At 54.3% G+C, this 67,890-nt stretch overlaps 5 protein-coding genes across 8 annotated transcripts in view; 1 reads left to right on the top strand and 4 right to left on the bottom strand.

Moving 5' to 3' along the window:
- NFATC2IP (nuclear factor of activated T cells 2 interacting protein) overlaps positions 1-5,416 on the bottom strand; it is a gene marked incomplete at both ends in the record, with an annotated part of 7,543 nt that extends 2,127 nt beyond the window's left edge. Inside the window, 5 exons of one of the 2 annotated variants that reach the window (XM_084248910.1) lie at positions 738-924; positions 1,005-1,085; positions 1,698-1,812; positions 4,349-4,421; positions 5,030-5,416. In XM_084248910.1, the coding sequence (XP_084105036.1) occupies positions 738-924; positions 1,005-1,085; positions 1,698-1,812; positions 4,349-4,421; positions 5,030-5,416 (843 nt within the window). The remainder of the gene's footprint in view (positions 1-737; positions 925-1,004; positions 1,086-1,697; positions 1,813-4,348; positions 4,422-5,029) is intronic. The other variant, XM_084248911.1, reaches the window with a different exon arrangement.
- Positions 5,417-15,417: 10,001 nt separating this feature from the next.
- On the bottom strand, positions 15,418-21,053 carry CD19 (CD19 molecule; the record flags this gene model as incomplete). Its single annotated transcript, XM_084250207.1, has 14 exons — positions 15,418-15,509; positions 15,602-15,694; positions 16,205-16,261; positions 16,420-16,479; positions 16,560-16,628; positions 16,708-16,812; positions 16,941-17,054; positions 17,571-17,659; positions 17,947-17,995; positions 18,261-18,368; positions 19,559-19,852; positions 19,984-20,166; positions 20,468-20,725; positions 20,966-21,053. The coding sequence occupies 14 exons, from the start codon at positions 21,051-21,053 to the stop codon at positions 15,418-15,420; spliced, it is 1,659 nt and encodes a 552-aa protein (XP_084106333.1).
- A 3,444-nt stretch (positions 21,054-24,497) lies between these two features.
- RABEP2 (rabaptin, RAB GTPase binding effector protein 2) lies at positions 24,498-34,580 on the top strand (the record flags this gene model as incomplete). The annotated part of the gene is made up of 12 exons (XM_084249796.1): positions 24,498-24,558; positions 25,040-25,249; positions 27,350-27,507; positions 29,269-29,379; positions 29,466-29,816; positions 31,035-31,130; positions 31,226-31,324; positions 32,099-32,254; positions 33,256-33,433; positions 33,684-33,739; positions 33,977-34,093; positions 34,456-34,580. 12 exons carry the CDS (start codon positions 24,498-24,500, stop codon positions 34,555-34,557), a joined length of 1,695 nt encoding a protein of 564 aa, XP_084105922.1. The 3' UTR covers positions 34,558-34,580.
- A 459-nt stretch (positions 34,581-35,039) lies between these two features.
- ATP2A1 (ATPase sarcoplasmic/endoplasmic reticulum Ca2+ transporting 1) lies at positions 35,040-50,891 on the bottom strand. Of its 2 annotated transcripts, XM_084249795.1 has the most exons (22): positions 50,651-50,891; positions 50,313-50,330; positions 49,897-49,979; positions 48,539-48,643; positions 47,755-47,893; positions 46,088-46,168; positions 45,148-45,233; positions 44,696-44,993; positions 44,334-44,500; positions 41,554-41,642; positions 41,183-41,285; positions 40,810-40,941; positions 38,943-39,068; positions 38,628-38,846; positions 37,657-37,992; positions 37,233-37,453; positions 36,925-37,127; positions 36,720-36,805; positions 36,501-36,634; positions 36,272-36,389; positions 36,060-36,177; positions 35,040-35,311 (listed from the first exon to the last, which is right to left on the bottom strand). In XM_084249795.1, exons 1-22 carry the CDS (start codon positions 50,766-50,768, stop codon positions 35,286-35,288), a joined length of 3,006 nt encoding a protein of 1,001 aa, XP_084105921.1. In that variant the 5' UTR covers positions 50,769-50,891; the 3' UTR covers positions 35,040-35,285. The 2 variants fall into 2 exon arrangements, with proteins under 2 accessions (XP_084105921.1, XP_084105920.1); XM_084249794.1 differs by lacking the exon at positions 50,313-50,330 and having other exon boundaries at positions 50,627-50,891.
- A 4,394-nt stretch (positions 50,892-55,285) lies between these two features.
- SH2B1 (SH2B adaptor protein 1) lies at positions 55,286-60,732 on the bottom strand (the record flags this gene model as incomplete). 2 transcript variants are annotated; one of them, XM_084248784.1, is made up of 8 exons in its annotated part: positions 55,286-55,662; positions 56,398-56,569; positions 56,703-56,914; positions 57,116-57,319; positions 58,807-58,982; positions 59,093-59,184; positions 59,422-59,523; positions 59,779-60,732. In XM_084248784.1, the coding sequence occupies 8 exons, from the start codon at positions 60,715-60,717 to the stop codon at positions 55,286-55,288; spliced, it is 2,274 nt and encodes a 757-aa protein (XP_084104910.1). The 2 variants fall into 2 exon arrangements, with proteins under 2 accessions (XP_084104910.1, XP_084104909.1); XM_084248783.1 differs by having other exon boundaries at positions 55,435-55,662; positions 56,342-56,569; positions 59,779-60,717.
- Between the last annotated feature and the right edge of the window lie 7,158 nt (positions 60,733-67,890).

The following is a 67,890-nucleotide window of genomic DNA, read 5'->3' as shown; positions in this document are numbered from 1 at the left end:
CTTGCCACCCTGGCTCAGCTGTGTGCCCAATGCAGGGTTACTGCTCAACAAATGGTCATTTGTTGTTCTTGGTTTGGAATCAGGGTGTTCCCTACTGTAACAATAGTCTCCACCAGGAATGTGGGGGAGCTCAGAATGACTGAGTGACATCAGTGCCTGTAATGCAGCAAGAGCAAGCACAGGTCCCAGGGAAGGGAAGCGGGAGAGGACGCACCCCTCAGGAGGGAACGACCAAGCAAAGCTCTTAGGATGCTTAAGCAGAGCCTTGATGAATGGACAGGATGTTTGTCAGAAAGAGTTGGGGTGAGGAACACCCCGACAAAGGGAAGAGCAAGCTCACAGGCAAGAGAACAGGAAGGGGCAAGAAAGCAGCCTCTGCTGCCCAGACACCACAGTGCCACCTCAGGCAGCTCCCAGGACCTCCTCCCACAGGCCCTTCAGGCACTTACCATTCTTTTTTTTTTTTTTAAAAGATTTATTTATTTATGCATACAAGAACCGCGGTACAGGCCAGAGGTGCTGGGGGTGAGAAGATTCACTAGAGACAGTGTGGAACAGAACAGGCAGACTGACTGAAGTACACTGCTGAGGGGAGCAGCAGGCAAGACAGGAGAGGTCTGCTGTGTCATGTGGGTAGCTACCAGGCCAGGGATCAAACTCGTGCTGCAGAGGCTGCGGATAACTTCATAGTGCTGTGCTTACCCCTTGCGCCACGAGGGAGGCCCCAAGGCACTTACCATTCTGACAGGCAATCTGACCACGTCAGTCCGGCAACGGATTTTGAGGGGGAAGAGGCGGGGATTCTCGGGAAGGGTGGGCCCCTCCACTAGGACCACCTCGTCCTCTTGGCTCAGGAGGTCCTGGCCCCGGCGCTGCTTAGGACTCAGGCAGGATCGGAGATCTTGGAGGCGCTTGTTCACCTCCCTAAGTGTACAAGGACTTTGGGTCAGCACTCCCCAGACTGCCGCGTTCCACCCCAGCCAGCGTCCCCCTGCCCTTGGCACCTTAGCTTCTGGAGTGCCCGAGTATGTTTTCTGCTTTTGGTCCTTGACAAAGGTGTGGGCAGTGGAGAGACGTCTTGAGACCTGCAGAGAGAAGAGAAGGGGGATGGAAGAAGAGGTTATGAGTTGTAGGCCCCTGGGCGCTAGAGCTAGACATCAGAGGAAGCACTTCTGGCAACATTTTTCCTACTGGAAGACAGCAGGTGGGGAAGCCAAGGAAAATCTGGGTCATCATTTTTATACTTATATGACCCAACTATTAGGAAGGAAAATAAATCCAGCTTTTATGATACATCACTTCTTGGGTGAGAGATAACATCCAACACACCCCAGCACTCTCATATGCCCAGTAAACTCTGGAACCACTCAGAACCTCTCTGACACAGCTGCTAATCCCACCCCCAGGTACACAAGAGGAAAGGGAAGCATGGAGAGCACAGGTGAGGGCAGGTAAGACAGCTGGCCACCGGGACAGCATACCCTTAACCCCATACTGCCCAGGGGGCCCTGAAGGAGCGCTGTCATCCTCCAGAGATGTCAACCCCACCTCCTCTCCCCAGAGCTTTCCCTCACCTGAGCCTCAGGCTCCTTCCAACCTTTCACCTTACCCTTTCAGGAGCCACCCACAGGTCCTGCCCACCTCAGCCTACTTCCAACTCCCTTTATGCTCCTAAGGCCCTGTGCCCCCGTACTCACAGAAATATTGTTTTCTTCTCTTCTTCATCCTCGTTCCTTAGCTGCTTCTTCCAGGGATAATCTAGCAAAGGGGGCTCCTCAGCACGGGAACTATTAGACTCTGCCATGTCTGTGTCTGGAGGCAGAGGAGAAAGTGGAAAGGGTAAGCCAAGGAGGGGAAAGGGAGCTGAAGAGAAACAAGTTAGGGGATTCCGAAGGTCCTGAAAAAGGAGACAGCAGGACCCCCTGATACACAGAGACGAATACTGGAGGGAGGTTCAAGAGATGTAAGTCAAGAGGGAAACAGCTAACTCAGAGAAAGGGATGAGCTGGAGTTTGTCAGGTCAGAGCTGCGAGTGTCCTAGCCTCATGCTAAGGTGGGAGATGGCATGCTGAACAGGAGCAGTCAGCAAGAGGCCTGCTCCAGCTGAAGCAGGGTGCTCTCTCTCACTTGTTTGGTCACATGCATCCCACCAATAAAAACTACTGAGCACACAACCCAGAAACTAGATCTGTACTATACTACTATGTGTGTTATGGGACATACAGTAAAACAGGTTTTGTCAAAGGATGATTTTTTTTTTTTTTTAATGTTTAATTTTCTTGGGCCTCCCCGGTGGCGCAGAGTTTGAGCGCTGGGTTGCAAAGCTGCCTGCAGCCTCTGTAGCGCCAGTTCGATCCCCGGCTGCTCCCCGGCCACTGGAGGAGGGTCCCACATGGCTTGCAGACCTCTCCTGCCGCCCGCTGCTCCCCTCAGCAGTGTACTTCGGTCCTTCTGCCTGCTCTGCTCCCTGCTCTGGCTCTGGTGAATTCTCTCGCTCTCCCATGCTTCTGACTGTACCCAGTGCTTATATGTATAAATAAATAAATAAATCTTTAAAAAAAAAAAAAAATGTTTAATTTTCTTCCCATGCTCAATTTGGTGAGTATAGAGAGATTATGTGAGTCTAGGGTGGGTGGGGAGGCTGAAGCAGGGAGGGAGTAAAGTGTAGAGATAAGTACAGGCCCTGAAACCCATGTTTCTCAAATTTCATCTGTGTGAGTGTTATTATCACATTCTGCTATATCTCTGTATTGTTACTCAATGCTTTGCTTTAAATCACTCCTTTTAACTTAAAATTCTTATAAAAGAAAATCAAGTTTTATTCTCAAATATAGAAGCTCTTTCTATTTGCTTGCCATCCATAAAGATCATCACTAACCATAAAAATAAATCCTGTGAAAATAAATCCTAGATGAGAGGTTTGCAACCAGCGGCAATTTTGCCTCCCAGGAGACATGTGGCAAGGTCTGGAGAATATTCTGGTTGTCACAACGAGGGGGAGGGGTTTGGAATCTAGCTGGTAGAGGCAGGATGCTGTTAAACTCCCTGCAATACACAAGTCCCACACAACAAAGAACTCTCCAGTGCAAAATGTTAGTACTGAAGCTAAGAAATTCTGTCCTAGCCAAATATGGCATTTGCCAGAGGCCTGAGATTCTGCATCACTGACAAGCTCTAGGGAGATACCCAACACTACTAAACCCAAATAGCAAAAACAGAGGAATCTTTTCAGTAATGCTTCTCCATTTCAGTTACCATCCTAAACCAAATAAGGAGCCCAAAAGAAAGTTCTCTATATATTCTCTTTAATTACTGCTCACCAAAATTGACATAGGTCTAAGATTATTCCCATTTTCCAGTTGAGGAATTGAAGCACCAAGAGAGTAATAACCTTGACCAACTTCACACAGCTATGAAGGAGGTAGAGCTGAGATCCAATTCCAGACCAACTGGTTCCTAAATCTGTTATTCATCATCCCACCATTCTCCCTCATGGCACAGAAATCTTGGTCCAAGTCTGCATCTGCCCACTGGATCACCTTATTATACTTGATTCCCATTCACTGCTTTTTTTTTTTTTTAAGGGTTTTTTTTTTTTTTTTAAGATTTAAATTTATTTTTATACAAGAGCTGGGGTATAGGCCAGAGGCACAGAAGGGTGAGAGGATTCACCAGAGACAGAGCAGGGAGCAGAACAGGCAGATGGACCGAAACACACTGTTGAGAGGAGCAGTGGGCGAGACAGAAGAGGTCTGTCACACCATGTGGGAATCTCCCTGGCCGGGCAGGAATCGAACTGGCACTGCAAAGGCTGCAGATAGCTTCACAGTGCTAGGCTCAACCCACTGTGCCACTGGGGTGGCCCCCCATTCACTGCTTTGAAAGATTTGCAAAAATCACACCACTGGGGTTGGGGGGACAATACCGGGGAGCCCTGATAGGATTAAAAGAACACCCTGGTGGCTCCTGAACATTCCCAAGGAACCTGCGCAGATGTTGTAAGATGCTACAGATTCTTAGCAACCTCCCCCCTTCCATGCCCGCCCACCACCACCACCACCACCACCAAAGGATTACAGAATCAGAATCTCAGAATCTCAGTGGTACTTGGAAATCCATGTATTAGCACACGCTTATGCCTGTGAAAGTTGGGAAAGGCACTTCCTGTACCTTTTCGTTAAAAGCCAACTCCTTTCAAGAGCTTTTTTCTGGCTAGGAAGCAGAAGTCACCTCTCCTGTGCCCTTCCCCTGATCTCAGGAAACAACTAAATGCAGGGACATAAACTCCAGAAGGTCACACCTCAGAGAGGCCAGCTCTGCGTGCCTCTCCCAGAAAGTCCTCCCTTACCTTCCTCAGTCCCTGGGGGGCAGAGTTTCAGGAGGGGCAGGTGATCTGGGATGAGATGGAGGCTGCTTTTCACCTGCAAAGACAAAGGTGGGACAATGTGCTTGGGTGCTTCTCTCTCACAAGGGTTTCTCCCAACTCCCAAGATCTCCCTGAGGATGCAAACACCACAGCCCCCTCCTGGGGATTTGGGAGCACAGCTTCCCAGGAGGCAAAATTGGAATACCCCCCACACACACACTCCCTTTCCCTGAAGTACTCTGAGGATGCAGCTTAGTTCTTTTTTACCAGGCTGCTGGCCATGTCTTTATCTCGCACCCTGGGGAACCCAGCCCCACAGCTCACCCTACCACCGCAGGACCCCAACCTCTTGGTCCTCTCCGAGCCTCCGGCACCCAATACCCCAGCTTCGTGGATCTCCTGCGATGGTTCCCTAACAAGAAATCCAACACGCCCCAAACCCCAGTCCCAGCTCCCCTCAGCCCCCTTAGTCCCCACGCTCCCCGGAGTCCCAAACTCCCAACACACGACAAACCCCTGAATCACCCCGGAATCCTACACCTCTCTACCCTCAAGACCCTAGACCCTGCTTCTGTTTAGTCCCCCGAGACCTACCTCCGAACCCTCTCCTCAGCACCCCTAGCCCCAGCCCTCCCGCGTCGCCCTCCCGGGACTTGGCAGCACCTTCCCCGAGTACACCGGAACCGCCGGCGCCTCCCCGGGATCCAGCAGCAGCCGTCGCCGCCGCCGCACCGGGGCCCGGGGGGCGTCATCCGGCCGTGCGTCCGCCCCTTCGCTGTCGCTGTCGCTGTCGCCCCGAGGCGCGGCCGGCACCGGGGGCTCCGGGAGCGGGACCTCGGGCGGGTCCGCGGCGCCGCGCGCCGCTTCGACCTCCACGATATCCTCATCGCTCTCGCTGACCAAGTCCACCAGCACCGAGTCCAAGGTGCGCCGGGCCGGAGACCGCTGTGTGCGAGGACGCCGGCCCCGGCCGCCCCGGGCCCCGCGAGCACCGCGGCCGGCTCCGCCGCCTCGGGGCCGCCGCCCGCGTTTCCTCAGGGGCTCCGCCATGGCACACACCCGTCCTCCACAGTTGCCCGCCTCTACTCCTCTCGCCCGGCCCCCTCCAGCGGCTTCTGCCCCTTATTGGGCGAACGAGCTGCTAATCAACATGTCTCCCCGCCCACACTATCTAGATTCGCCTCCCGCCTTTCCATTGGCCGCTAGACCCGCCCATCACGCAGCCACCACTGAGACCAAGGCGCCAAAGATTCTAATCGGCCTCCGCGCAATCAGTGGAGGTGTGGGCTCCGCCGGGCTCCCCATTGGCCGGGCGGCCGCTCTTCTTGACAGACTGGCTCCCAGGCCCGCCCAACTGGAGAGATCCGTTTTCGTGGTTGGTGGAAAAACCGAGCATCCTGGGAATTGTAGTCCTCAAGCCCTAGAGCCACAAAGGGCGAAAGCGGGGTGGGAATTGCTTTTGGAAGCTGTGGAGTTGGGCGGCAGACGTCACGAGCTGCCACTTTCTTGTGCCTCCCAACCGCGTCGTGGGCCTGAGTGACTCCTCTGAACCCCGCCCCCTCGTGCACGCCCCCGCTCACGTGCAGAATCCTCGCGTGCACACCCCAGACCAACTCTTCGCTCACCAGGGAGAAGTACCTACAGCAACACACTGACCCTCCCTCACACCAGACCTCCGGCTGGACACATGTGAGGCACAAAGTCAGCACACAAGGCTCACAGACAACATCTGGAAGGACAAACACAAATGCAAAATGAGAAGCTTAATCCCCCTTAACCCCCTGAGGTGCCTCCCCGGTGGCGCAGCGGGTTGAGCGCAGCGCTGTGAGTCTGGCCGCAGCCTCTGCAACTCCGGTTCGATTCCCGGCCGGCCAGGGTGAGACCCGGTTCGAGTCCCGACCCGAGTCCCGGCCGGCCAGGGGGATACCCACGTGGTGTGGCAGACCTCTCCTGCTCTGCCCGCTGCTCCCCTCAGCAGTGTCTTTGGTCCGTCTGCCTGTTCTGCTCCCCGCTCTTTCTCTGGTGAATCCTCTCACCCTTCCTGCCTCTAACCTGTACCCCAGTTCTTGTATAAATAAATAAATCTTAAAAAAAAAAAAAAAAGAAAAGAAGTTATGAGACTTCTCTCCCCAACCGACTTGCCAGCCCTTTTCTTTCCCTGTCCTTTTCAAATGTATCATCAGCCTACAATTTAAAAAACTAGGATGAGGGGCACCAAACATTTATTTATTATTTGGAGTCAAAAAGTTGCAATTCAGGGAGCACAGATTCCTGGAGATACCCAAATAGTGTCCTACGGAGGAACCGAAGTCAAGAATTTTTATGGTATAAAAAAAAGTGGGAGAAGATGAGGTAAATGGTTAAAAGAAGAATTCTTTGGTACTAACAGGCATAAGCTATTCTTGGCTAATCGTAACTGGTTACTGACGCAATCCACTGGCAACAAGTCCACAGTCACCACCAGTCCTTGTGCTCCTGGTGACCAAGATCTCTATTTAAACAATTGCTTGATGGTTTCTTAAAACAGTTGTACTTTGACACAGTGCAAACATCTGGCCTATTCCAACAAGCCAAACAAAGCTGCTTCTCTGTAATGGCACGGTCCTACTCCCTTTAAAAATGGCTCCACTTAGGTAAGATTTTACATTTCTCTTTTTGATAGAGAGTTTTCTATGAAAGCATCACTGATCAATAACTAGAAAGCATTGCTAATTTTTTTTTTCACTATGAGATTCCTCCTTGCCAGGAAGACACATTCCACATATGGCATGACCTTGTTGGAGGGAAAGTCTGTGGGCCACATTTGAGCAAAAAGAGTGCTGCAGCAGAGAGAGGCCTTACCTCCGTGATCCTTGAAGTTCCTCACGTGTGGTCTCATAAGCCTTAGCAATCATTTCAAAGTTCTGGGCATCCATTACCTAATGGCGGTTTTTATGACCCCAAGTCACAAAAAAGAAACAAAATTTTACAAAAAAATATCTTTTTTAAGATTTGTTTTTATTTATTTATGCATATAAGAACTGGGGTACAGGCCAGAGGTGCGAGAGGAGTAGCGGGTGAAAGGATCACCAGAGACAGAGTGGGGAGCAGAACAGGCAGAGCTACGGAAAAACACTGCTGAGGGGATCAGCGGGCGAGACAGGAGAGGACTTCTGTGCCATGTGGGTCAACTCCCTGGCTGGGGATTGAACTCATGATGCAGTGGCTGGTGATAGCTTGATAGCACTGAGACTTTAACTCCTGAATCACCAGGGAGGCCCCAAATAATATTTCTATAATAAACAGAATCCTAAATCCAACTTGAAGAATAAACCTAAACAAGGAGTCTGAACAGGGCAGCCCATTAAAGAGGTCAAAGAGCCAGTGGGCACCACAAATAACCATTTAATCTGTGCCCATTTTTTGTTTGGTTGTGTCTGTATCACCAAAGATATTTTCTTACATACCCCAAGAGGTATGTAAGATAAAACAAACTCCATGTTTACAGAATACAAGCATAATTCTGTTGTTTAATACAATTCTTGCAAGGGAATTCAAACATTTGAATGGGGAGTGGCTATTACTTTAGCATCAGACTCAGCAATATCCCATAACGTTAGGTGAGTTTCTGATCATATGCCTAGGCAAGGGAAAAATAGTCCGCCCAATCTGGCAGCTTCACTGATATTGAGACTGCGAGGTTTGCCAAACTTCAATCGTTTCTACAGGGGTTAGTCTGTGAGGGAGAAGTTTGGCATCCAGTTCCTACAATATCCTGTGATAGGAATCCCCTAAGTTGTCATTTAGTCTGTGACTATGGGAAGTTTAAAATGTTCTGAGACCAGGCCTCCCCTGGTGGCGCAGTGGTTGAGCGCTGGGCTGCAAGGCTGCCCGCAGCCTCTGCAGCGCCGGTTCGCTCCCCAGCTGCCGGCGAGGGTCCCACAAAATAAATAAATAAATAAAAATAAAATAAAATGTTCTGAGACCTTTCGTGCCGCAGACCAGCCCCAGTGAACAGGATTGAGGTGAGGGATCAGAAAGAAATTAGAAACAAAAAATTGACAGACACAAAATAGAGTTTAAGAGAAGCGGGACCCAGGGGACGCAAGGCTTCTCAGTACAAGGGCAAGCGCCGCGAGTGTCAGGAGCAACTCCTATTTCTTGAGACAGACCTCCCCCTAGGTTAGTTACAATACAATGGTTTATTCTGTTATTTCTTAGTATTCAGCATTATTCAGGCACACATATACCGCCAAGGTTCTGCTTTCTAATCTAGTTTGTTTCCCAGTCTCCCGACCTGTGCTGGCCAGTCTTAGCCATGGCCAGTCTCCCAGTCATGACCTTGTCTAAGCACTTTCCGCCTTAGGGGTCTCCAACACTGTCAGGGGCCAGAAAGAGTAACTCATCTGAAATCAAATGTCCTAAGGACTTTATTTGAGTATGAAAAATAGAAGTTTTTTTCTTTAGAGACCCTTTGACCTTTGTTAATAATCTGAGGAGGTGAACACTGTGCTCTTTATGTGCTTCCCTGGAAGTAGAACAAAGGAGATCATCCACTTACTGTAAACAAGTTGAACCACTTGAAAAGGTTAAATGTGCCTTTAAAATCTGTGGAAAGTAGAAAGGGCTCTCAGTGTGGCGTGTGGCATCACAGTTCAAGTTCATTGTTGACCTTCTCATTTAAAAGGCAAATAAAATGTGGCACTCAGGGTCTATAGGTATGCTGAAGGAAGCGCTGCAGGGGTCAGTGACAGTAAAGAATGTGCCCTCCCTCCATGGGAATAGAAGTCAAGAGAGTAAGCAGGTTAGGGATAAAAGGGTGTTGGGAAATGACAGTATTATTTATGGCCCCGGATGACTATCCATCCTCATCCATCAGATGTCTTTACTGGGAGAATGATTATATTGCCGACACTAGTGCAGGGAATTATAATACCTTGAGTCTTAATTCCTGCAAGGGCTTTAGGATTCAAAAGATACTGTCTGATGTTAGGGAGAGATTTGCTAGAATTAACCTGAATTTTTATGAGGGGAGCTGAATGAATCTGCCTGACATCTGATATGATTTCATCCAGGTTCTTGGGAACTGCTCTAAGAGGGCTGAGCTCTTGTAATTCCTGTTGATCAGCTGAAGGACAAAAACAGAGGTGCTGAAGGACTTTTGATGCTCCCAGCAAAACTGGGGGTTGAGTCAATCTTGAGAATTTTCCCCCTTTTTTAGAAAAGAAGACGGTAGCCTGTTATTACTGTAAACCTATCTCTCCCTAATAAATGAACATGAGATGGGGCGGGGCGGGGGGTGGTGGTGAGGGGACACATCTGGAGGGATGGTTGTCCTATAGAGGGCCTAATGGAAAATGTAGTCCTTTCCCTAAAGGACTTGGAGGCACTTGGGGTTTACTAGAGATACCCACCATCTGGATTTTTCAGTACTCTGAGAAAGGGGCTATTTGGAGCACAGATAGAGTTGCCCCAGTTGTTACAAGGCAGGCCCAATACAAAACCGGTTGCCTGACTGTGGGTCCTCATCCGCGCGCTTAAAAGGACTTATCATCCTTTCCCCCAACACAGTGTCCGTCAAAATGGTGAGATCAGGCCTCCCTGGTGACGCAGGGGTTAAGATGCAACCTATGAAGCTAACCGCAGCCACTGTAGCACAAGTTTGATCCCCAGCCAGGGAGCAAGCCACATAGCACAGCAGACCTCACCCACTGCTCCCCTCAGCAGTGTATTTCAGTCAATCTGCCTGTTCTGTTTTCCACTCTGTCTCTAGTGAATCTTCTCACCCCCACAACCCCCGGACTCCTGGCCTGTACCCCAGTTCTTGTAAACATAAATAAATCTTAAAAAAAAAGGTGAGATCTCATTTCCAATCGCAGAAACGTTTATCCTTGTTGATTCAGATTATCCTTGTTGATTCAGAGGTTACGTAACATTGGAAAAAAACCCTTTGTTTATCCTCGGAGCAGCCTCAGGCTGCTTGGAGAGGCTGAGGGCTGGGTTTCTTTGGGCTGCTTCAGAAAGTTTAGTTTAGGGCAGCCCTCCCCATGGCCAGGTCCTTTGCAGAAATGATAAATGTTCCTAGGATTACTAGTTGGTCTGGATTTAGGTTGCCATGGCTGATTGGAAGAGGTAGACAACTGTTGCAGATTTCTTCTGCTGTCCTTTTAGATATAGCAACAAATCTCCAGGCTATAATTGGTTAATTAGGCTGATCAGATCAGAGGTGGAAGATGTTTCCCATTCCATTCTAGTTCTTTTAAGAAGAAGGTAAAGGTCACGGTTTTTTACAGGCAGAGTTCAAGGCAAATGCAAACAGGAAGAGACATAGCTCCCTACCTCCCAGCTCCTGGAGGAGAATAACAGCCTAGCCTCTATGGAGGCCTTGCTGCAGTCTACAAAACTACCTCAAGTCATAAAAACAAGTTTGTCCCTCAGGTAAAAGGCAGTTGGCTAACACAGTGGTGCCTCCATTATATTGACTGGTAGGGTGCACTGTGGATGATTTGTCAAGTCTCTTGCTTGAGTCCTTGTTGTTCTTCTAGAAAACAAGACATGGGTCTTGAGATTTTATCTTGAAAACAAGATAACAGGTTGTATCGGCTTGACTATATAAAAGGGTGAGATCTCTTTCTGCCTTTGCAATGTCTTGGTGGATTTTGTGTGTGGTCACATCCCATGCTGATGCAATGCTTATGCAATAACAAAACTGTTTTCTGTCTCTGCTACCTCCTTGGAGAGATTTTCTGGCATGGGGAGAAGATTTTGGTTTTAATTGTATTTATTTCCCTCACACACCCACCACCAACATAGAGCACCTCAGAGGCTACATCTACCTCATTTGACACTCCTGCACAATATACACCTCAATGCAGCACAGACACACACTTTCAGCACTTTTAGCCTCCAACTACATGTGTCCTGACACCTCACAACTTATAGCACCCCACGCTTCACACACAAGACCCACACAGCCTCCCCCCAACACCACATGTCTCTCACATTCATGTTCACATAACCCGTACCTCACACATCCAACTAGCACAACACATCCACCATCACTGGCATCCCATCCGCCCCATCACACTGATATCCCCCACCCAAACAATCCAACTCAAATCCTTCAGGCTGACTCAGCACAGCACAGACTGAGGTGAGAACCCCCAGTAGGTGGGGCTGTTTCCCAAGGAACAATGGCTCCCAAACTCTAGTCCAGGGGACTTCAAGGCCTTCCCACCCCCAGGAAACCTTCAGCCTCTCTTTGTAACCAGTTGGAAGCAGAGAGATGGCAACAAAGGCCCTCCTCCCAGCTGTGAACCCCACTGGGAAGGTTGCTGCCAACTGGGGACACAGAGAGTGACCCAGAAGGCTTCCCTCCAGCCTCCTCCTCGCCCTACCCCCTGCCAAAAAAAGGGGTCCTACCCCCTGCCAAAAAAACAGGTCCTGGGTGGGAAATTGAGACGCTTGGGAGCGTGGCTTCCTTCCAGGTGGGTCTTGCCCAGGAGGAAGCCCAAATCTAATGGTGTCAATGGCTTTGGTGTGCTTTACTTTTCATTAAAGTAGTTTTTCTTATTATTGCTAATGTCACAGACCAGGAGAATGCAGTCAGTTAGGAGAGGAAGCTAGCAGTCACACCCAAATAGATTCCAGCACTGCGCTGGAGCTAATACACCTCTGTTCCTCAACCTCCCCAAGACTTCCCTGACTGGCCAAGTTCCAGGACTGGCTCCATTCTCTGTACCCTAAATCGCGAGACCTTCACAATCCTTCCTTCACTGCTTCCCCCACTCATTTCCTGAGCTCCTGATCTTGGTCATGAGTTCCTGGTCAATCCCTAGCTGGGGCAGAGAAGACCCAGGCACAGATTAATTCTCAAGAAAGCAGGATGTCTTCACCAGGTACCACATACTCAAATGTTTCAGGGGAGGAGGAATCAAACAAAGCTTCCCTGGAGATATCACCATGGGAGAATTCACCCCACTCTAGGCCCGAGTGACCCTTCTACACCTCCTCCCTAACGCTATTTTACAATTGGGGAAACAGAGGGTCATTGAATGAGTGGCCTGGAAAAAAGGTAATAGGGAATGGTGGGGACTATTTTAACTGAATATGGAGAGCTTATTTTTTAAAAGATTTGTTTTTATTTACTTATGCATACAAGAACTGGGGTGTAGGCCAGAGGTGTCAGGGGTAAGGGGATTCACCAGAGACAGAGTGGGAAACAGAACAGGCAGATGTACTGAAATACATCGCTGAGGGGAGCAGCAGGCAAGACAGGAGAGGTCTGCTGTGCCATGTGGGCCAGCTCCTCAGCTGGGGATCAAACTCATGGTTGAGTGGCTGCCGAAAGCTTGATAGCACTGAGACTTTAACACCTGTGCCACCGGGGAGGCCCTGGAGAGCTTATTTTAACTGAAGGGAAAATGGGGAGTAAATCCTGGGCTGGCTGTGGTTTGTTTTGTTGTGTTTGTCTTTTGTTTTTTGCCATAATGACCTGTCCAAGGAAATGCTGGCGATTCACGTCCCACCTCCTGCACCCCCAACATACACAAAGCAAAATAAAAAAAGGAGCATTGCTTCTTATGCTCTTTTCTTTTTAATAGCTGGGATCCAAAGCAAAGATCTTTCTGGTGCTAGAAATAAAGAAGGAAATCAAAGCCACAGTAGTGGAAGGGGCTGAAGTCAAGCAGCCCAGGGTGGGGGTGGAGGGGAAGATTCTCAGGACTGGAGTTTTAACACCCACCCGGGAACAATGGTTAAGACAGAGGCCCAAGAACAATAGAGAGCTGTGACTGAGTGTCCTGCGCAGAGCAGGGAGGCGGGCATCTCTGCTGGGCATAGAAAACCAAGGAAAAAATCCATCTGCAGGCCCTGGGATACAGCATGGAAGCAAGTCCCCCAACAGGCAGCAGATACAGAAAGTCACTGAGGGAAATCAGAATCACCAGGCTCAGCCACCTGTCGGCTTGGATTCAGACCAAACCTCTGGGGCCAGAACCTGCTCTGGAAAACTCATGAATAAAATGGTTAGAAACCTGTGCAGCCTGTAAGACTGGGGCAGAAGCCAAAGCACGCTGCCCCCAGGGGGTATCAGTGGGGCTCAGGGAACTCATGGGACTCCTGCAGGCAGAGGAACAAAGAATCAAACAAAGCTTCCCTGGAGATATCACCATGGGAGAATTCACCCCACTCCAGGCCCCAGTGACCATTCCACACCTCCTCCCTAACGCTATTTTACAGTTGGGGAAACAGAGGGTCATTGAGCTTTAGGTCAGTTAGCAGTTGAAGGAGTGAACTTCTCGGGGCTCAGTCTCCTCAGCTGTTCGACTTTCCTCACAGGCCTCTGGTAAAGCTGAGGGAGGCACTGCTCAGGGAGCACTTAGAGCCATTCCTGATCCATAATGACAGTGTGAATACTAAATAAGTTCCAAAGATTCAGAGGTGGGGCCTCCCTGGTGGCGCAGCAGGTTGAGCGCAACGCTGTGAGGCTGTCCATAGCCTCTGTGGCGTGGGTTCGCTTCCCAGTCGGCCAGGCCGGCCAGGGAGATTCCCATATAGCGCGACTGACCTCTCCTGTCACGCCTGCTGCTCCCCTCAGCAGTGCTTTCAGTCTGTCTGCCTGTCTTGCTCCCCACTCTGTCTCTGGTGAATTCTCTCACCCTCCCGCACCTCTGGCCTGTGCCCCAGCTCTTGTATAAATTAAATAAATAAATAAATCTTAAAACAAACAAACAAACAAAAAGATTCAGAGATGAAAAAAGAACAGTCTTCAAAACAAAAACAGGGTGTTCTGAAGAGTTGACACATTAAGAAATTCCAGAAATAAAAATGTAGATACTGAAAAAAATCTCGTCAGTCTAGAAAGTCCTGACTCTTCCCGAGCAGATGAGGGACCAGGTTTCAGAGGATCCCTGGAGGGGAAGACAGCCTTAGGCACCCAGTAGAGACACCAGATCAGTCACTGATCCCGCCTGTGCCTGAGACAAGAATGTGGGTGTGGTAGCGATTGCTGCCTGACATTTCCAGGGCCCCGGGACTTGTAACTCTGCAATGTTTGTGTTCAGGGTTTTTGGCAGGAGTGGGCACAGTTTGTCAGGTGCTGGCACAGTGGCTACAGCTGCTGTCAGATTTCTGGAGCCACATCCAGCTCGACGTAGTGCTAGCCGTGTGCACTCGGACATGTGCCTCGGCCTCTGGCCCTGAAGCCCATCCTCCTAAGAAGGGAGGGTGGCGATGGTGAGTCCAGGCTCTGGAATTAGACTGCCAGAGTCCAAGTACTGGTCCCACTAGGCGAGCGTTAGCTTCTTGAACTCAGTCTTCTCACACAAAAAAAGTCTTTCGTGAAGACAAAATGAGCTAATACACATGTACATAAAATACTGTGCTGCCATCCCAGCCCATAAGTGCCCAAGGATTAGGTGAGTTAATTGACATGAGAGCATAGTAGATCCTCAATAAATGTCAGCAGCAGCTTCTAACTCCTGGATGACTTCTGCCCTGGGCACCCAGCACGCAAGTGCTGAATGAGCAATGACTGAATAACTGGACGCTAGGAATGGCGGGCAAGTGAGGAAATGGGTCAGGTCAAGGCCCAGGAGGGAAAGTCTTTTGTGCCCTGGACGCAGCTCTCCCTCCTCATCTTGCCTTCCCCTCACACACAGGCCGCTATGTCACAGGATTAGAAGAGCTCATTGAGTTTATTTGGGTAGTGCCAAGGGGGTATTTATATACACACAGGTCCATTTATATACACACACGAGTGTGCGCACACACATACACGTACACACACATGCAGAGATATGCGCATCCTGAGTCATGCTGCTCAGAGATTGACATGGTCTACTTGGAGTCCCAAGATTTCAGAGTTAGGTGTGGATCTCAGGGGTCTGAGGAGGACCAGGCTCTGTAGAAGAAATGGTGATGGACTGGGGTTCAGAAGCCCTCTTCCTGCCCCGCAGGCCTTGGGAACCCCTTCCCCTCTGCCCCTTGAGAGCTGTACTCTACTTCTATCCCTGCACATCTCCTTCCTTGTCCCCTTCCTTACAGGGTATTTCCTAGCTCACCTGAAGGAATCACCTTGTGCTCCAGGTGCCCATGCTGCTCCCTCCTCCCCAGACTGGTTCTGGCCCATCCGGGTTATCCATGTTCTCATAAGAGTCTGCATCTGGTTAGGACAAGGAAGAAGGTAAAGCTGGAAGTAGACTGGGAAGGGCTCAGCCTCAGAGGACCTCAGGAGACAACAAGAGAAACACCCACCTTCCTCATGATTGGCACCAGGCTGGGCCCGAAGGGAGCGGAGCTGTGGGGCTGCATACAGGATCCCTCTCATGTCTTCATAGGACTGGGACCCTGCTTGGGCAGGGGATGGAGAGTTGGAGGCCTGGGAGCCATGCTTGGGGCACAGGGAAGGGAAGTACAGCTTAAGAAATGGAGGGAGCACCCATGTGGCACTAGGAAGGAGTGATTAGGGTTAGCATCTGGTTCCGGGTCCTTGTTAGTTGTAAGACTAGGTCAAGCGTGAGTCAGTTTATGGCCATGAGCAGAGAAAGGGCAAGAACAGACTGAAGGAGTCAGTCATGGTTATAAGGCGTTATAGAGAGAGCTGGGGTCAAAGCAGAGGTCTGCACTGGGCCTGGGGTGAGATGGAGGTCAAAGCCAAGGTTGGAACCGGAATGGGATCTGTAATGACGTTCCCAGTTTGGGATGGGTAAATACTGGGGTAAGGAATGGGGCTGGGTGGGTACTGAGGTTAAGATCAGGCTTGGGGTCAAAGTTAAGGTAAAGGTTGAGCCTGGAGTCAGAGCTGAGGCCAGGTCAGCCCAATCTGGGCAAAGCAGAGATTTTCCTAGCATTTCTTACCAAGGGAGGTTGCCTCCTGGCTGGGGTCCCAACCTTGCCGGTAGGGGCTCAGGAAGTCTGGAGCAAGGGGAAGGAAGTCACTGTTCCTTCTGGCTTCCAAATTTCTCTCTCTCTCTTTCTCTCTCTCTCTCTCTCTCTCTCTCACACACACACACACACACACACACACACACACACACCCTGCCCCATGGGAATGTGACCGTCCTCACACACACCTATTTTCCTGGTGACTGGCTGAGTGGGCGCTTCATCCTCATTCTCATAAGACTCAGCTGCTGCAGAAAGAAGAGAACTCCAAAGACTACTCCTGCTTTGCAGGGGCTCCCCTGCCCAGTTCCACAAGGAACCCAATTACCGTTGGAGAAGGAATCATCATCCTCAGGATCCAAGGTCCCATCCTCAGGGTTCTCGTAGCCGCTGCCATCTGGTGGACAACAGGGTTCCAGCGAGGGCCCCAAGCCCCCCTCAGAAGGTGGGGAAGCCCTGGAGGAAGGCGGTCTTACCCTGGGAGAGTTGGTCCTGTTCAAGGTTGGAGTCGTTCTCATAGAACTGGGAGCCCTCCTCACTGTCCGGCTCCTCATAAGCCTCTCCTTCCTCTTCTTCTGGGCCTGTGGTTTTGGGGATGGGGCTGGGAACCGAGTCACCAGCCCCCTCTTCCTGGACCCAGACTACTATTCCTGCCACAGAGCGCTCCAACACCCTCCTCCCGTGTAAGTAACAACCACCCCCAAATTACCCGCTCCCAGGGGGCTGCGGGAGGCTGCGGCTCCGGCCTCCTGGACGTCGCTGAGCTGGTGTCCGTTGGACTGCATGGCTGCCCCCAGGGCCGCAGCCCAGCGCTGGGTGCGTGCTGGCGAGAGGGGCGTCGCAGGGGGCCAGGTGAGAAGAGATGGGGACAGTCATGAGTAAGGATCTGCGCAAGGCAGGGCAAGAGCAGAGTGCTCCGGGCAGTGCGGGAGGACTCGGGGTTGGGCACCGGGCTCTGAGCCAAGTGACTGGGCTTCAATCTTGGGGGGCAGACGTCTCAGGTGAGGTTCTGCTTGCAGAACACTGCAGCGCAGGGGGACCCGCGCCTGGGGGCGGAGCTATGTGCCCGGAGGGCGGGGCTATGCGTCATGGGGCGGGGCTTGATCTGGGCGGGACTTCGCACCCAGGGGCGGGGTCTCTCCAAAAGACGGAAGCCTCGGGGATTGGGGAGGCGGGGCGGGGCGGGGCGGGGGCGGGTCAGGGGGACGGGGGGACGGAGGGACGGGGGGACGGGGGGACGGGGGGACGGGGGGACGGGGGGACGGGGGGACGGGGGGACGGGGGGACGAGGGGGGCGGGGGGGGGCTGCGCGGCAGGGAGAGCCGGCGGTGCCTCCTACCGGTGCCGGCGCTGGGCCCGGGAAGGGACAGCACGTTCCCGTACTGGTTCTGGGCCCCGCTTCCCGGGGGAGGCGTCACCTTGAAGAACCTGGCGGAGAAGGGGGAGTCGCACTGTGAGGCCAGTCCTGGGGGGTACTGGCGGACACCCCAGAGTCAGGCCCGGCTGCAGGGCCTAGATTACTCTGAGGGGGTTCAGGGGAGGTAGTTAGGAGCTGAGCTTTGAAGGGTGGGCCCTATTTCAGCCTCAGAGATGGAGAAAAAGACACTCTGAGGAGAAGAAACTAAGCGCGAAGCATAAAGTAAAAGTGCAGGAGTGAGAGACAGAGGGGGTGGCGGGGGCGGGGGCGGGGGGTGGGGGGGTCATTGCAGCTTTACCTTCTGGCGGGGTCAGTCATGCGCTTTCTTTTCCTCCTCCGAATCAGGGCTGGTGGGATTTAAGGGGGGGGGGCGGTGATTAGAGGAGGGGCCTCTTGGCAGATTTAGGGGATGCTGGGGAAGTCACTTGGTTCATTGGAGAAGATGGGAGTTGGAGTTCAAATTCCAAAGGACTCAGGAAGGTTGTGGGATGAGAGGAGTGAGGGGCAGGTTCCGAGGTCTGTGGGGGTAGTAGGGTAGGAGAGAAAGATGAGGGTCAAACTGAGGGTTCTACCAAGGAAGATGAGATTGGGTTTGGGCAGAACATAACTCACTTCTTCGAAGTTGAAGAAAGCACAGCAGGGAAGCCAGGCAGAAGATCAGATAAATTAAAGTCACAGCAGGGACTTTCCAGCTACCAGTCTCCAGCAGCCAATGCCATACTGCCAGGGGGAAGAAGCTGTGAGATGAGGCCCCTGGCTGGCTTCTTATGTTCCAATCTCAGAACCGCCAAGGGCCTTAAGTGTGGGGGACAGGAGCAAGACACAGGTCTTCCAAGTCTCAAGCCACAAGGAAGGCTCGCCTCTCTCCTCTGAGGACAGGTACTGTGTACCACTGAGCCCAACATGGGACCTGGGACAGACTCTGTTGAGCAACCCATGACCATAGCAACCCATGACCATGGTCAGAGGCAATGTTAGGAATAAGGGGAACAAAACAATCAGCTTCCTGCTGCAGGAAACAGAGTTGACCTGCTATGGTCCAAGTGAAGGTGAGTGGTTAGGATGCAACAGTGTGCCGAGATCAGGTGTGGAGTGACAGGTGAGGCTGAGTGTGATAACTCTGGTTAGGGTAGGATTGTATTAAGGAAGACAGAATGGGCAGAATGTTGTAACCAATTTGATGGACGGAGGAAAAGGAAGGCTGCCCAGGTTCCTGACTTCAGTTTGTGCCAATTGGTCATGCCCTTGACTTATACAGAGCCACCCAGAATACTATGCTTGGGGAAGATGTTGAGTCAGAGTTTATATATGTTGAGCCCATATGTTGCACACGAGACATCAAATGGCAGTTCCAGGAGATGAAAAGTTGGGGGGGGGGCATGGAGCCTGGAACTGAGCCACCAAGGCACTGTAGCCCAAGGAGCCATGGAGTAATGGAGGTCCAGTAGGAAGGGTGTGTAGACAAGGATGAGTATAGACAGGGTAAGAAGAGGGTGGTTCTGAATAAGTGAAGGGCTTGATCACCTGCCCACATACCCAAGTCAGGACCTGGACATCCCTCTTTTCCTTTCCCTGTCCATCAAATTGGTTACAATATCCTGCCCAGTCTGTCTTCTTTAGTCCAACCCTACCATACTACCCTAGCCACAGTTCTTAAACATAAGCTCCACTTGCATTCCACGAGTGAGGAGTCAGGGAGAAGTGGGGGAGGAAGAGATTGATGGGAAGAGCAGCCAGTGGTAAGAGAAAACCCAGAAAAGTAATATGTTAGAAGCCATGGAGGGAAGAGTTGAAGTCTGTATTCATTCTAGAGGTTGGGGGTTCAGGATGAGGCTGGTACTAGCCCTCAGGTTGGAGGGTGCCAAGTTTGACTGGCTTCCTATTCTTCCCACAATTGGGAGAAACCCTACCTGACTGGGCAGTGACTTCCAGCTGCATCTTGATGGTCCTGTTGCCAAGGTGACATTGATAGATGCCTGCACTTTGAGCAGTAACCTGGGGCAATAACAGAGTAGCCCCTCCCTTGAGGACGCTCAGGACCCACTTCTGTGTGTCTGGGTGATTCTCCCACAGTTCTAGGTGCAGCAATGTGTTGTTAGGCTTCTCAGGGCGCACATGAGTCCAGAAGATGGGGTATCTGGCCCCAGAGTCAGGGGGCATCTTACAGGGCAGCCAGAGTGTGGAGCCAGGGACCACGGTGAGCTCTGGGACAGGGAGAGCCAAGGCTAGGAAAGCATAATCCTTGGGATCTCATCTCCTCCCCCCAAATCTGCCAGTTCCCAACACCAACCCCTGGCCCTGGCCCCCCTATGCTGGCATTTCCCCAGCACCTTACCATGTTTGAGGGTTTGGTTTCTCCTGCCCCTTTTTGGAGTACATGCAGGGTCCCAGTCTTCAGCGTGGTCTTGGCCCCACACATACAGCTGGGGGTTTATGGCCCCGGGACCCTCTGAGGACCTGTTTCCCAAGCCACATTCTAGATCATGTTGGTCTAAAGCGTCCCACAAGAACAGCTCCCCTGGGAAGAGACATAGTTCCAGATCCAGAGATATCCAGGAGAGAGACACCCCAAAACCCAGACAGGCAGAGACAAAGACAGAAGGAGGGGGGATGGGAGGGAGAAAAAGAGGAAGGGGGGGAGAAACAAAGGTGGGTAGAATGTGGTGAGACAGAAATGGGGTGGAAGACAAAGCCGCAGGAATTTTTAGGAATAGCCGTTCCAGCCCCCTCTCCTGATCCCTTTTAACTACTGGTCTTCCTCCACCCGCAGCAGGCCGCCCTCTTCTCATCAGCCCTCCCTACCCCAGCTTGCACCTCACCGCTGCCCTCCACGCTGACTGCCCAGCCAGACTGCTCTGAAGGATGCCCCAGCTCGCACAGGTGGAAGCCCCCCATCTGCCTAGAGATATTGAGGAAGAACAGCCAGGAGATCTGGGGCCCCTTCTCGATGCCCAAGCCTGGTGATCCTTGGTTCAATGCCAAGAAGGATTCTTCCTGGGACATCCGAGACCAGTTCAGCTGTTTGGAGCCATCATCTGGGGGGTCTTTGAGGCACTGCAACAGAGCATTATCTCCCTCTGTGGAGAGAGGGGGGGAGCAAGAGGAGCCCCTAGCCCCTTCACTCCTCACACTGGATTTTAAACCTAAGGACCCCACCAGCTGGGAATGGACAAGTCCGCAGAGCCCTTCCAACTCCTCCCTGAATTTCACAAGCAAGAAAATGGAGGCTCAGAGAGGGTATGTTACTTGGCCAAGGGCACCCATCCAGACCCAGATTTCCAGCCCCAATTCCTTCCATCTGTGCCCTTCGCACATACCTGTAACCTTCACCAGCCGTGCTTCCTGAGGCCTGATTCCCACAGGGGCAAGGAAGAGGAGGGAGAAGAGCAAGAGAGGAGCTGGCATGGTGGCCAGACTCCCCAGGGCACAGCCTCACTCGCAAGGGATGCTGGGGCAGGCAGGGGGCCTCCTGAGCACTGAACCATGAGCATCTGTGGGGGCGGGCGTGCGGGCAGTCCCCTCGGGAAGGAAGGGGTGGTTATGCCTCAGGCCTCCTCCATGCACCCCTCCAGACCCACAAAACTCACCTCCTCCCTGCTATGCTGTTTTATTTTCATCCTAGGCCTTACCACCCTGTGAAATTATCTTATTTGTGTGTCTACTTGCTCACTTTCTGTTCCCCCCTGCGGCAGAGACGGCCTTGCTCGCCACTGGATACACAGCGCCCCAGAACAGTGCTGGGCACATTGTAGGCGCCCAGTTTGTTGAATGAGTGGATCCAGTTCTCCAGGTGTTCCCTCCTGCCTCCTTCAACTTCAGGCTCTACATCCGTTTCCCTTGGCACACATGCCCCTTCCTTCTCTCAACCCACCTCTTTTGGACCGCCTCCCACCTCCATACAAGCAGCCCTGTCCCCTACTCTGGGGCCTGGCAGACCTGGATTTCAATTCTCCCCCTCCACCCCTTGCCTAAATTTCTCTCTAAGTGTCGGCTTCTTTCCCTATAAACTGGGGGCACTAGTAGTACTATTACAACAGTGTTTGTGCCGATTAAACAGGGCCATATAGATACGGCACTTTTAGCCCAGCACCCAGCTCGGGGTCGGCCAGCCGCTCATGAGACAGCCTCGAGCAACAGCTTAGGCCCCAGGCAGACGCAGTGCTCTTGAGAAATGACAGATACTCTGCCCCTCTCTCTCCCAGTTCTTCCCAGGGAAGCCCCTGCTTCGCTCATGGAAAGCATCCATTTGGATATGGGGACACTGAAGTCCCCAAAGGCAGGGTGTTGCCTGAGATCACATGTTGAGTGGATGTGAAAGGAGCGTAGCCTTTTAAATGTGTTCTTCTGGACCCTTGCGCCCCCTTCATGTGTATATATGTATATATATGGGGCCAGGGGACCCAGGAGACCTGCTTTCTCGGTTGCTGGTTCCCAGGCCCTTCTCACTTGGCTGTGCTTCCTGTTTGCCTCAGGCAAACCCCAGGGGACCCTTCAGCTGCCCGGGCCCTCACTTCCCTTTGGTCAGGTTGGGGTGGCTAGGAGGCGGAAGAGTGGGCACTGGGGAATGGAGAGGATGAGGCGGCAGGATCCCCATTTGCCTTTCACTCAACCAAATCTCTCTAATACCCTTCATTAGCTTCCCCGCTGCTTCATGTGCTAGAGCCTTCACGGGCCCATCCCCTGCGCAGAACATTAAGAACATTATTTCATCGACCTAAAACAAACACTGAAAACCATGCCTCGGAGGCCTGAGTGATGCAGCCCCATCTACATTTTCTACCCCTACCTTCCCACTGTCCCCCTCGCTGGGGGTAGGGCTTTGCCCTCACTGCTCTTCCTTCTGGATCTCTCTGCTATGCGTTTGGCTCCTTTCCATCGCTCAGGTCTCAGTTCAAATGTGACTTTCTCAGAGAGATTTCCCTGAGTCCCCAGGTACTTTTGATCTCACACCTCTGTTTCCTGTACTTCCCAGCAAATGCCCAAATCTCACAGCATGCTTGTTTATTTCTTGGTCTTCTCCTTGGCCTCTTGCCCCAGAATGTTCACTCTGCACCAACAGGGATCTTGACTGTTGCTCAAAGGTAGCAGGTGTATTTGTTGTATGAAGAAAGGAAGTTAGAAAGAGGGAAAGAAATCTTTTCTTGTTACAGTCACCAACAGTAGTCCATTTTCTATCCTTTCTAGAATCAACTCTCCTCTTTTTTGGACTCTTCCCTTCAAGCAGAACCATTTCAGCAGCCTCTGCCCTGTGTCTCTTTTAATTCCATCCACACTCCGCACAACAGCTTCCTTGACATTAGTCGTGTGCTGCCCTGTTCAACAGCCCTCAATGGCTCCTAGGGCCGGCAGAACAAAATCCAAGCCTGAGAGTTGATCAGACCCCTGATATAGTCATCATTTCATCCCCTTCTTGAGAAATCCTGCCAAAGATTCAAGGAATCTGGACTTAGTTCTGAAGGCAGGGACCTTTTGGGATTTATGAACCAGGAGTTGACCGGACCAGATTTGTGTTTTCTGAAACTTCCTTCCCCCTTTTGTGGTGGAGGGGGGAGGTGGAGAAAGGAAGTAAGGAAAATGCTCACATTTACTATTATATTTATCCACCAGGCACTGTGCTAGCCGGGGGAAATAGGTGAAAAGAAAGATAAGATTCCTAATCTCCTAGAGCTTCCATTCGAGTTCTGAGGCCATGGAAGGGTAGAGGGAGACTGGTAATAAAGAACTTAGACAATCAACAAAACACCAAGCAAGATGGTGAGAAGTCTCCCATGTAATCTAATGGTGGACAGATGTAGAGGTGGCTACTTTAGACAGGGTGGTCAGGGAAGGCCTGGAGAAGGAGGTAACATTTGAGTGGAGACTTGGTGTGTTCAAGTAAGGACATGTTTAGTTTGTTAGAAGCATTGTGGATGTTCAGGAGAGTACTGGGGCTGGTGTTGGCGCAGGAGAAGAAAATGACATTCTGGAATACTCAGTTCATTGTAGGTAGAGCTTGTAGAACTTTCAGGAGGACACTAAGAATAAGGACTTCCAAATTCCTGGAGTTAGTTATTTTAAAGAGGGAGAAACGGGTTTGGGAAAGCGGAATTGAGAGTCTGGACTTTGAGTTGCTTGTCGTCCAAGGACAGGTTGGAGGGAGAGGTCACTGATAATTATTTGACTAGGCCAGTGGCCTAGGGAGGTGAAGGGGGATTTAAGAGGCACTGGAAGGGGAGGGGGGATTAGAAGGAAGCGGTGACTGGTTGAATAGCAAAGTGGGGGTGGGAACATGGAAGTTCCTGATTTCTATGACCGTCAAGGCTGGGAAGTCAGACGCCCCAAAAGAGGCGAAGCCGACCCAGCCCTGCCCAGGCCTCTCCACGAGGGCGGAGGCGCAGGAAAACCTGGCCACAGCTCGCTGTAATGTGAGCCTGGCTCCCGCGAAGGGCGACAGGGGTAGCGCAAGGAACTGGCTCCGGAGCTGGGGCGAGACTGGGGGCGCTTCTCCCTTCGTGGGCTGAGGCCGGCGGGCGTCCCGGAGGAGGTGTAATTTGAGCAGAGCATCCAAGGTCACGCGGAGACGTCAGGGGGGCTCTGATGAAAGAACTTCTTAGGGGTTTTGAAGAACAGGCGTCCCTCTCACACAGCGCAGCCCAACACAGACGGAGACGGGCGGGTCCCGAGGCCGCGGCCGGGTGTCCGCTCGGGAATCTTCGGCCGCGGCTCGGCAGTACCCCCATCTCCGGCCTCGGCCTCGAGCCCAGGGCCGATCCGGAAACAGCCGAGCGGATCCGGAAACAGCCGAGCGGACCCGGAAGCGGTGAGCGCCGTCACTAGGGAGTGCGGGAATCCGCCGTTTGCGCGGAGGCAATGGCGGCTGCTGCGCCGGCGGCCGCGGGCGAGGATGGCCGGGGACGACGGCTGGGGGCCGGTACGTGAGGGCGCGCCCGTGCACGCGAGGGGCAACGAAGCTGGAGGCGGAGCTGAGCTCGGCAGCCGGCGGATGGGGGATGGTGGGGGGGGACTGAGGAAAGGGGCGGGGCCACCCGCCGAGAAAGAGAGGGCGGGGCCCGGCGCCACCGGCGGAGGGGGCGTGGCCCGACATTCCCGGGGTAGGCCAGGGACAGGTGAGGGGGCGGGGCCAGGTGCGCAGGGGGCGGGGCCCTTGGAAGGGAGGGGTCGTGTCAGGAAAAGGATTGGGTGAACCAGGGAACGGGAAGGGGGCGGGGCTACAGGCGACAACCCGCGCTAGGTGAGAAGGGGCGGGGTAAGGGGCGTGGCCAGGTGAGCGGGTCGGGCTAGGTGAAGGTTGGGGTGCTGCTGTGCTAGCTTGCAGGTCTTGCAGATTTGATGACCTGGGGTATTGGGTATCCGAGTGTGATGGGAAGAGAGCTGATACCTGTCCCCCACAGCACTGGACCCTCAGCCTCAGGAGGGGCCCAAGGTGGAGGCTGAGTCAGGGGAGCTCGGCCGGCTTCGGGCTGAGCTGGCAGGTGCCCTGGCGGAAATGGAGACCATGAAGGCGGTGGCAGAGGTGAGCGAGAGCACGAAGGCAGAGGCTGTGGCTGCAGTTCGGCGGCAATGCCAAGAGGAGGTGGCCTCGCTGCAGGCCATTTTGAAAGGTGAGACAGGGACTCCAAGACTCCCACTCATAAGGGGAGTGGGAGGCACTCCCACATAAGTGGGTGGGAGGAATGATAAGCTATAGAGTGGGTTAGCAGGGCTACCAGCACAGGGCAGGCCCGTGGGCCCAGAGAAAGGGGCACCCTTTTGGTACTGACATGGAGGTGCCGCAAGTGCTAGCCCCACTCCATCCCTTTCAGCTAAGTTTCACTCCAGACTTCTACCTGTTCCCTTGCTCAGTGTCATTTCTTGTCACTCACTGGCGACTGGTCAACCCTGAAGATGAGCAACTTATGTTTTCTGAACCAGCATCATTTGAGCCTCTGGGTTACAGACTCAGCCCCAGGCCCAGTCACAGAGTCTAATGCTCTGGTTTCCTTCCTTCCCCAGCCACTTCTACACACACACACACACACACGCACACGCACGTGCACTGACTTCCCTCTGTCCAGCTTCCATTCTTTGTATTGGGATGCATCAGCTCGTGTTGCCTCAGATTCCCTGGCTTTTCTTCTTTCTGCCTTCTCCTTTGGGAGAACAGCCTCTGAAATAGCCTCGAGATCTTCTCACCCCTCTGCTGCTGATGATGTCATGCTCTGGTGGGGTCCTCAACTTCCCGGGACTGTTTCCTTCTCACAGGTCTCCCTCTCGAGTCTGGTCTGGCCTTGGTGTTGGCTTCCAGAGGAAACTTCCCAAAATCCCATCCCACCATGTTACTTTTGTAACAGCCACTCCTGGCTCCAGATCTCTCCCAAACCCTGTCTCCCACATTTCAGGATCCCCATTCCACCTGTCTCCTCCTGCAGCTCACCCAGTTAGCTACTTCATGTTTGTTCTTTAAATAGATCTTTGTTATTTTTTGGTGTTAAATAGATCTTTTTAAAAAAAAACTCATAGTGGTGTAATATGGGTTAAGTTGGGGGTGGGTACACTATGGTGTTGTACCCTTACATTACCTCAAAAATATAATAAAAAATAAATTTAAAAAAATCTTTGTATGTAATCTCTAAAATAAAAACGTAAACTCACATAGAGTTATTTTAAAGGATATGTTATGTCTCTAAGAGAAACTGTGTCCTAAATAGCTCACATTTATTGAGTTACTTATTATATGGCACTGAGCTAAATGCTTTATGAATATTTAATCTTCATAACAGACTCTGTAGGATAGGAACTGTTATCCATTTCCATTTTACAGAGGAAGCTCTAAGGCCCAGAAAAGTGAGCTAACTTGCCCAAGGTCACACAGCTAGAAAGCAGCAAAAGATTTTAACACAGCTGCTCTGGCAGCAAAATCTTTATATGTAATGCTGGTACATGTTAAAATAACTATGCAAGTTAAAAATGCTACTGCTCCACCCAACACCACCTCCATCTCTCACTGACCAGCAGAATAAATACCAAACTCCTTGGCATGGCATTCAAGGCCTGGGGGGCTATTCACTGCCATCCTCCCCTTTTCCACCATCTCCCCACCATGCCCCAGACTTGCCATCCACTTTCTCACCTCTGAGCCTTTGCTCCTGCTGGTCCTGCTGAAGTATCCTTACCCTCCTCTACACCTGCTCGTGGCCTCTTCTGGCCAGGCCGACAGAGTGAGGGACTGACTCTTTCCTCTGGCTCTGCATGTCCAGGCATGAGCCTCTCTCAGCTTCTCACGCTGCTTCCCCACCACTTCCACGGCTGCCTTCCCCACTGTATGATGGGTTTTTGGAGTCAGGGTCTCTGTTTGGTTAACTTTTCTATATCCAGAACCCAGCAGGCAGTCTGGTCTACAGTAAATATCTATTATTAGTGATTGGTATTGGTGCACAGTAACAAGAATAGGTATCATATCTTCAGCATTTGTTATGTACCAGCAAGAAAGCTGAACCCCTTTTTAGATATCAGCTCTTTGATCCTCTAACAAACCAGCGGGTTATCATTAGTGTCCCCACTTTGCAGCTGAGGACACTGTTGCAGGAGGCTACTTGATTGTCCAGGACCAGCTTGCCACTAAGTCCGCTGTCTTAGCCGCTGTGGTAAACTCCCTGGCAGAGAGCATTAATGATGGAGAGCGCATTGACCCTCCCTCTCCTCCGCCCATTCTGCCCCACCAGACTCCATCAGCAGCTACGAAGCCCAGATCACTTCTCTGAAGCAGGAGCGGCAGCAGCAGCAGCAGGACTGTGAGGAGAAGGAGCGGGAGCTGGGTCGCCTGAAGCAGCTGCTGTCCCGGGCTCACCCCCTGGATTCCTTGGAGAAGCAGATGGAAAAGGTTGGGGGTGGGGATGGCCTGCCCCTCCACATTTGGAAAGATGTTGAGGCAGCCAAGGGTGACCAGAGAGGGGTTTGGTGTCCCATTTCCAGATCAGGGGGAGCAGGGAACCCAGAAATCATGCTGGCTGTAGCACGGAATTACCATGACTTACTGAATGCTTGGCTCCATACTGGGCGAGGTCTAGCCCTTTGTGTACCTCCAAAATTAAGGGAGGGCATGTAGGGGAAGGGAGCTGACACTTGAGGATACCTCTCCTGCACGAGACACCATGCTAACTGCTTTGAAGACTCAGTTTCCCCGTTCATTCCCCTGTAATAGAGGCCCACTACTTCCATTTCCCAGATGAGTCCAAAGAGGCTCAGAGATGTTCAGCAGTTCTCCCTGGGTTACGCACACAAGATGAAACAGAGATAAGATTTAAAAATCTAAGCAGTCTGGTTCTACAGTTTCGTTCCATATCCACTGGTCTATCACCTTCTTGGTGATTGCTGTTATTAACAATAAGAGGAAGCACATATTACCAAACGCTGCATCTTTCAAGGGGAGACTCCTCACCTCATTCAGTCCTCACAGCAGCCCTGGGGGGTGGGTACTCACCTTATTTTATGCAGGAGGAAACTGCAGCTGAGGGGCATGGAGTAAATGGAATGATGGAAAGATAAAGATCAGCACAGGAGCCCAGGAAAGGAAAGCTTCCAGCCCACAGCTTCCCGGCAAAGGCCACCACTGCCTCAGAGTGTCCTCACAGAGGAGTCCCACAGGGCGGCCCTGTGAATTAAAGCCACCTGCTGCAGCACAGGAGTCAGGCGGTTCCCGTCCTGGCCCGACACTGCACTTGACACGGGCATCTACAGAACATGTATTCCAGGGCTTCAAAGGGGACCAGAGGTGTTTTGTTTGGGCCACTCAGGCCCTTGCACCTGCCTGTTGCAGCTGTTCACGGAAGAGATTTGGAGGACTAAATGGGGCTTCTTTGAGGCTGGTTTTTAAGGGCTTCAAGAGGTAGAAATGAACTGAAAGTGAGTGGGTGGCTGGCAGATCTCTGCCTTGGACAGCTGGCAGATAGCAGGGCCCCTCACTGACCTCGAGCTTGTGGAAAGAGAAATGGCATCATGAGCCGTTTCAGATTTGACTATTAGGTTAGAGGAGCCTGTGTGACATCCAAGTGGAGATGTCCAGAGGCTGTTGGCCATGTGAGCTCGGCAGGATCCCGTCTGAGAGACATTCAGGACTGATGTGGCAGCCCAACGAGTTTTTAGGAATTGGGCTCCTCCTATATTGTTTTGCCACAGGTACTTTATTGCCTCATGGTTCAAGATGATTGCTTGAGAGCCTGCCATTACGTCCACATTCTAGCAGCAAGAGTAGAGTACATCCTCTGCCTTTAGGGACTTGCAAGTTGCACCTGGCACATCTGCTTACATCTCATTAGCTAGAACTTAGTCACAGGACCTGCTTAGTTGTAGGGAAGCTGAGAAATGTAGATGGTATTCTAGAATTTAGGCTGTGTGCCCAACTAGAACTGTGAGGTTCCTTGATAAAAGAAATGGATTTAGAGGAAGAAAAGTATGGTGAGCGAGCGGACAACAGGAAGACACAGCGTGAGGTCACATGACCTCACGGGGTCTCTGCGTTCTTCTAAGATGGGGGTGGACAGCGCCTTCTTGGGAGGAATAGAAGAGAAAGCACTGAACAGGCCCAAGGGGTTTCCCGGTCGGGAGTGGGGACAGCCACTGCCTAAATTCCCCCTTCCTGCAGGCCCACGAGGACTCGGAGAAGCTGCGGGAGATTGTGCTGCCCATGGAGCAGGAGATTGAGGAGCTGAAGGCGAAACTGCTGCGGGCAGAGGAGCTGATTCAAGAGATCCAAGTGAGGAGGCAGCCAGGGGTGCTGAGGGGAGAAGGGGCGCCAGAATACCCCGGACCCCCAGCCTATTCCCTTCCCCTTTTTCCTAGAGACGACCCCGGCAGCCTCCTTCCCTGCATGGCTCCACGGAGCTGCTGCCCCTGTCCCGGGACCCGTCTCCCCCGCTGGAGCCTCTCGAGGAGCTGAGTGGAGATGGGGGGGCGGCCGCGGAGGCCTTTGCCCACAACTGTGACGACAGCGCTTCCATCTCCTCCTTCTCCCTTGGCGGTGGGGCCGGCAGCAGTGCCTCCCTACCCCGGCCCCGCCAAGGCCTAAGCCCCGAGCAGGAGGAGACAGCCTCGCTGGTGTCCACGGGCACCTTGGTCCCCGAGGGCATCTACTTGCCCCCTCCTGGTTACCAGCTGGTCCCAGACAACCAGTGGGAGCAGCTGCAAGTGGAGGTGAGTAGAGTGGGAAGAGCGGCCCGTGTCCCTCTCCTTTAGCAAATGCTGCCGAGTAGCTGCCACTGGGCCCTGCTGGGGGTCTAGTGCCAGCGAGCACAGGGCAGGCTCCCTGTGGAGTCAGGTAGACGGGTCAAGGAAATGCTCTCTCAGGGAACCAGGCACGCCAGGCAGGGAGGCTGGCACGGACCGGGCAGGGGGGCTAGGAGGCAGGCAGGCAACTGGGCCGCCCAGCCCCACACCAGTCTACTCTCTCCCTGGGCTCTGGCGTTCGCTCATGACCTCACCTCTTCTGTTGCCACGCTGCTCGTCCTCCCGTAGCTGCCTCCTGAGTGATGCCACCTTTATAGTTCTGCCTCTACGGTGCAGGTGTGCCCACTTACTCATGCCCACACCATAGTTCAGGTGTCCACAATCAGGCCCGCATGCCCCAGGCTCACGCTCCCAAGCGCCTTCTGCATTACTGCAATTGAGGCTGCAGGTGATAGCCACAGAAGCTAGTGGCGCAAAAAGCCTGACCAATTCCTTTACCCCACACACGGTGAAGAAGGAAATGCCTCCACCCTCCTGGTGCTACCTCCTAGGGAGGGAAGCAGACCCAAGCCAGTCCATGGGAAGATGAGCTCACAGTGGGTAGAGACTGGCAGTGCAGGAGAGCAAGACCTGCGTGGGGAAAATGAGGTGCTTTTCAAAGCTTGGAGACAGAAGCAACTGCAAGTTCAAAGGCCCACATGATGCCCATGTGTGTCTGAGGACCAAAAAGGCCACCACGGGGGAGAGAGATGAGCTCGGAAAGCAGACAGGGGCCTGCGTGGCCCTAGGTTTGTGATGGGGACCAGTAGGGAGCCTGTGTGGGTTTAAGGCCAAGAGAGGCCTGCTCTGCTTTAGGCTTGGGCTTCGGTGGGAAAGGACATAGTGAGGGGAGCGGGCAACTGAAGCCGGGTGGCTGGTTAGGGGAGGCTTGATACACTTTAGAAGGAGTGCCTGGGACCAGGAGATGGCAGCAGAGATGGAGAGAAGAGGACAGATTTAGAATCCTCTTTGGCGGTAGAGCTGGCAGGGCCTGCTGCTGGGTTGCTAGTAGGGAGTGGGGGAAAGAGAAGAGTCAGTATCAGTTCTAGGCCGTGGTGTGAGCTGCTGCACCCATAATGTCACCGTTTGCTGAGATGCAGGAGGAAAGGTGGCAGAGGTGGAAACTGAGGCCAGGGTCTGTGGCAGGGGCGGCAGCTGCAGAAGGATCTGGAGAGCCTCAGTCGTGAGCGAGATGAGCTGCAAGAAGGCTTAAGACGGAGCAATGAGGACTGCGCCAAGCAGGTGGGTCCTGCTTCTGCTCCAGTTCCCACAGTAAGGGCTCCGGCCGCCTTCCTCCTCCTGGGCCCGGACCTCATCCTCACCCCTTCCTCCCACAGATGCAGGTGCTCCTGGCCCAGGTCCAGAACTCAGAGCAGCTGCTGCGGACCCTGCAGGGGACCGTGAGCCAGGCCCAGGAGCGGGTTCAGCTGCAGATGGTGAGGGCTGGGGGGCGGGGGGAGAGGGGAGGAGCGTGATGGGAATTGGCTGAGGGGGACACCTGGTAGGAAAGTTAAGGCACCTGACCTGCACCCCAGCCATCGGGGCTGTACCCTGGAGTTGGGGCCAGGTGAGTAAGAGGGTTCCAGGGCACCAGGTGCTGGGCCAGAGCAGGGCGTCTGCGGTCAGACAGCACCCGCCGTGACCTCCCTGTGTGGTCATGAGCTGATCCCTCCAGCTCAGAGCCTCAACCTTGCCTCAAAACTGAGATAATCTAACCTAGCTGACAGAGCCGTGAGGATTCAAAGCAAGTTTGCAGGATCAAATGCTTCCCAAGACTAGACGGGAGGTATAAATGATGAGTTGGGCCAGGTGGGAGGTAGGCAGCAGACCCCGACCCCCGCCCTGCTGCTCACCACCATGTGGGAACACGGCTCACTGCTGCCAGCTTGTCAGATTTGTGAAGAGGAGCCAGAGACCTGGATGTTTTTTGTGTCGTCTTTAAAGTTGGCAATTAAAGTCAAAGAAAAAGCCACGTGGACCAAATAAAACACCTGACGTGACCCGTGGCTGCCACTGTGTGGCCTCCAGCCGAGAAGGGTGTTTGATGAACCTGGGAACAGAAGACAACGAAGGGTGTTTCTCCTTGCTCGGCAAGGAGGCAGGAGTGGGCTTTCTGACGGTCAGCACCGTGCGAGCAGAGTTCAGGGGCTGACCTTACAGGACACTGGAGACACTGCTCGCTTTCATCTCCTCACGCTGTCCATCCCCAGGCGGAGCTGGCCACCTCCCACAAGTGCCTGAGCCATGAGGTAAAGCGGCTGACTGAAGAAAACCAAGGGCTCCGGGCTGAGCAGCCGCCATCTGCTGCCCCACAGGGCCTGGAGCAGGAGGAGGGCCCTGAGGAGTCACTGCCCAGCTCAGTGCCGGTAAGGGGTGAGCTGCTGCTGAGAGCCTGGGGCCACCTGTCAGCCCTGCTCCTCAGGCAGAGCAAAGCACTGGGACCCGGGGGCCCAGGGACAGGCCCAGGCAGTGTCTGTCACCTCAGTTTCCTCCCCTGAAAAATGGGACCATACTGCCTTCCAGCATTGGCATGAGGAGAAAATGAGCTAACAGAATGCCGGATACAACGGAAGCAGTGATTTAGTTTCTTATTTTGAAGTGATGAGATCCACACAATTGAATTCCCATAGTCTTTGGTTCATAACAAGCTCTCATCATCAATCCGTGAGTGACCTTGGTTGATTGGCTTTTTTTTTTTTAAAGATTTATTTATTTATGCATACAAGAATTGGGGTACAGGTCAGAGGTGTGGGGGGGGGGTGAGAGGATTCACCAGAGACAGAGTGGGGAGCTGAACAGGTGGATCTACTGAAATACACTGCTGAGGGGAGCAGAAGGTGAGACAGGGGAGGTCTGCTGCGCCATGTGGGTCAGCTCCCTGGCTGGGGATGGAACTCGTGCTGTAGTGGCTGTGGACAGCTTCATAGTGCTGCGTCTGAACCCCTTGCACCACCAGGGAGGCCCTGATTGGCTTTCTTGATAACATAGATCATCTTGAGCCCTTGCCTACCCTGAGAACTGCAGCTCCCATTTCTTGGGTGCACCCCCATATTCCTTGGCTCTGTCTACCGTCCTCAGCATGATCCCCTTGCTGCTTTTTAGCATTGTTTTCATTACATGTCTGCCCCCACAATGGAGTGCTAGCGTTAGCTGATTTTAATCTTTATCAAAAGGTAACTTCCCGGCCCTGTCCCTCAGCACCATTCCCGAGGGCCCTCCACTGCAGCTGCCGTGGCTGTCCTTGTCCCCACTCCCGTGATGGGCACCTGGTCATTGCCCTTCCGAACACTTTTCTTTCCCCACCCCACGGTCCCCATCTGTGGCCTCTGCCCCTCCGGCCCCCTCAGCAGGCCCTCACTGCTTCCAGGAGCTGCAGCAGCTGGTGCGCCGCACACAGCAGGAGGCGCGGGCCCATCAGCAGGCCCAGGAGCACAAGGCTGAGCGCCTGCGGATCGAGATTGTGACGCTGCGGGAGGCGCTGGAGGAGGAGACGGCAGCCAGGGCCAGCCTGGAGGGCCAGCTGAGGGTACAGCGGGAGGAGACAGGTGAGGTGGGAGAGGGCCCCCCCATCCCTACTCCCCGGAAGGCTGGGCTCCCCACTGGGGCGCCAGGAGTGGGGAGAGGAAACCGTGCCAGCTTGTCGGATTTGTCAAGGCCTTGACCACTCTTTCTTTCCTTTCCACACAGAGGTGCTGGAAGGTGAGTATGGGCTGCAGCCCCGTGGCAAGCAGCTGGCGGGGGTGGGGCAGGAGAGCGGGCGTGGGCCTGATATCTGGCCCCTGCCTGACTTCCCAGCCTCCCTGTGCAGCCTGAGGACGGAGATGGAGCGTGTCCAGCAGGAACAGAACAAGGTGAGGCAGAACTGGGGCCAGGCGGGGGTGGCGGGCTCGGGGTGGCAGTGTGGAGAAGGCCCTAACCGGCCCCTCTTGCCCTTTGTGTCTCTGGACCAGGCGGCAGGAAGCCTGCACTGAAGAGGTCAGAGTGGGGGTGGTATAAAAGGGGATCCCCCGTCTACAAGTCCCCTTTCTTTGGTCACACACCCTCATCTGGCTGAGCCAAGGCCCCAGCGCAGTGTCCTGCTCCCCCAGGCCCAGCTCACAGACCTCCTCTCAGAACAGAGGGCCAAGGTGCTGCGGCTGCAGGCTGAGCTGGAGACCAGTGAACAGGTGCAGAGGGATTTTGTCCGGCTGTCCCAGGCCCTGCAGGTATGGCCTGTCCCCTCCCCACCTGGCTGACCTGACTCCAGGTGACTTGTGCTGGGTCTTGGGAGCCTAATAGAGGGCATCCTCTTCCTCCTGGGACTGGCACGGGCTGTCTTCCTGAGCTCTTTCTTGCTCCCCAGATGTCGATCTTGTGTGTGCGTGTTTGTCAGAGCTGAAGCCCCTGCCCACACTTCCTCAGGCTCCTCTTTCAGGACCCACTTCTTTCCTGGAACCCCATTTCTCCAAGGGCAGGGGTGGGAGGTGCCCCTGGGTACAGTGGTCACAGGCCCTTGCCCCTCTGGGGACTGGGGTAGGGGCTGCGTCTCTTCACCAAGGGCCCCTGCTTCCCTTGCCGGACCCCGCAGGTGCGCCTGGAACGGATTCGTCAGGCGGAGAATCTGGAGCAAGTGCAGAGAATCATGGATGAGGCGCCCCTCCGGGACATCAGAGACATCAAGGACACCTGAGGCATCCGCGGGGGAACCCACCTGCCCAGGGAGACTGGTTTTCTCCACTGCAGACCATGAGTCTCAGGCTTCCGGGGTCTCAGGCTCGTCTTCTCCCTCTATAAACTGGGGTTCGGTGGTGGGGCTGCTACCGCCCTGTCCCTCCAGTGCCTCTTCCCAGGGTGGCTGGGCCTTTTGCTTTCAAGGATGCCACCTGGGCGAGGGGCTCCCCCAGGAACCAAAGGTGCAGGTGCAGCCCTGTGACTTTCTGGCTGTCCTGCTTCACGCCCCCCAGCCAGACGCACAGCCTCGCCAGGCACGGCCAGGCCCCTTCCCCGGGCACAGCCAAGCCGTGAGGGGTGGTGGAGCCTCCAGTCCAGGTCAGCCGGGTCCCTCCACATATGCGCCCCAAGACAGGCAGCTGCTTTCTGGACTGCATGACACTAAGATGCTTGTGCCCCAGGATGCAGGCCCGAAGATGCACACAGAGGCAAGGCCAGACTTTTCTGTCATTTATTTTCAATAAATAAGCAGCTCAGCTCAATCGGTCGCCTTGTCCCTGCAAGCCCCATGGGGTTGGGGGGGAGAGTTTACAAGGGCAAAAAGGAGGGGAGAGGGGAGGAAAAGGGAAGGGGACATTGTGTTTATAAACAGAAAAAGTTGGGGGGAGTCAAGGGAACATGGGGGTTGTGCCACAGCTCTGGCTGAAGATGCATCACTATGGGGCGGGGGAGGGGCGGAAGGGCTGGTTACTTCCTTCTTTCATCTTCGGGATCTGGAAGGAAGAAAGGGAAGGGATGAAGCAGGTGGTGGGGCACAGGCGGGGTCAGGAAGTGGCCCCCCCAGGTCCCCTGTCCTGGCCCCTGGCATACTCACCTGGAAGGTCACCCAGGCCCTCCCCGTACTCACCTGGGTGCCCAGATCCCACTCCTCCCAACCACTGCAGTCCCAGCGGCAGACAGCTCAGCGCCAGCCAGCGCAGCGCAGCGCAGCCCAGCAGACACCGGGGTGCCAGGGGCGGGCAGTGCGGAGCCAGGGGGGGCGGTGGCCCACCCGCCTGGAAGCGCGCCAGTGGCAGACAGCAGTGGCTCCAGGTGGAGCCATGAGCGCAGGTGGAGTTGCGAGCGCAAGTGACCCTGGGTGCAGAGGGGGAGACAGGAGGGCGGGAGCAGCAGCTGGGGGCGAGGGCAAGAGGGGGCGTGATACCTGTGACACGGTCAAAGAGATGGAGGAGGGGGGAACGGGTTATCCTACGGCCAGAGAGGACAGAGACAGCCGTTATCGAGGGAGGAGGAGAGGTAGGCCTGAAGGGCCAAGAGGGCTGAGGAGGCGGTAGGGGGCCAAGGAGAAGGTCTGTACCAAGTGCCGAGGGGTGGGCAAAGGAGGAGCGGGGACCCTGGTCCCAGGGGACCAAGGACACACCCACCTGAAAGGGAATGGGGGCAGGCGCCTTCGCAGCGCAGGGCACGGGGGCTGTGCTCAGGGCCAGGGTTGGCGGGGCCCGGAGGAAGGGAGCAGCTTACCCTCTAGATAGTTCCGGGCAACGAACTTGAGGAGTTCGTCCAGTCCGATGACTGGAAGGGAGATCTTCAGGACCATGAGCCACTGGGTTACGTCCAGGGGCCGGAGCTTGAAGATCATCTGGGGGGCAGGCACGAGGCAGTGAGAGGATGTACCCCCTCTGGGGAGGGGCAGGCAGAGGCCCCTAGTTGACCACTCCCTCCTCCCTGCTCACCGGCAGGGGTTCCACATAGAGGATGAGGAAATGGAGGGACATGGAGAGACAGATGGAGCCCACCAGCCAGATGTTCACCCAGGGTGGCATCCGCACGAGGGACTGGTTCTCAGACAGGCTGCAGGGGGAAGCCAGGCAGAGCCAGGGTGGGAGACATGAAAAGAGAGCAGTGGTGAGGAGAGGCTGGAGGACGAAGCAGCGGCCTCGGGAAGGTGGGGGGGTTACCCACCTGTTGAGGGCATTGCACATCTCGATGGTGACCAGCACAGACAAGGCCATGGTCATAGGCTCGGGGGCCTCAAAGACCTCACAGTCCACACCCTCAAAGTCAGGGCTTTCCTCGTTGCACTGCATGAAGTGAGTCTGCAGGGGAGGGAGAGGAACTGGGAATCCCACGGAAGCCTCCATGTCACCTGTGGGTGCCCTCCCCCTTCTCTCTCCACCCTACCAGCTGGCTGTAGGAGACATGAGGCCCATCATCCGCATACAAGAACCACCAGGCAGCAGCCCCCACAGTGGCTGCACCCACGTAGCCTGAGGTAGAGAGAAGATGGGAGTCAGGGGTATAAGGGGACCACGGTCATGAACAGTGGTCCCAAAGAAGGACTCAGTCCCGAGGGTTGGGGAGGACTGTGGGGCCCCATCCTGCTTACCCCCAATTGCCAAGTAACGGAAGAAGAGCCAGCCACTGATAAGGGGCTCCTTGGGGCTCCGGGGGGGCCGGTCCATGATGTCCAGGTCTGGTGGGTTGAAACCCAGGGCTGTGGCCGGGAGCCCGTCAGTCACCAAGTTCACCCACAGCAGCTGCACGGGGATCAGGGCCTCAGGCAGCCCCAAGGCGGCCGTCAGGAAGATGCTGCCGGAAGGAGGTGATCGCACATTCACCCTGCCTCCCAGACCCGTGGTCCTCCCGCCAGCCCGAGTTCCTCCTGGATGCGTGCCCACCCACCCGGCTGCTCACCAGACCACCTCGCCCACGTTGGAGGAGATGAGGTAGCGGATGAACTGCTTCATGTTGTTGTAGATGGCGCGGCCTTCCTCCACAGCCGCCACGATGGTGGAGAAGTTGTCGTCGGCCAGCACCATCTCAGAGGCAGTCTTGGCCACGGCAGTGCCAGAACCCATGGCAATGCCAATCTCAGCCTTCTTCAGGGCAGGGGCATCATTGACACCATCACCTGTCTGAGGGAAGAAGCGGGGCCACTTTCATAACCCCTCCTTGAGCCTTCCGGGGTATCTGAACCGCTCGCTGCCTTCTGCGCATCTCATCAGGGTCTGGGCTCAGCCCCGCCCTCTCTGGACCCCAGGTCCCAACAGGCACAAAAAGGACTGCCCCCCGCCAGACTCCACCTGTGCCCAGCGTGGGCCGGCCCAGGCCTCCTCACCATAGCTGTGATCTCATCGAAGGACTGCAGAAACTCCACGATCTTTGACTTATGGGAGGGCTCGACGCGGGCAAAGCAGCAGGCGCGACGGCAGGCATCCCGCTGATCAGCCAGGGGCAGGTCATCAAACTCCCGGCCAGTGTAGGCTCGGTCCGTCACCTCCTCGTTCTCTCCGAAGATACCAATTCGCCGGCAGATGGCAATGGCTGTGCCCTTGTTGTCCCCGGTGATCATGATTACTCTGATGCCGGCATCACGGCACAGCTGGATAGAGCCTGTGACCTCCTTGCGGGGCGGGTCCAGCATGCCCACCACGCCAACGAAGGTCAGGTCGGCCTGAAGAGACAGAGAGCCACAGCGTCAGGGAGGGGCTTGGAAAATGGACTCCTCCCAGGGGCAGTGGGGACATGGTAAGTGAGCAAGGGCAGAGCTGACCCTAGGCCTAGAATTCAGACCTCAGCAGGGCCTTTGAGACTGAGGAAAGTTTCTTATTCACATGTGAACCTGCACTAGGGACAGACGGTGTCTTTCAGAGAATTTGAGCAGGAAGTTATGGGGATGGTTTCTGCTTTTAGCAGGTCCACTCACTTCCTGTCCAGCTTTGAGCAAATCCATGCTACCTGCAGGGGCACAGTCTCCCCTTGCTAAGATGAGGGAGTACTTTGATGCTATGCAGACAGCCAGTCCGCTATAAGGTAAGGAGCTTGTGCCAAAATGCAAGCTGCTTTTCGCATCAAGAGAATCTCCCCAGAGAAGACATGTCAGCTGAGCCTGACAATGAGCTTAGAGACACAGTAGACATCTGCTCTGGGCAAGTGTCCCCTCACAGAAAGGCCCAGGGATCACACACAGCAGCACCAGGCTAGATGATCCCCAAGGTCTCACAATAACATCCTGCCATTCCAGGACCCGTGACAAGGTGGCAGAGGTGAGGCACCAGGTCTAGGACCACGGGAAGCTGGGTTGCCCACCTCATACTCCATGAACCTGGCGGAGTCATCCAGGATCAGGTCCTCTCGCTTGGGGGGGGTGTCCCGGGTGGCCAGGGCCAGGCAGCGCAGGGTGTCCCGGCCAGTCCCCCACTCCTTGATCACAGACAAGATTTTCTCCTTCGCTGGGCCTGTCATCGGCACCCTGGTGGTACCCACTCGCACGTAGTTACAGCGGTCGATGACCCCCTCAGGGGCACCCTAGGAAATCAGAACATTCAGAGACCATGGCCTGCCTTGCAGGACACAGGGAGACAGGCTCAGCATTAGGAAGAGAGGCACATTCCGATTTCTGACCTTGACAAACATTTTGTTGCCCACAGCAGCCCGGGAGGATTTGGCTGGAGAGCAGTAGACAGACATGGACTTCCTGTCCCGGGAGAACTCCAGGGTGAACTCCTTCTTCATTAGCTGACGGATCACCTGGGAGCCAGAGGGGGCAAGTGGGGAGGGAGGGGCCAGATGTGAGATGGGTGGGAAAAGAACCACGATGCTGCACTACAAGGGAAAGTCCCAGAGCCCTTACAACAGTCAAAAAGGATCTGGGGGTCAGAGCGCACCCCATACTGAGACTGAGACTAAGCTAATTCTGCCTACAGGAGCAGGGGAGTGAGCCCCAAGGCTAACGTGGCTACTGTCCTCCAGTGTCCAGCTTAAAGCGCAACAGAAACAGGAGGGCCCAGTGTGCGGTGGCGCGAGGAATGTCCTAGAGTCTGAACCGACCAACAGGGTGCAAGTGAGCGATGGCTGCTGAGCAGGAGAAATGTGCTGAGGCAGGAGTTTCCACTTTGATCAAACTGTAGTTTAAATTTAAATAACTGGGCCTCCCAGGTGGCGCAGTGGTTGAGCGCTGGGCTGAGAAGCTGCCCGCAGCCTCTGTAGCACCAGTTCAATCCCCAGCCGCCGGGTGAGGGTCCCACATGGCGTGCAGACCTCTCCTGCCGCCCGCTGCTCCCCTCAGCAGTGTATTTCGTCACTCTGCCTGCTCTACATTCCACTCTGGCTCTGGTGAATTCTCTCACCCTCCCGCACTTCTGACTGTACCCAGTGCTTGTATAAATAAATAAATCTTCAAATAAACAAACAAACAAACAAATAAATAAATTGAAACAACCACCTGTGTGCTTCTCTAGACATGCGCTATAGCACAGAGCAGAATGGCGCCTGGCACGGGGCACTAAGCACTCCATGCAAGGGCCTGAGTCTTTTGTCACCAGATGCATCATGACTATTTCTCCATAAACAAAAATAACAGGGGCCTCCCCGGTGGCGCAGCGGGTTGAGCACAGCGCTGTGAAAGTGTCCGCAGCCTCTGCAGCGCGGGTTCAATTCCCGGCCGGCCAGGGAAATTCCTACATGGCACGGCAGACCTCTCCTGCCTCACCTGCTGCTCCCCTCAGCAGGGCTTTCTGTCTGCCTGTTCTGCTCCCCACTCTGTCTCTGGTGAATCCTCTCACCCTCCCGCACCTCTGACCGGTACCCCAGCTATTGCATAAATAAAAAATGTAAAAAAAAAAAAAAAACCAATAAAAAAAGTGAGTGGTGTCTACACTATCTGCTTCACAATTCTTAAATTAAGTCCTCTATGGATATTCAGGTTGCTATCGTTTTTGTTGTATTAAATAAAGCAGCGATGGGCATCTTGCATATACAAAAGAATAAAAAAGGTGAGCGAGGTGGGGAATGCAGCACCCCAGAGGGCCTGTGTGGCCATTCAGTACATATTAGCAGCAAGAGCGCAGAGTGAGGGGGTGAGCTGGGCTAGTCGCCTGCACAAGGGGACGTGGAAGAATACACAGCCATCAGTTCCCAAGCGCCAAATCAGATTTGAGATTTGACAAAGACAAGTCACAGCTAGAGACAAAGGGTAACAGTTGGCATCAAGGCTGCCCCTTTATGATGGGTCCCTTGAGGTTTGTGTCCAATTTCATCCATTCCAACTAGGGATGCAGCAGGAAGAACTGACTTAAGTTCATCACAGGGGCAGCAGCCAGGTGGCAGGCCGAAGGAGCGGTGAAACTCCAGGCCTACTCCTAGCCAAAGTCAGCGGGGAAGAGAAAAGCTGGGGGGAGAAGCATCTATTTTGCTGGTGGGGTCTGGGGTACAATGCTGTGTCCAGAAGGGGGCCTCTGCCTTCTAGGATTCCTGGGTGACCCTGACTCACCGAGTTGCAGGCATTGGCCCTCTCCACCTTCGAGAGGTTTCTCACGTCAGTGTTGAATACATTCATCTTCTCCACCAGGGTGGTGAGTGCTGTCTCGGTGGCCTCACCCACCTTCTCATAGACACCTTTGGCCTGAGAGGGCAGAGGAGGAGGAGGAAGTCAGTGCCCTGGGCTCCTCACCCCTGTCTCCCACCGAGCAGACCCACCTTCCACCTAGAAGGGCAAGGGAACTAGCCACTCCCTTCCCCATGCCTCCAGGAAAGGACATAGACATAGGACCCCTTCCCAGGACCCCTTCCTCGCGGCCTGCCAAGGAGGCCAGAACGCTGAGCAGTTGGAAGGAAGAGAGCTGCCTTCGGAGCAGAGGGGTTACCTCGTTGAAGTCCAAGGAGGAGTCATTGCAGAGAGCACAGATGGTGGCCAGCTCCACCAGCCCATCGTACTGCCCTGCCCGGACTGGCTTATCATTCTTCAAGCTGGCGGCGGTGGGGGTGGCGGTGGGGAGGGGAAGAAGGAAGGGAAAGAGACAGGCAGAGAAGAATAGGGGGTGAGATGCAGAGAGAGCCTGGAGAAAACAGTGAGGGGCAGTTGGGGAGCGGGCAACTGACCAGGAGATGCAGCGGGAGAGAACAAGGTGAGGGAAAGAGGAGGAAGAAGATAAAACCAGAAGGTGGCCCTAAGGAACGGGGCAGGGGTGTGGAGGGGGGCATGAGATACGGAGGAAAGACTTGAGGAGGGACTTACACCTCTCCTTCTGGAGCGTAAGTGGAACCAGTGATAGAGAACTCGTTCAGGACACAGGAATCTCCGTCCACCTTGTCAATGATAAACATCTGCAGGGGAGAAGGCACCATACAGATGTCTAATGCTCCCAGAGAGGGGCCCTGCTCTTAGTGGTGAGCACCCGCTCTCTGCCCAGGTCTCTGGGCAAACTCACCAGCTTCCCACCACCGCCCCCTCACCTGGCCTTTCTCCTCTTTGCCTCCCCCCCCTCTCCTACCCCTCCCTTGCCATCATTCTGTGTTCTGTGTTAGTGGCCTTACAACAAAAGTCCCTGCAGGGGCCACCGGAGGCCCCTTAGATCAGTCAATAAGACAAGGTGTGCACAGCATGGTATGGTGGGGACTGCGGTGACCAGTCTGTCCCTTAGCACAGGGCCCAGTGACAGTTCCAGCTGCATGTGGCCAGACTTTCCAGTTTAGCAGGAAGAGCTAGAAATTCAAGTTATTTTCCTATGAAATCTCTTGACTTTCAAATATGGCATCCATTTGTGTTTACGAAACATGACAAGAACCGGGCTGCAGGAGCCTGTGGTCTGGTTTTGAAGCCTGTGCTTTAGAGGATACCACGCCCGGAGGGAAGCAGCCCAGGGCCAGGGCTGTTCCAAGACAAACAGCTCTGGGCCTCCCTGGTGGCGCAGGTGGTTGAGCTTAGTGCTGCGAAGCTGTCCGCAGCCTCTGCAGAGCCGGTTTGATCCCTGCCGGCCGTGGAGATACCCATATGGTGAGCAGACCTTTCCTGTCTCGCCCGCTGCTCCCCTCAACAGTGTGTTTTGGTCGGTCTGCCTGTTCTGTTCCCCGTTCTGCCTTTGGTGAATCCTCTCACCCTCCCGCACATCTGGCCTGTACCCCAGTTCTTATATAAATTTTTTTTTAAAAATCTTTAAAAAATAATTACCAAGACAAACAGCTCTGGGGTCAAGTTAGTTTAGGACGTTCAGGATTAAACAAAGCACAATCCATCCTCTTTACAGCCAGTCTTCTCTGAGGCTTTCAAATGCCAACAGGTATGTTGGGTCTCCCCAAGGGATTAGGGATACAGCCTTTCTCACCCTGATCTGGCCACATAGCCCTCTCTTCTCAGAACACCAATTGATATTTCATGCTACTCTGCAGAACTCTGCTTAGGGCAGCGGTTCTCTGCCTGGAGTCCATGATCAGTGTCCCGCTCCCCAAGAAGCCTGTGATCTTGGGATGGCAAAAAAAAAAATTAAGTCTTTTATTTCGTTTTTAACTGATATTTAGCGCTTTCTTCCAATTATGAATGCAGGCAATGGTCCACATTAGTATTAGCAAAACTTGTGATTTCGCCACCAATATGATCATAGGCATGTTCCTGTCACACTGTAATGTTGCAGGTCTTTCAAAATAGCATTTACACTCATCACTACTTCAATATTATGGAAGTTCATACGCCCACTACCAGAACCTGCTATTTAATGTGCCACTAAAAATAAGAAAGCATAGATAGATAGTACCAAATGCAAACTTTGTTTTTAAAAGGTTTTGGTAGCAGGGCCTCCCTGATGGCCTAGGGGTTAAGTCTCAGCGCTACCACCTCAAAGGCTTAAGTTCAAAAAAAAAAAAAAAAAAAAAAAGGCTTAAGTTCAAACCCCCACCAGGGAGCTGACCCACATATGGCATAGCAGACCTCTCCTGTCTCACCCGCTGCTCCCCTCAGCAGTGTATTTCAGTAGATCTGCCTGTTCTGCTCCCCTCTCTCTCTCTGGTGAATCTTCTCACCCCCTACACCTCTGGCCTACACCCCAGTTCTTGTATGCATAAATAAAAAAAATCTTTAAAAAAAAGATTTGGTCGCTATATTTCAATCATTGGTTTCCTCTATAATCTGATGATTTTTTAAAAGATTTTTTTTAAGATTTATTTATTTATTTTATACAAGAGCTGGGGTACAGGCCAGAGGTGCAGGAGAGTGAGAGGATTCACCAGAGACAGAGCGGAGAGCAGAACAGGGAGATGACCAAAATACACTCCTGAGGGGAGCAGCAGGCGCGACAGGAGAGGTCTGCTATGCCATGTGGGAATCTCCCTGGGGGGCTGGGAATCGAACCAGCGCTGCAAATGTTGCAGACAGCTTCATAGCACTGTGCACCACCAAGGAGGCCCCCATAATCTGATGATTTTTTTTAAACAGAAGCCTATGTGTTTTGTTTTATACATTTATAATAGTTTCCAGACTGTCTAAGAGTATGAGGCACAGAAAAGATGAAGAACCCTGCTTTAGAAAATTCTGTTCTAGATGTAAAAATATATATAAAACAAAAAATATAAGAAAAAAAGAAAATGCTATTCTAGACAAACAGGGCCAGAGCCCCCAGGCCCATCATGGGGGGCCATTCTGGAGGGCAGCCTGATGCACAGGCTCCACACTAGACAGAGATTTGGGTTTGAAACTCAATTCCACTACTTATTATACGTATTGTGCACTGAGTCTCCCAGGGTCTCAGCTTCCTCCTCTAAAAAATGGGGTTAATGAGACTCCCCAGATGGGGCTGTTGTTCAGAACTAGAGGCAACCACGCAGGTGGTGTCTGGCACACCGAACATAGCCAGAGGGAGCTGAATGGCCAGGGCAGAGGGGCCTCTTGAATCCCTTTCACAGCAGGCAGGATGGCATTCCCTCTGCCCTCTGAGCATTTCCCAGGCCCAAAGGAGAAGTTGCCAGTGATAAAGGGGCAACCCCATCTTGGGAGGGCACTTTCCACCCCAAAGGCAGTCTGCTGACCTTGCAGACAGACATCTGGTTGGTGGTAAGGGTGCCTGTCTTGTCGGAGCAGATGACAGAGGTGCAGCCCAGGGTCTCCACAGAGGGCAGGCTCCTCACAATCGCGTTTTTCTTTGCCATGCGGCGTGTGCCCAAGGCCAGGCAGGTGGTAATGACTGCAGGAAGGCCTGTGGGGAGGGAGAAGAGGGATAAGGGAATAACAGTGGGGGAAGGAGGCCCCCCAAATCCATCGGGGATTTGGAAAAGGGGTCCTTGTAGATGAGATTAGAAAGTGGGAAAATAGATATATATAGAAAATATAGAAAATAGAAAATATTTTATATTTTAAAAATAGAAAATATATATATTTTTACATCCCATACCTTCTGGGATGGCAGCCACAGCCAGGGCCACAGCAATCTTAAAGTAGTAGATGGCACCTCGGAACCAGGAGCCCCCATGGACGGGATCGTTGAAGTGGCCAATGTTGATAAGCCAGACGGCCACGCAGATGAGGGAGATGACCTTGGATAGCTGCTCCCCAAACTCATCCAGTTTCTGCTGCAGGGGGGTCTTGTCCTGCTCCGTAGCGGCCATTTGGTCGCGGATCTTCCCAATCTCGGTGCTCACGCCGGTCGTGGCGACGATGCCCACGGCCTTGCCGGCTGCGATGTTGGTGCCCTGGGAATGTGAAAACAAGGCCAGCAATCAGGCAGGCAGTGACGCTCATACCACACATGCCCAACAGCAGGCTTCCTCTTGCCCCCCGCCGCCATGTGTCTCCCAGGCCAGGCCTCCAGCTGCAGCGCACAACAGCCAGCCCTGGAAGGCTCACCGAGAAGAGCATGTTCTTCTTGTCCTGGTTGACAGCTCGGGGGTCAGGGACAGGGTCAGTGTGCTTGATGACAGATACAGACTCGCCTGTAGAGAAGGGGCTTTCAAATGACATCATGTCCTTCTCCCACACTTCCTACCTCTAACCCGCACCCTGCATGGCAGGACAGAGCCCTGAGGACCAAGAAACCATCCTGGTTGAGTTCTGGAAGAAGTCATTGCAGGCAAATGGGAAATTCACTGCACTTAAAGAGACCTTGACTTATGTCCCAGCTTGATCATTTCTAAGCTGCGTGACTTTGGGCCACTTAACCTGTTTGCTCCTCTGTAAAACAGGGACGGTAATATATACCCTGAGGAATGAGGACCGGTGAAAGTCAAAGCAGCTGCCTGGTGTGAAAGAACACTGTCAACTGTGCAGCGCATGCTGGGGAGGCCCCTGCTGGGCACCTTGAGTCCCTCACTGAATGGCAGTGCTCAGAGAGTCAGCCTGGGCCCGCCCAGCCTTGCCTCTTTGGACCACGGGGAATGCTCACGGGCTCATCACCGTCTCCCAGTGGAGAAAGAGGCAACTACTTTCTTAAGTGCATCCAAACCCCCAGTTCGAATCTATAGTTGCTCACATGGTGACTTTTGAGGAGACAGGGCAGCTAAGCTGTTTTGCTGCACGTCCCTGTGAAGGGGTGGGTGGAGGACCATCTGCAGGATGGGCACAAGCCTCGCGCTATCTCCCACATCCCATGTTTCAGGCTGTGACAAGGAAGCTGAGCTGAGCAAAGCTGACATCAGAGCCGGCGGGGGGGGCGGGTGGGGGCGGGACTGACTACTGGGGGTACTCCTGTGTCCACCTGTAACGTCATCCCTGTCTCTGCCCACCCAGCTCCTCCCTCGTCAAATGTGCATCCCACTTTCCCTGATGCATCCCACCCGGGCCCCCAGACCTGTCAGGATGGACTGGTCAACCCGGAGGGTGGTGGACTTGATAGAAAGGATTCGGATATCTGCAGGGACTTTGTCTCCCACTGTGGAAAGAGGAGAGAGGAGTGTTGTCAATTGAGAAGAGAGTTTTCTTCCTTAACACAACCAATCTTTACAAGTGCCTTGCCTCCTCCTTCAGTCTCAGGAGGTCACCCTGGCCTGCCCTCCTGTCACTAGATAGAACTCAAGAGAACAGGGTACCTCAGGTAGACATTGCATTAGGGGAAGAGAATGAAGTGGAATGCTGGGAAGGTGAGGAGAAAATACAGGAATTGAGAAAACCAGTGTCAGCCAAGATAAATGGTGCAGCAAGGAGGAGAGAGTGAGCAAGAGGGAAGTGTGGGAAAGGAAGAGGCAGGAAGAGAGGAGAAACCCACGGGCCCTGGTCCCTGGACAGAAGCCACATGAGTGAGCTGGGGAGCCAGGCAGGAGAAAAGGGTAGGGCTGCAGGAAGCAAGCAAGATTTGGGGCGCAGGGGAGTCATTACAACCCCACCTCAGAGAGCTGAGTAAGAAGGCAGGGAAGATCGAGGGACATGCACAGATGGGAGCAGGTCAGTATGGGAAACCACCCCGGGGATGGCCTGTGGGTGTCCAGCAGACTCAGGGATCCTGGAGGGGGCAGAAGGCCACCCAGGGCCTTGGCCACATCTTGCTAGTCCATGGATGGGACTAGGGACAGGGTTCCACCACCTTCCTTCCCCTGTTTCTAAGGTTCTTCCTCCTGTGCCAGAGGAAGCTGACCAGGAGGGAGGCGGCCAGCGGTGCAGTCGGGCGGTGCACCCTGACACCCAAGCCGAAGCGGTATTTATAGACATTCGTGGCACTGACTCCACTGCCACCGTAGCAGGACGGCCCAGTGACGGGCACTGGGGGCTTCAGCCCATGTGCCCTCCCCCTCCCCGAGCTTCCCGTGGTGGGACATGGGTGCCTGGCCGAGGGAAGCAGGCCCAGAAAGAGACATTCCCCTGTGCCAGTGGACTGCAGATGTGGCACGGCCTGTGCAGGGCAAACGTGAAAACCGCTGAAGGGGCAGAATCCCAGTCATCTCAGCCACCACCCCCACTCCTCCCTGGCCAGGCATTAAGTGTCCCTCACCAGAGAGGCGGGGCCCTCCTTGAACTCCCCTCCTCCCAAGTCCCGTGCTCTCCTCTGGGGCCTGAGTTTCCCTTACATGGCTGGGGGCTTGAGCCTTCGGCCTCCCTCCTCCCTTCTACCCTCACTCTTTCCCCTTTGAGAGGCCTCAAGGACACAGAGGTCAAGACTTAAAGCTGACCAAGCTTGGGGGTGGGTGGAAGGAGAGGGAAGCCAGGCCTCGGGAGGGGGTGGAGATGGGGCCATTGGCAGCGACTGGCTTCCACCTGTTGCTTGCAAGTGCTGGGTGAGAAGAGGGGGAGCAGGGGGTCTGTCTGCAGCTTCAGGGACAGGACTGGCTGTTCCTGCTGAGACTCTGACTGGGAGGGGGTGCTGTGGCCAGAGTGCCCTGGAGTGACCTCCTGAGGAGTCTGGGAAGGAAAAGCAGAGTCTCCACCATCCTGGCTACCTCCTGGACACCAAGATCAGGGCCCACCAGCCTCCACCCCCAACACATGTAGCTTGGCCTCAAAACCTGAGCCCTTTGCATCACTCACCAGCCACCTCCACAATGTCCCCAGGGACAATGTCTCGAGCCTTGATCCTCTGCACTGACTTGCGGTCAGCCCGGTAGACCTTCCCCATCTCTGGTTCATATTCCTTCAGGGCCTCGATGGCATTCTCCGCGTTACGCTCCTGGGATGACAAGGCGGAGGAGAGGAGGGTCAGCAGAGGGAGTAAGGTCGAGGACTGGGAAGGGACTTGTAGGGAGGGCGCGGGGAGAGGTGAAGAGCTAGAGGAGCAGGGTCTAGAGTCCCAGGGGGAAAGCGGCTACCACAGAGGTGGAGGCAGGTGGCCAGTCATGGGGAAGACAACCTCCGCCTGAGGACAGGGGTCTCTGGGTGAGGAAACCATTACAGCGGAAACAGGGAGGCTAGGAAAGAGGAGTCAAGGAAAAGCAGAAAGCTGGGGACAGGAAAAGTCAAGGGTGGTAAGAGAAGAAGGATCAAAGTAGCAGGTACTGAACACCAATCGGGCCTGGCGCAGAGCCGGGGTTTTGTGGCCCCTGCTTGTTCAAGTTCGCCACGCCTCTGCGGGGCAGGATCATGATGCTCATCTTATGAATGAGAAAAGTGAGGCTCAGAGAGAAGGAACTTCTCTGACAGTGGGAACGCAGGCCTCCCACCTCTAGCACTCTGTCCCTTTTTCAAACTGGGCAATAGGACTAGGGAACAAGGCAAGTCCAGGGGAAGTGACGGAGGAGGAGAGGGAGAGGCAGCGGGAGGTTGGCCTCGTGTTCAGCGCTGGGATGTGAAAGAGTGAGGCTGGGCCTGCGCAAACCTGCCAAACTCCCACGATGGCGTTGGCAATGAGGATCAACAGGATGACAAAGGGTTCAACAAAGGCAGTGATGGTCTCTTCGCCTTCCTCAAACCAGGCCAACACCTGGGAAGCAGGAGGAGGGAGAATAACAGGTAAGAAAGCCCCTGTGGTAAAAAAGGAAGTGGTGGAGAGAACAAGAGCAGGTGCAAAAGGTACAGGGCATCATGGGGGTTCTGCAACCCCTTCGATGAGGTGCTACACGCTCCAGGCGCTGCTCTTTTTCAGTGGGAACAGGTGGGCACAGGCAGGCACAACTCGGGAATTAGCTGGGAATGCTTTCAGGTTTCCCTGGCCAAGTGGTTGGCTTGTAAACAAAGTTCAGGGAATACCCAGGCCAACTACCCCCATGGCTGCATCCATCTTGGGGAGCCAAAATTCAATAGGAAAAACCCTGTGGTCCTCACGGGCGCTGGCCCACCCATAGCCCTCCCCCACAGCCCAAGGCTGGGAAGCTCCAATTTCATGCGGGAGCAGGAGAGGCGGGATAGTGTTACGGGGCCTCCTGTACACACCCCACCCCAGCTGTTGCCACTGCCAGGCAACAGCCAAAGGCAAATGTCAAGGAGCAAATCTGAGAAGGGGGAAGTGCGGTCCAGCCAGTTAGTACTCAGGGGCCAGCTGGAGGTTTTTTTGCCTCCAGTGGTCGTGGAGCAGCACTGAAGTGTTAGAGAGCCACCCCAAAATGCCCCAGACAGAGGAGGTGGCAGGGCCTTGAGGAAGGGGTGGGGGCAGCCCTCAGGCTGTGAGGGGCCTGGGGAAGGAGGCGGGTCAGCAGGGGGTGAGGCGGGAGACCCCATGAGTTCCACGCCCGAATGGGGGCGGGGTGGGGTGGCGGGTCTGAGAGGACTGGGCCGAGTGGCTGGGAGTCGCCCTCACACCAGCAGCTCTTTGCCGCCTCCAGGAGGGAGTCTCCGTCTGAGCCAATCAGCGTCGGGAGGGCGGGGCCGGGGGGCCGGGAGGCTTGGGGATTGGCGGAGCGCAGCCTGTGCCCCGGGGCATGCCGGGAATAGTGGTGGCCCGGGAGCAGCAGCCCAGGCTGAGCCCTCAAAGCCCTTGAAGTTGCGGGGGAGGCTTAGCTTCAGTGTTTTGGCTGAGAACGCCCTGAAAGCTTAAAATAAAACCTGCTTGCAGGGTGTGGGGGGAGGGTGGCGGAGGACGCAGTTCAGCGGCCCCCTACCTCCCTCAGTTATGGTCTGTAGTGGAGGATTTGGGGGCTAGAGGACTGATGAGTCCAACACCCCCAGCCCCCAGCAGACTCTCCAGATCCCCACAAACTACACCCCCAGCCAAACCCCAGGATGCCTTTCCGCACTTACGAAGGAAATGCAGGCGGCCAGGAGAAGGATCCGCACCAGGAGGTCTTCAAACTGCTCTACCACCAACTCCCACAGGGACTTCCCTGGGGGAAGAGGCAAGCAGAGGGCCCCCTAGGATTAAGGTCTAGAGGATGAAAGTGTGGGACTCCAGCCTAGAGCGGGAATGGGGTGATAGGCACCTTGATACCGACAGAAGGGTGGAGGGAACTTGCCAGGAGTCAAAAACAGGCTCCCAAAGTGATGGGCAGTTGTTCAAGGGCTGGATATCTCAAAGAGAAAGTGCCTGGAAACTTCTGCCCCCAGCCAGACTCTAACCTGTGGGGAGGGCCGTTTGTCCTGGGAGTCGTAGGGAGAAGGGAGTGGGGTACAGAGGAGACGGGGTCATTGATGAGAACTCAGGGAGTCCAGTAACTTACCTTCCTCAGCCGGGAGCTCTACCCAGGGAAAAAGAAGAAAAGGACATATTCATTTGGGGTTCATTCTAATACTACCCCACCACTACCACCAGGACTTATGCCTAAAGTAAGGGCACCAGGCCACCAAAAGGGCATCTGAGGTTCACCAAGGTCATCCCATAAAGCCTCCCCAAACTCTGAGTCTCAGGGCCCTCCCCTCCCCTGCAATCTGTAGCATGAGCCAGTTCCTCCCTGGGGTACTCTGGAGGTAGCGCCCCTGTGTGCATCTGCGTGTGTGCATGTGTGTGCGCTACAGTGCTATGAGAGGGCCCTACCAGTCTCCTCCAAGGGACACTCACCATTGGGGCCGTATTTCTCCAGATGCCGCTTAACTTGGTCCGGGGTGAGGCCTGTTGTCTCGCTTACCCCAAAATGGGCCAAACATTCCTCTGTGGTCTTGGAGTGTGCGGCCTCCATTGTGCTCCCTTCCTGGGGGCCAGGGGGAGGTGTGTTCCTTCTAGGGGGACTCTCACACGTGGGGGGCCTTCCTCAGTGTGTCCACCTGCCTGTTTGTCTGTGTTTCTTCCTTTTCTCTCCTACCCCCCCAGGTTTTTCTTCCCTCCACGAAGCTCTGACCCCCGTCCCACTTGCAGCAGCCGGCCACCCCCCCAGCCCCCAGCAGGTCCTTATGAGGGAGTAGGGGAGGCCAGGCTCCCCCCTCCCCCAGGTCAGGGATTGGCTGGCTGAGACTCCAGCAGGAGGGGTCAGGAGAGAGATATTTCTGCTGACAGAGGGGGAACAGTGGGGCTGCAGCCTGAGATGTCACTCACGAGGGAGCTAAGGTGGCTCCAGCCCCAGGGGAGGGGGGCAGGGAAAGACACTGCTTTCTGTCTTCTGCTGTGACTCCTCCCCCAACTGCCTCGACTTCCTCAGTTACACTTAATTTCCTATTCCTGTTCTTTCCCTGAACTGACTCCTCTCAGACCTTCACATTCACTCCCCTGGCACCTCTTCCCAGTTCGCCCAACCTGACCCCGTTTCTATTGCCACAGTTCTCCTTCCTCCTCACCTACTTTACAGAAAAGGTAGCAGAGATACTCCAACTTTTAGGGGATCGAAGAGAAGAAGGACATCCTTTGAGGGCCAGAGGAAGTGGCTCTAGAGGAACAAGGGGAAGTAGGGAGCGAGAGGGTCAAAGGGACAGGGCAGAAGATGGTAACTCTACCCTTGGGAGGGGTTGCCACAGCCATCAACAAGGGATTTAGTGTCCAGGCCCTGTGATCAAAGCCAGGACTGCCTGTCTCTCCCCTAAACTCCCCCCCCATCATCGCTCTAACTGAGCCTCTGAGAACATGGCCTTCAGGGTTCCCCCATCCCCGACAGGGAATCCCCCCCCCTACAAGAAAATGGGATACCCAGGCAGCTGGGTAACCCAAGAGGCTACAGAATGTGCTGATGGCAGAGAGGGAGAGATGTCTCAGGATGGGGGTAGGGTCACCCCAAGTCATGTATTGAGGGTCACCTCACCCCACACTGTGCTCTTTAGCCCAGGGTTTACAGAGGTGGTGTGTGGTTTGCAATGCACTCTGGTCCCGAGTATCTGTCAAGGGTACTGAGGTGTGCAGTTGTGTGCTCAACCCCACTGGAAGAGACAAGTGGAAGGGCACAAGGAGAGGGGCCTGGGGGCGCTGGATAAGGCAGAGGCTGCAGCCCCAAGGAATGGGCACAGCAGGTCTAGGGGAAAGGACAGAACAGAGCCAGAGCCGGGGGAGCAGAGGGGGCTGCAGAGTTAGAGGAGGGGGTCTGAGGTGCAGTGGAAAAAGGGGTAGCCCAGAGGTGGGGGGGAGCAGCCAGGGGGTGGGGGCGGGGCCAGGGCTGGGTGCAAAGCCACAAGTTGTTGCTGAGCGGCTGGCCTTGGCGTCAGCTTCCTCAGAGAAGCAGCTGCTCTGAGCCCCCCACACCCCGGCCCCACCCCTGCTTGGGGATGAGGGCCTTTTGGTTCCTATCAGGGCAGCTGCTGGAGGAGCAGACAGGGTAGACAGGGTGTGGGTAGGGGAGGCAAGGAGGGCAGAGAGGCTCATGGAGAATCCTGGGAAAGGTCAGTGAGGGGAAGCACATTTTGACCCTGTCCTCCAGCCCTAACTCCATCTCGGCCTGCTCCCTGAATGATGAGGCCATGGACCGCGGAAAGGGCCTGGAGGCTGCTTGCTATTCTCGTGCTCAAGTTCCTCAGTAGACGAGAGACACAGAAGACGGCAGGCAAAAGAAAGGGAAACCCCACTTTTGGGGAGTGGGTAGGTCAACAGGGATGGGGTGGGTGGCACTTAAGGATTTAGCTCCCCTCATACTCACCCCTTCTACTCCCTGAGCTTGGGGGAGGGGCAGCCTCCAGGGTGAGTTAAGGACATGGTGCTCCTCCCCTCCTTCCCTTCCCCCCCCTTTACAGGGTTCCCAAACCCCTCCCCTGAAGCAGAATCCTGCTGTGACCCATTAGTGGGAGGGGGGGTCAGACAATGGGATGTGTCCAGGTCATATCAACAGGCACCTCCACCTGGTCTAGCACCCACCTTCTCAGGCCAGAGCCAGGCATAGCATGTGCCAAGCTTTTGGGGGCTGGCTGGCTTCTCCCCACCACCACCTGGAGGAGTGACAGGGGCACTGTCTTAAAGGAGCAGGAATGCCCATACATGGAGGAGAGACTGCAGAGATCACAGCTTCAAGGAAGTTGCGAGCAAGAGACCCAGGAAAGGAGGCTTTACAGGCCACTGCTGCCAGCAGGGCCCTTTAAGGTTCTCCATCTCTACCACCCCCAGCTTCCCAGAGGGGGACTGAAGCCAGAGAGGGAAGGGCCCCAGCCAAGGGCTGCCAAAGAATCGCCATCAGGGATGAAGGCTGCCTAATGAAACTGACTATCTCCCACCCAGGGTCTCTAAGCTCTAAGTTCAGAGCTGGAAGATTTTCTTCTCTCCTATGAGGGCTGTGTGGGAGCCACGTTCTGAAGGACATCAATGCAGAGCCAGGCCAGTCCCTGGCCAATTTCAAATTTCAGTTCAACCACTCATTGAGAAAGACTTAGAAGGAAAGTCTCTTAGGTGTCTCTAACCATGCAAATGGCTAGAGGCTCTTAGGTGTCTCAACATGCAAATCTTGGTGGGGTAGGGGGGTATCCCTGTATACCTCTCCCCAACCCATCTTCAGAAGGCAGGTCCCTGAAAGCTGGCAAGCTGGCAGGGTTTCAGGGAAGGGGGAAGCCTCACAGCACCAGGAACTGCCAGAGGAGGAGGATCAGGTCCTGCTAACTGGGGAGTGGGGGTGTGTGAGTAAGGAGGGAGACAGATACCACAGCCTTTACTGCCCTCACTTTAAGAACGCAGCACCCAGATCCCCAAACCATTCCTCCCTTTTCAAGGCCAACTCTATCCCCAGATTCCAGAGGCCAAGGTTTAGGGGAGCCCCAGGGATCATCTAAAACAGGGAGAGCCAGCAGACTCCCCCACTCTACCTCAGCCTGGGTGGCCTGTGAGCCCAGCTGTCTCCTGTCCATCTCCCAATAGGACACAAAGCCCAGAATAGCAAGGTCATAAGCGTGGGTAGGGCCTCCTGGAAGTGGGGGCAGAGGCTGGGGGGCACCTGGGAAGGAAAGCAAAAGGCAGGATGGTAAGAGGCAGAGCTGGATGGAGGTGAGCGGGCCAAGCAATTTAAGTAGGATTCTTCAGTACCCCATCCCTCCTAGTTGGTACCCACCACCCCAGAGCTGGGAAGTCCAGGGGTGCCCTCTGTTGGAGAGCAAAATCACAGTTCAGTTCAGAGGGCGGAGCCTGGGTTTAACGGAGGGCCCTGAGGAGGAGCGGAGCGCTGCAAACTCAAATGCCCACAGGGGCCAAGAAGTCATGTGACTTTTTAGGTGGGTGGAAAGAAGGCAACGTGGAAGATGAACTCCGTGAGGCTGGATCTTCTGATTTCAAGAGAAGCCGGTAATCTGTGAACTCCAGTGGAAACATCATCCAGGCCAGGCCAATCACGCCAGCAGCTCCGACCCAGATGTGACTCCTGTTTCACAGATGTGTCCCCACGCGGTATCCTGAGTCGGGGAATGCTACACCTTGCCCAGGTAACAGAGTAAATAACAGGCAAAGCCAGGTGCTCTTTGCCTTCCATCCCCTGCTGGGCCCTGAGGGGCTGTCAGCCTGCCCTGGGCCCTCTCCCCACACAGACGCCATGGCCCTGCCGCCCACTCCCGGCGGTCTCCCTGCCTGCTTTCTCCCTAGGGTAGGAAGCCTTAACCAGAGACTCCACAGCAGGAAAGGCCCCTGAAGACTGGCAACCCCGCTGTTCACCATCCTGTCCCATTAAGGGAAGTTGCCCAGAGACCCCGAGAAGAGGGGTTCGGCTCTGCACTTATAGCTTGACCACCACCACAGCCCGTGAGGAGCGGGGGCTGGAAGCACAAGGCTGGAGAGCAACAGGGACTCGACCTGACCCTGATTCCCAGCCTCGTAGCTCTGGCGCTGACAACACTGAGTGGGCTGCTTTCCTGACCCGCCTGGCCCAGCCCCCACCGCAAACACTGGCCACAGCCATCACGATGGAACTGAGATAAATCCTTTTATTTATGCGTCTCCATTTTGTTTAAAACAACAACAACAACCACCTTAATATAACTGACAGCCCTTCCCCTGCACCCTTCCTTGGGCTGGGGAGGGGTGGTTAATGGGGAAATGGCCCCCAGGGGTGGGGCTGACCATAGAGCCCCTCAGGGAGGTAATGGAGCCCGAATCCCCTGCCTAGGGGACAGGGCACCTGTAGTGTATGAACTGGGGAGTTAACAGGGCTCGTCAACCTTTTCTTGTACCATCATACATGCCCTTGGCCTTCAAGGGTCAGGAAGCATGTGGGAGAGGATTCCTACTGCTCCTTTGTCCTTACCCAGTCCCAATCTCACCAACCGAGGGCTGGGGAGCAAGAAGAGTGGAGAAAGAGTGGGATGGGGTGCCTCACACGAAGGAGTACTGGTTATTAATGGCTCTGGGATGGCCCCCTTCTTCTCCATCGCCCCCTAGTGGCAACTGCTGGAGCTGCACCATCAGGGTCACCCCAGGATCCCCACCAGATCCAGAGACTCCCTGGGCCTCCGTGCCAGGTGCTATGGCCTCTTCCAATTCAACCATGGGGACCAGCTCAACCACGGGGACCAGCTCTTCCTGGACCCCTCCACTGCCCGCTTTCTCTTTCTCTTGCCTCTCTTTGGCTGCTGCGGCGGTTGCTGCCGCCACTTCTGGCGCCCCCGACGCCTCTTCTGCCCCAGGTTGTGGGGGATCTGTCCATGAAGGGGGTTCAGGGGGCTGGGGTAGGTCATGGGAGGTGTTCGGTTCTAGACAGGAATGGTAAGAAGACAGACTGATTGTGGATGGAGGCAAGCTCCTGCAGCGGCCTTCCCTTCGCTCATCCCCCCAGGAGCCATGTGCTATCTCCCCCACGTCCCATCTCCTGACAACCCCCCATCCATGGAAGATGGATCATGGGCGGCAGTGAGAGGAGGACCACACTTACACACAGTCACTCGCTCCGAAGGGCATGAGGGTGGAGGAGGCATCGGGGTAGCATCGATCTCCCTCGCACACCCCTGCATGGCTCCCGGCCTGCTCCCGGCCTGGGGGGGAGGGGCAATGTGGGGACAGATGGGACGTTGGGGTGGGGAAAAGGGAGAGATCAGACAGGGACATCAGACATGGGGGGGAGGAAGGGGATCAGCCCGAGTGTCCCCAAGAAGGGCAGGCCAAAGGCAAGGGTGTGAAGAAGGGCAAAGACAAGGCCGGGAGGATGGGCCTAGGAGACAGACAAATGATGGCACAGAGGAGCTGGATGGAATGGGGATGACCCGCCCGACTTAGCTTCCTCCCTGGCTCCCACAGGAGCCCTCTGCCTGCCTACATCCTCTCAGTGTGCTTCTTCCCTCCAAAACCCCAACACTCTGGGGCCTTCTCCACCCTGCTCCCCTAACAGCACTTTCCTCCTCACAGCCCCCCACCCCATCTTTCTGGCACACACACCTCCTCACTTCTTGGGTGCACGGGCACCTCCTCCCCTGCAGACCTGCTCTGCTCACCCTGCTGTCGCTGGGAGGATACGACATAGCTGACAAGGACAACGTCACTGGGGCCTCCAGACTCCAGAGGGATGGGGTGCACCCGGAAATGCTCGAGCATATCGAAAATGGACTGGAACCACAGGTGCTGGACCCGGCACTGACCCTCCTCATTCAGCGACAAACGCAGGTGCTGAGGGTAGGAGGAGCCAGGTGAAGCGGGAGTCTAAGCCCCTGCCAGTTACAGAGCGCTCTCCCCGACAGCAGTGTGCCCGCGCCGCCTGCAAGCTCGCTGCATGGAACACAGCCTTGTTCTAGTCACTCACCTTAGCCTTGCCCTGGAAGTTGAAAGTGAGGACATACTCGCCCCGCCTTGTCTCACTCTGTCGTACCAGGAAGACACCATGGGAGCCAGCACCTCCCGCCAGCACTAGCTGGGCAGCCTTGAGTCGAGAGAGCATCCCGTGGAACCAAGGATACCCTGAGAGGGGCTGGTCCCCCTCACCTCCCTCCGACTCCCCCTGGAACAGGAATGACCCTTCAGAAAGGAGAGAGGGAGGGAAACTGGGATCAGGGATGCCTCCCCCATCCTGGGGGAAGAAAAGTCTTGCTTTCCCCTCGTGTGTCACTCCCACCCCTACCCCCCCGCCCCACAGGCAGGTGCCTCAGGAGGCCAAGATAGCTTCAGGGAGGCAGGCAGCTGGGCCTGGAGGCAGACACACACTCACACCTCTGGTACCTGTGGCTGTCTCCGGAGTGTCCAGGGGTGGGTAAGGGGCTGAGAGGGGATGAACCGCCCCTGCTGGGGGTCCCTCTTCAATGGGCATTCGGGGGGGCAACTCTGGGGGAAGTAGTTCCATTGAGTCAAAATGGGAGGCGGCAATGGAGGCAGAACTGGGGGAGATGGATGCTGAGGGGCGGTCTGAGAGGCCACCATATGCTCCTAGGGGGGAAAAAAAAACAAACTGGGAGTGAGCAGAGTTGAGAACTCCAGAAGCTCCCTTTGGCAGGACTGTTCTGCCTGGGTACACGTCACCACCAGCCAGCCGACCCCCAGTCAACTGGCCAGGGTGCTGGGTCCTTCTTTAGGTTTTATTGACCCCTGATGGGTTTATTGATGACTAACTTAGATTTCCTGCAGTGCTGAGGGAACTGCAGTCACTGCAGAGGAGTCCTCGCCTCAAACGCGCCTATGCCTTCTCTGCATCACTAGCTGAACTTACAGCTATTGTTGCAGAAGTGGGGGTAGAATCCCACACGCATTTTCACTTTACAAATAGGTCCTTTTCCTGCCTACAGCACAATGCCCTCAACTCTTGGGGCTAGTAATTCCTAGGAATCCCAACTCAACTGACTTGACCTTCAGTCAACCTGTATTCATGTATCCCCTGCTTGAGCCCAGTCATCCCATATGATTTTTCCATATCTGGGCTCTCCCCATCTCACGTCTCTATTCTTGACGGCTGCTCGTGCAAGCCACACTCTTTTCTCTCATCTCCCCGTCTAGCCTGACTCCACCAGGGTCCTACCCCTCTGAGCCCCCAAGGCCTCTATGCCCGAGTTCCTCTTTCCACTTGGATGTCTTGTGAGCCCATGGAGGGCACTGAGCTCATCTCAGGCATCTCTGTGTTCCCCACCCTGCCCAACGCAGGGCCAGGCATGTGCGAGGGTATTCCTGAGTGTCTGCTGACTGGCAGTCCAGGCCTACAGGTACGGTCAGTGCTCAGAGCTAAGTAGAAGAAAGCACAGAGAACAGCCGCTCGGCTATCAGGCTGGCGTAGCCCGTCTTTGTCAGTGACTCTCAGGTGACCCAAAAAAAGTCATTTCCACCCCTTTACCACCACAAGGTCTTAGCTGCCTGAGAAACAAGGAGATTGGAACTTATAAGGTTCATTTTAGCGCTCAGATTCTCTAATTCATTTGTTCACTCACTGAATACAGCCTGCATGCTATGAAGCTGAATTACTGTGAAGCTGAACCAGAGGATCAGGAAGAAAAGGTGTAGTCGAGTCCTGTAATGTGAGCTGCGAGTTTATGTGGTGAGCCGGACATGCATGTGTTTAGTCAGCTGAGAAATACTGGCACAAATGCAGGCAGACACAGTTTAAGAGCAAAACAAAGACATCTATAAAATGTTCTGGAAGCTTGGAGAAATGTCTAGCCAGAGTGGTGGCCTGTACAAGACTTATGGGAAAGTGGGTCAGGCTGGGCACAGACGGTGGACAGGAGTTTGCTTAGGACTCAGATGATGGTGGTGGTGATCTGATGGTTCTAACTGGCTTCCTATGTTCAGGAACAAAAGATAAAACATTGGGGGACGGAAGTGGGAGTAGGCAGCTGAGAAGCAGGACTGGGGTGCCCTGGAATGGAGTCTGGACAGAGGGCCTGGGCCTAACAGAGGCTGGGCTTGTACAAAGGCGCCACCCTTACCCTGTGACAGACGGTCGTTGCTCTCGCTGGGGCCCAGCAGCAGATCCTGGCTGGGCAGACTCTCTGAGTGATTGAGGCAAGGCGGTTCCAGGTTGTCTGTGTTCTCCCTTGTAAGGAATGAGGTCCCAGGGGCCAGAGGGAGGGTCATGGGACGAGGACTGGTAGCAGGGCAGGGTCTGCACAACAGAAAAATGGTGCTGGGAGGCAAGTCACCACGTGAGAGGCACAAAGCTGCTCCCCATCCCCGCCCCCAGCATCTCTCACAGCCAGAAGTCAAGTTCCTCACCCTGGGCTCAGGCATTCTTGGATGTCAGACACCCAGGCCTTTACATGTAGAGCGTCAGCTGTCTCCAGGATATATTCTGAAGGGCCTTCCACCTACAGGAACAAGAGGAGGTTCAAAGGCCACTTCTGGGTCCTGAGACCTTCATCTTCCCCCAACAACCAGAGCATCCTCCTGCTCTTCCTTCCTCCCAGAAAAGCCGTGGCCCTCAGGGACACACTCTCAGGGTACCTGACACCTACACTTTCTTCCACCAATGCCCCCTGTTTGTTTGCTAACAGCTTTCTCCCCAACACAAGTGCCCCAAGAGGGCAGGGGGCCAGGGCTCCTACCTTAACCACAAATGTGTTCTCTCGGTCAGGCATCTCCAGGGCCGTGGCTGTCCGCACATCAGTGATAGTAGAGCAGGGGATGCTAAGTCGCGGCCGGGACGCCTAGGTTGGGAGGGAGCGAAGGGCAGGTATTTGGTGCACAGAAACCATCCTTCTTCTACACCCTAGTTAGACTAAAGCAAATGACTATTTTTTTAGTCCTTGCCCACAGCTACTAACCCAAAGCCAGGAGTAAGCTTTAAAAACAGTACACAGAGCCATGTGCAAGGGCGGGCAAGCCCCCCGGCCTATCTGCAGGGCCCAGCCACCACTCTGGTGGCTCAGTCACTCGCTCCCCACCCCCCCACCGGACCTCACCTTGGGTGGTACAAAGAACTCCAGGCGACTTCCTCCTCCTCCTTCTCCTTCACTCCGAAGCAGCAAGCGACACTTCTGCCACTGAGGCTGCCCTCCTCCCCCTGAGGTAGGCCCAGCTGCCCCTCCCCCCCGGCCCACTCCAGCTGGGTCAGGGGCTGCCTCTTCAGCCCCCATGAAACTCAGCAGCTCTTCCCTCTGCACCATCCCTGCTGCATCCTTCAAGGTCCCCCCACCCCGACTGAGTCTCAGCCTCTCAAAACGGTGAGTCCATCTGTCCCCGGGGGAGGTTCCATCACTAACCAGTCCCCTGCCAATGGTCCCAGCCCCACCAGAGGAGTTGGAGTTGCTGTTTCCACCTAAGACTGGGGGGCCTGTCGAGGTCTCTAGGGGCCCAGCTGGGGAAGGAGGGTCAACAGCCCCCCGCCACTGCAGGATGCCACGGACTGAACCACGGACGGAGCGACCCACTGAACGGAGGGAGAAGCGTTTCTTTAGCTTCGGCTTCGAGGAGGTTGTAGAAGAGGAAGAGACCGAGGAAGGGAGGGGGCCGGCCAGGTCCTCAGATGATCGAGAAGGGCCCAGCACAGCCAGGGGCCCGCCCACCCTGCAGCTCTCAAGGGACAGGTCATGTGGCGGGATCTCCACACCAGGACTCAGGGGAGCCAGGATGGGTGGTGAAAGGGAGCCAGAGGCCCGGGCCACCTCGGCTTCAAAGTGCTGCAGGAAGAGCTCAGCAAAACGGCGGGAAAAGGCGGCCTCAGCGCCTGGCCCTGCATACTGGGGGTGGGAGGCCAGGTAGAGGCGAAAACGGCGGGCAAAGTCCAGGGCAGCAGCCCGGGCATGGGACTCGCAGAACTCCCGCCAACTAGGAGGAGGGGGCGGTGGCAAGGGGGGAGGGGAAGGGGAGGCCCCATCCTCTGGGGAAGGGGCACCATTCATGATGGTCCCCAGGAGGTGGAGAGAGGGAGCCTATGGGGAGGGGCAGCAAAGAGGGAAGCGGCCAGAAGATACGGGGTGAGCGGCAGCAGCTGCAGAAGGAAGAGAGGCACATACAGTCACTGCTGAGGTGGCGCTGGGGGCTCAGCCCCACCCCAAGCCAGACTCCATCTCTGCTCTAGAGTCTTCAGAGAGCCCGGGGAAGGACATCAAACTGCCTCCCTCCCAGGTCCTCACACCCCACACACCCCAGTCAAGCAGCTCCCCATGTCTAGCCTGCGCTATCCTGCTGCTTCCCAGCCCACTGTCCCTGGCATTGGTTCGAGGAGCAACGTGGAGCACCTTCCTCTAAAAAGGAATCTCTTTCACTGCACCTCGCTTCTCTACAATGACTCCTTACATGTTTTTCCATGTGCTGCTCTTACCTTTCCAAGTGAGAGGACTTAGTAACCTCTACAACAGATAAGACTGAAGCTCAGAAAACTTTCAGAACTCCAAGTCTACTGTTTTTCCCATTGCATAGTCCTTGTCCCCAGGGACTGGCTGGACCAGCCTCAGTCATGGTCCCACTGGCCCCTCACTGCCTGGCTCAGGGAGCCCTCAGGGGAGCTTGGCCTGCAGAGCTGACAGATCCTGCCTCATGCACCCTGAGGGCCAGCTCTGAGGAGGGAGGTTGGATGAATGATGGATTAAAACAGCAATTGTCTTGAAAGCCGATCCCAGGATCTAGCACCCAAGCGCTGTGTGAAGGAGAATGGCCTTCTTGGAATGCCACTTGGAATGGCCACAGCCCACTTCTTTGGTGCCCTTCAGGCTGGGGCCAGAGACAGCAGCATCAGATAAGGAAAGACTGTGGGTTGGATCAGGGCAAGTCTTTGATGTCCACAAAGTAAAAAACAACAACAACAGGGAGCTGGGACCCTAGGACTTATCACCATCTCCCTCCTCTCTTGCTGGGGAGTGTGCCCTAAAGGCTGGTTAGTACAGTAGTTAAGGCCATAGGTTCTGGAGTCAGACTTGGGAAGAATTTCCAGCTCTGCCACCTATTAGCAGTGTGATCTTGAACAAATGATATGTCCCTCCTGAGCTTCGGTTTTCATATTTTCATATTTTGATATTTTCATATTTTGTTTTCATACAAAACAAAGTTAACAATTCCTAACCCATAGAATTGTTGGGAGAACTAAATGGAACACGTCAGCACTTGACACAAAGTAAGCACACAATAAGTGACTGCCATTATTACTATCTTCACGGGTTCCAATTTTCTAACAGAGAAAGCCTTCCCAAGGTGGAGGAGCTGGGCATGTGGCTAGCCCACAGCTTTTCCCCATATTACACTGGAAGATGACTGGCTCCAGGACTGGGGTGAGGGCAGCTCAGGAAAATCGTCCTAAATCCTCAAAGACCTCAGACTCCAGCTCAGACTCACAGTCATCCACCCCTCCCCCTCCTCCTGCCCTAAGCCCTACACACTTAGATGGCTCCAATCACAGGAACCACTCCAAGCCAACGAGAAAAAAACCAGGAGGTGCAAGAATCATGGAGCACAGGGGAACCGAGCCAAGAGGTGCAGACACAGCAGAGACCAATCTCCAGGCGAGGCCACCTCAGCTCACGCCGGCCCACCCAACCCTCTGCACCACAGGCAGACCCAGCCCCCTTCAGGCCCGCTGACCCTGCGGCTCCTGAGCTGGTGACTCAGTTTCTCTTCTGCCAGGCAGGACTCAGACACATTTTCCCGGTGCACCTGCCTCTTGGCTCAGTTCTGATATTTCCCGAAGGGCGGGTGGTGGAGTGTGCAGGCTCCGCTCCCGGCTCGGACCCTCCCGGCCCGCTGGTCCATCCACTCGGACCCGACCCTACTCCCTGGACACCCTCTACCCGCCCATTCTCCCGGGCCGCAGCCTCCTCGGGATCAGCCCTGTCGGCTGCACTCTCGGGGGCCGGGCGTCCCTCCTGCCTCGGGCCCCCACACCCGCCCCCACCCAGGGACCCCCCGCAGGCGCCGGGGCCGGGTCGCAGAGAGGGAAGAGGTACTTGAAGAGGGGGGTTCCGGTTCCGGTCCCACCTGCATCTCGGTCCCCGCGGTTAGCTCCGGCGGCGGCGGCGGCGGCAGCTCCCGCTCCCTGCCCCCTCCCTCCACGACTAGCGCCCAGGTCGCTTCTGCGCACGCGCCGAGACCCCATTTCCCGTCACCAAAGGAAGCGACCATAGAGAAGAAGGGCGGGAGAGCGGCCCCTTCGCGCTCACTTCCGCCACCCTCCTCCGCGCAGACCCTGCGAGAGCTGGGAGGGCGTGAGTCTCGAGGACTCAGCGACTTCTCCAGTTGCACCTAACAGGGACTGTAGAAGCATCCCTGTGAAGAGGCTGCGTCCCAGCTGGACGTATTCCTGGAAAAAATGCGGGAAAAAGGAGAGAAGTCAACCATAGAGAAGCCACCTTAGGGGACGGAGTCCCGAGCTCTTGTTGACGGCTAGAGGAGCCACCGGCTGCCGGCAACCAGCGAGATGAGAAGGCTTTTTGAAGGGCCCGCTGCAGCCTAGAGCGCCGGCCCCCAGCCCCAGCCGCTTTGCGAAGACACCGCCCCCAAGGAGCGGGGCGAGGGAAGACGCGGTGACCTTGGTGAGGCCCCCCTCAAGGAGGCGGAGCCTGAGCTTACTATCAATGCCTCTTTGAGGGGAGGAACTGGAGGTTCCATCACTGAAATAAATACGGGAGGTAGAAATAATGAGGTCAGTTGTAGATGGGTGTGGAGTATCAGGACGGTGGACCTACAGTCTAAAGCTCAAGGGAGACATCCAGGCCGATACAGACATTGAGAATCATTATGGTAAAGAGGGTATTTGAAATGAGCGTGATGAAAGCCTCTATCAATTCGGTCTTTCATTGACCCAGCTCCAACTGGCCTAGGCAGTAAGGGAATTTATTGGCTCAAGCAAGTTAAAAATCCAGAGTCTATCAAGCTTCTTCAAAACAGCTGAATAAAAGGACCAAAAAATTCCAGGAACCTGTGGTTCGTCACCAGGCCTTGCTTTCCCCATTCATTTGACTTTACTCTCAGGCACACTGCCCTCTCATACTGGTAAGATAGCTTCTCATAGCTCCAAACAAGTCCTCATAGCTCCAAACAAGTCCTCTAGTAAAACGAATATACCCCTTTTCTGAGATTTTCAGTAGAATTTCCAGAACTGACATTAACTAATTTGGGTCAAGTAGTCATCCTGGAACACAGAGGCAAGTGACCCAAAAGATTGGAGATAAAATGTCATGATTCACATAAGAATGTTCTGGACTGAGGTTGCCAGATGGAGTTGGAAAAATTCATTGTGTGAGGGCAAGTTCTAACCTAGTCAGCCTTAACCCTCCATCCCTATCCCTGTGTTAACCAAACTCACATCAGTTCACAGATGGCCTTTGTTAAGGTCTTCATCACCATCTTGGTGTATGTAGTGCAACCAACCCATTCCGGGTAGGTTTATTAACGGTTCTAGCAGCCACATGCTCTTCGCCGTTGTTTGTAGTCGCCGTACTCCTCCGTATACTCCACTGCACTCCTCCACCCTCGACACCGCGCCACCACCACACCGCACTCTGCTGCGCCACCCTTATAAACCAGTCTCTTAGCTCAGGTGTACCCACCTACGCATGCCCACACCCTACTCCAGGTGCCCGCCATCAGTCATGCATTCAGGACCGCAGGGTTCCGTCATCCATCCTAATGGCGGGAGGGCAGAAAAGCCTGATATCTTTTGCCTACCCTACAGTGTATCATCCATCTCTCCAGTTCAGAGGAGGATCTCAGTGGAAAAATACTCTATTTCTATGGTCATTCCCCTCTTCCCCGATAACCTTTTCTTCGTAGTCAGCCTATCATTTTCTAGTAGACAGACAGTTGAGGAATACAGAAAGGGCCAATGATGAGTTAGTTTGGAAATGTGTCTAAGCTGTCCAATAAAATGCCTGAAATGTTATAGCCACTAGCCACATGTGGCCATTGAGTACTTGAAATATGGCTAGTGTGACTAAGGAACTGAAGTCGTCATTAAAATTAGCCACATATGGCTGGTGACCACTTTTTTTTTAATTTATTTATGCATACAAGAACTGGGGTACAGGCCAGATGTGCAGGAGGTGAGAAGATTCACCAGAGACAGAGTGGAGAACAGAACAAGCAGACTGACTGAAAAACACTGCTGAGGGGAGCTGTGGGTGAGACAGCAGAGGTCTGCTACGCCATTTGGGTAGCTCCCTGGACAGCCAGGGATCGAACTCGTGCAGCAGAGGCTGCAGATAGCTTCACAGTGCTGTGCTTAACCCCTTGGGCTACCAGGGAGGCCCTGGTGACCACTTTATTAGACAGTAGTATAGGAGGTATCTATGGACAAGTAGTGGAGCTGTCCAGCAGATGATTCACACTCTGAGTTGCACTAAGTTCAGTGGGGATCAGACATGAATAATAGTTGATGCGCGGACATGAGTGAGATTGTCCATATAATATGTGTAGAGAGAAGAGAGCACAGGTCCTAATTCTAGGGAACAAACAAATTTAACACTAGACCAAGAAAGAGGAATAGGACGTGCTGAAATGATGTCTGGGTAAGGTTTCCCAGAATCCAACCCTGAGATGAGGATTTGTATGCTACTGATTTTTTTTTTTTTTAAGTTCTAACAGGAGAAATCAGTGAGGAAATGGGAGAAAGGGAAGCAGAGAAAACCAAGCAAGTTTGTAATCTCAGGCAGAGAATAATTTACCTTGATCCTGCAGGAGTACTCCAGATGTAATTTTTATCTCAGATTTGCCTGGAAGCAAGGGAGCTAGGCATTTCATAGAACAACATTCTTCAGTCCTTCAACCATTTACTTTAATTCCCAGGCACTGAAGGCAAAGCTTTCAATACTCTCAAGTTCTAACTGTTGGATGAGAACTCACACATCAAAGACCAGGGTGCTGGGAATGTGTGTGGGATGGGGTGGGACTGGACATATTATAAATTATAAAAAGGGATCCACAGCACTGCCATTGTCTCCCATGGAAAAAACTAATGACTATAGTGACTGAGTGACTATGGTGAGAATAAATTTAGGAAGTGGTGGGTGCAGAAGACAAAATAGAAGGTAAAGTAGGAGGAAGAATGTACAGAGCTGTCCTACAGTTTGGCCAAAAAGAGAAGGAAAGAGGGCCTCCCCGCTGGCGCAGCGGTTGAGCGCTGGGTTGCGAAGCTGCCCGCGGCCTCTGCGGCACCGGTTCGATCCCCAGCTGCTCCCCAGCCACCAGAGGAGGGTCCCACATGGCGCGCAGACCTCTCCTGCCGCCCGCTGCTCCCCTCAGCAGTGTACTTCGGTCCTTCTGCCTGCTCTGCTCCCCGCTCTGGCTCTGGTGAATTCTCTCACCCTCCCGCGCTTCTGACTGTACCCAGTGCTTGTATAAACAAATAAACAAACAAATAAATAAATAAAACACGCCTCTATTAAAAAAAAATTAAAAAAAAAAGAGAAGGAAAGAGATAGGGCTGGTTGTAGCTTGAGAGGGTGGAAAGGTTTGCTTGTTTTGTTTATATCCTGCAGAGACCTAATTATGTCATAAGTCTAAAGGACAAGGGACCAGTTGAGAGGATGGTCATTGAAGGAGTGAAGTTGGGAAATGAGGGAACGATAGAAGCCAGGACCCAGGTTAAACCAAGGTATTAATATGAAAGGGAGAAACACTTCTTCCTCAGGAACCGGGGATGCAGTAGGATGCCTTCAGCTACAAGTAAGAGAAAGCCCAATTTAATGTAGTTTAAATATGAAAAGAGGGCCTTCCCGGTTGAACGCTGGGTTGCGAAGCTGCCCACGGCCTCTGCGGCACCGGTTCGATCCCCGATCCCCGGCTGCTCCCTGGCCGCTCCCCGGCCACCGGAGGAGGGTCCCACATGGCGCGCAGACCTCTCCTGCCGCCCGCTGCTCCCCTCAGCAGTGTACTTCGGTCCTTCTGCCTGCTCTGCTCCCCGCTCTGGCTCTGGTGAATTCTCTCACCCTCCCGCGCTTCTGACTGTACCCAGTGCTTGTATAAACAAATAAACAAACAAATAAATAAATAAAACATGCCTCTCTAAAAAAATAAATAAATAAATATGAAAAGAAGGGGATCTCATCGGTGCACACAGTCTCAAACAACCTCTATTTGAATATGGCCCCAGTCTCTCAGCTTTGCTTTCCCCTGGATTGTGTTCATTCTCAGGCAGGTTGTCCCCTCATAGGTAGCAAGATGGCTACCAATGGCTCCAAGCTTACAATTTACCAGTTTAACAACCCTAGCTGGAAAAGATTGTAGCTTTCCCAATAGCTCCAGCAAATGCAACAGGGTTGAGTCCATCAGTTCAGTTTTGGTAACCCAATGACCTACTGTTGTGTAATAAAGATTTCATCTTCATCCCACATGGCAGGGCTTTAAAAATATTTGTAATTTCCCAAGTGATAGATGTTTCTGTTATTCATGAACCCCATAGAAGACACCCGAGTTTTTGCTAAGGAGGTAACACATGGCAGGCGCCTAGATAGTTTCAGGATGGGGGCTGGTCACAGCAAAAATCAACCTTGTGATTAGAAGGTTGGAATTTCATGCCAAGTTGACCTCCATGGAGGGGAGAGGTCCTGGGGATGGAGTCCAGTCACATGGCAATGATTTAATCAATCATGTCTAATTAATGAGACCCCAGTAAAAACTCAGGATAATGAAACTCAATGGGGCTTCCTGATTGGCGACTACATTGATGTGCCAATAGGGTAGCAGGCCCCGATTACATGGGGAGAGAGCATTTGGACCCTCCCATACCTCACCCTACCTGTCCCTTTATTTGGCTGTATGCTTTGTTGTATAACTGTGTGTAGTGCTTTCCTGAACTATACTGGCAAATTACCAAACCCAAAGGTCATAATGGGAAACTCCCAGATCTGCAGCAGTTGGTGAGAATGCAGGTGGTATCTGAACTGGAGGCAGTCTTGTGGAGGACTGAATCTGGAACTTGGGGGGTTCATGCTAACTCTGGGCAGTTAGTGCCAGAAGCGGACTTCAGTATACCAGTCAGGATCGAAACAATACGAACCCTGAACCAACAGTTATGACCACGATGGCGGGATTATGCTGATTAATAAACACGGGCTCACAGAACCATGATCTGAGACTGGGATGGA

Source organism: Talpa europaea, assembly GCF_964194135.1.
Source record: "Talpa europaea genome assembly, chromosome: 12".
NCBI lineage: Eukaryota > Metazoa > Chordata > Mammalia > Eulipotyphla > Talpidae > Talpa > Talpa europaea.
This window is presented reverse-complemented; position numbering and strand designations above follow the sequence as displayed.

What these genes read in the sequence shown, in the direction of transcription:
- ATP2A1 (XM_084249794.1), bottom strand. Translation starts at nt 50,768, where the DNA reads ATGGAGGCCGCACACTCCAAGACCACAGAGGAATGTTTGGCCCATTTT. An exon ending in CCTCCTTGGACTTCAACGAG is followed by an intron (nt 40,942 to 41,182) that starts GTAACCCCTCTG and finishes CTGCCCTCTCAG; the next exon opens with GCCAAAGGTGTCTATGAGAA. An exon ending in GCAACAAAATGTTTGTCAAG is followed by an intron (nt 38,847 to 38,942) that starts GTCAGAAATCGG and finishes CTGATTTCCTAG; the next exon opens with GGTGCCCCTGAGGGGGTCAT.